The sequence below is a fragment of the Lepidochelys kempii genome, chromosome 20 (genome assembly GCF_965140285.1).
Source record: "Lepidochelys kempii isolate rLepKem1 chromosome 20, rLepKem1.hap1, whole genome shotgun sequence".
NCBI classification, from domain to species: domain Eukaryota; kingdom Metazoa; phylum Chordata; order Testudines; family Cheloniidae; genus Lepidochelys; species Lepidochelys kempii.
Genome location: NC_136399.1, coordinates 17866321 through 17937840, shown reverse-complemented (window position 1 = coordinate 17937840; position 71520 = coordinate 17866321). Strand labels below are relative to the sequence as shown.

At 48.2% G+C, this 71520-nt stretch overlaps 1 protein-coding gene across 4 annotated transcripts; it reads right to left on the bottom strand.

The window, feature by feature from the left end:
- Positions 1 to 30640: 30640 nt before the first annotated feature.
- LOC144929105 (gametocyte-specific factor 1-like) lies at positions 30641 to 59452 on the bottom strand. 4 transcript variants are annotated; one of them, XM_078849670.1, is made up of 6 exons: positions 59330 to 59452; positions 48982 to 49108; positions 47293 to 47379; positions 46772 to 46832; positions 41381 to 41475; positions 30641 to 35026 (listed from the first exon to the last, which is right to left on the bottom strand). In XM_078849670.1, the coding sequence occupies exons 1-6, from the start codon at positions 59339 to 59341 to the stop codon at positions 35013 to 35015; spliced, it is 396 nt and encodes a 131-aa protein (XP_078705796.1). In that variant the 5' UTR covers positions 59342 to 59452; the 3' UTR covers positions 30641 to 35012. The 4 variants fall into 4 exon arrangements, with proteins under 4 accessions (XP_078705796.1, XP_078705793.1, XP_078705794.1 ...); XM_078849667.1 differs by lacking the exon at positions 59330 to 59452 and adding an exon at positions 52279 to 52737; XM_078849668.1 differs by lacking the exons at positions 47293 to 47379; positions 59330 to 59452 and adding an exon at positions 52279 to 52737.
- Between the last annotated feature and the right edge of the window lie 12068 nt (positions 59453 to 71520).

Here is a 71520-nt window from a genome sequence, read left to right as displayed (position 1 = left end):
AAGAGTCATGTCTCCACAGACGGCTCTGTTAAAGAAAATCTGTTAAACCCCCAGGAAAGTTGGGGGCTTTGACGGGGTCAGTCTTCTTTTTCAAGTGGCCAAAAAGCATCATAAAACTTTAAATAGAAGACAGGTAGGAGCTTGGCTTTCACACCAGGATGCTTACACTTTACACAAACCAGCTCGAATACATTTTAAAAGAACCAAGACCATTCTTTCAGATGTGGACGTGCAATGGCAGGCAGATTTGGTCCGTATGCACTGGTTCTCCAAACACAACAGCGGTTTTAAGTACATCTTAACAGTGATAGACGTTCTATCCAAATATGCCTGTGCCTTAGGCCTAAAAGACAAGATGAGTGGTGAGGTATCCAAGGCCTTTAAAGCTATTTTTAGCCAAGGTCGCGTGCCTCAAAAATGACAAACTAATCAGTGGAAAGAATTTTGAAACAGACCTTTTAGCAGATTGTTGAAACGGCACAGCGTTAACGCTTTTTGTTACTGATAATGAAGTCAAAGCAGGGGTTGTGGAGCGATTTAACAGAACTTGAAAAAGATGCGGAGGATGTGGCGATATTTTACAGCCCATAACGCCTTTCGCCACCTTGACCTGTTACCTGACTTTATGAAGAGTTACAACCAGAGCTTTTACAGAATTCTACGTACCAGACCCGCTGATGTTAACCCTTCCAATTCTCTGAAGATATGGAAACTGGTTGATAGAGATGGTTTTAAAATAAAACCGGTTGTTGCCCCCTTTAGAAAAGGCGACCACGTGAGACTCTCTAAAACCAAAGGAGCTTTTGAAAAAGGTTGTGAACAGACGTTTACCAATGAGATATTTATAGTGGATGAAGCCTTAACCAGGAGCCAGAGACCTGTATACCGATTAAAAGATTACGAGGGTGAGACAGTTACTGGATCTTTTTACCCTGAAGATTTACAAAAAGTAAACCCCAAAGGAGACAGGATTTGCCGGATCGAAAAAGTTCTAGCGGAGAAAGGAAAAGGGAGAAAAAAGCAGCTACTGGTGAAATGGTTTGCCGGGGGGACGGGGACGATAAGTTTACCAGCTGGGTGGAAGCTTCTCAATTCTGACGTTTAGACACAAACAAACAAAAAGATTCCTCCTGCAAAGACTGAGGGAGAGAAAAATGAGTGACGGCAGGTGTGACATGACTTTGCCCAGCAATGCCAGCTCTGCAGTTTTTCCTCAAAACACCAGCTCGAACTTTACAATAGAGCTAATTTAGCCCTTGGGTCTCCCGGGTGCCTGGAAGGTGGGGTTAGTGGAAATACAACACCCACACAGCTGGAACACTATCCGCAAGAACACCCCTTTTGAAATCACCTTTGAAGATATGGCCTAGAGTTTTATCCTACGACGAGGTTATTACTCGTCCATACCCGAATGATTGGATCATATGAACAGTACCGTGGCTCGTCCTCCCCCACCGCCTGAGGTGGTCATGAAGTATGACCCTGTGGGTAGAAAAGTTAGCCTTAAATCCGCTGATTTTACTTTTATGTTTTCTACCAGCAGGGAGCTAGCTAACATTCTAAGTTTGGGCCCCAAGCGCAGCGTCCAAAAATTCCCCTTCTGGGCAGACATCACAGGGGGGGTTAAGTCCTTGTATCTGCACACAGTTATTCTAGAACACCAGTTTGTGGGGGACTTTTCTGTTCCCCTGTTATGCTGTGTCCCTGTCTGAGGAAGGAACAATGAGTTTGTCACCATCCCCTACGATAAACCTCATCACGTTCCTGTCAGAAAACACCACATCAATACCTTTAGCATTGAAATAAAGACAGATCAGAACAGATACGTCTCTTTTGTTGAATGGAGTGGATGTGAAAATTAAACTGACGCGCAGTAAAGACGCTTTCTGTTTAATGGGCAGTGCAGCCGAAGGCTTTAAATTGCGTATTGTATCAGCATCGCTTTTTGTGAAGAAAGTACGGATGGCCCTGAGCGTTCGTCTGGGGCACGCGGAGTCCCTGCTTACCACAAATGCTAAATATCCCATGGACCGCGTGGGAATGAAAGTATTCAGCATCCCCGTGGGCAGCAGGGTCAATAACCAGGAGAACCTGTTTTTTGGGACAGTTACCCAAAATGCTTGTCCTAGGGTTTGTCCTATGCCTTGAGTGGAAGTTACACGAAAAATCCCTTTCATTTTAAACATTATGATATTAATTTTGTGGCCTTGTATGTGGCTGGTGAACAGATACCAACCAAGCCTCTGCAACCAGACTTGGAGGCAGGATGCTGCGTGAGAGAATACATGAATCTGGTACAGACGCTGGTAAACACATGACAGATCGTTCTCTGTTAATCGACCGTGAGAAGTTTCCACAGAGTTACATCTTGTTTGCCTTTGACCTGTCTCCCGACCAGGAATGCGCCGATGGCTATTCCCTGATTAAAACCGGGAACCTGAGAGCAGAAATACGTTTTGGGAAGGCTTTAACCATCACCGTCAATCTGATCGTGCATGGGGTTTTTGACAACATCATAGAGAGAAATCAGAGGAGAGACGTTCTGTTTGACTATATGTGAACATGGACACCGTGCAGCTCTCGTGTGTCTTATCAAGGTGCCTTACACAAAAAAGAATTTCTTAGATGTGTTCCCTTGTGATTTGGCTCCCTGGCGACAAGCTGTCTCCAGAGACCCCTAGGTTTGTATTGCGCATCCACACAACCAACCTGGTGAACACTGGCTTGCCTTGTGTCTGGCGGAGTGTAACGTGGAGAGCTTTTAGACTCATACGGGCACCCCCCAAAGAGCATGTTGTTTCCTAAAAGCATTATGAAATTTTTAAACAAAAATGCCACAGGCATTGTGTTTCACAATAGACAATTTCAAGACCCCCGCTCTGTCGCCTGCGACTATCACCGAGTGTTTTTCTTACATCATCGGAGCAAGTGTTTATCTTTTGACCGGATTTTAAAATTGTATTCTAACGACTTAGTGCAAAACGACCGGATGGCAATGAATTTTGTAAAAAATACATTAAAATTCTTGGGCATGCCTAGCCTTGCTCAAAATATGTTTCAACAAGCCCAGACATTTGTATCTTGCAATGCTTTTTATAGCCAGGTTATCCAATATTCTCAGGCATAACAGACAATGTTTTGTTTGGCATTATCCAACACATTTTTTATAAAGTAACTTTTCCCACAGTTGCTAGGCCCCGCGAGAATTGCAGAAAAGGGGTGTTTCCACCTCGTATCCATTTTAAAATCCGTAGGGCAGGTTTTTAAACCCTTCTCCTAGGACCCTCTTGTTGTAAATGACTTTCTGTGTTTTCTTAAGGGTTTTGGTCTCTATTTACCACTGATTTTTGTTCCTTACGATAGAGGGCTGCTGCACCTCTCTCTTTTTTGAGGGGTTTTCTCGCAGGCCCGTGTAATAGTCCAGGACTAGATCTTTCAAACTGTCAAAGTTGATCTTTTGACAGTTTGCCAAGTTCAGGGTAATACCTTTGACTTTCATACAGGCTTTTCCTCCCGACAGCTTATACCCGTATGTTTTCGGGCCTGCCGACACAAACTCGGTGATGTGTTGATCTGGCGGGATCTCACTCGTGAGGGAATTTAGAAAGAGTTTAGCGATTTGGCATTTAGCGGGGTTAAACCTGATCTCGTGTTGGCACAAACGCACGCCTTCTTCCTGGTAGAAATTGTTCATGTACTTATTTTGTTTTTCTTCGTCTATGCACCAGCTGGGGTACCCTGAAGCCTCTTGTTTCTGGTGGAGGTGTCATTTGATGAAGTCTTTTCAGGGTACATCAGATTTTTCATTAAAAAGCCAGATTTCATATATTTTTGCCACTGTGTACCCCTTCGCTATGGCCGTGTTCAATTCCACCGTGCACCAAGTCCCCAGGATGGCCCTCTCCTCGTCAGTATGGATGCATATCTCCCGCTGCTCGGTTTCCGCACAGGTTCGGCATAGCGGAAACATAAGCTTGCCACCCACTCTGACAGGTAACAATGGGAAAAAGAAGCCTTGTGTGGGGTACACTTTAACTTTTGCAATTCCAAAATAATTTGCAAGGGGTCCAAATTTGTCATAAACTATATCAGAGTGTTCGAGAGGGTATTCTTTGGTTTTCTTTACAAAAGGGTAGAAGCTGGTAAAATCATAATAGTGGATTTCTTCCCTGGAGTTAAGTTTGTAATATAGGTGCATAGCGTTTGTCCTTCCCCCAAAAAGAGCATCCCTAGGCACGAGAGGCTGGGGCAACTGGGCTCAGTTTAAAAAACCTGCAAGCTCCCTGTCTGTTTCTTTCATCACTTCCCACTCTTGCTCCCAAAGAGTCCTCACTACAAAACCAAGTTGTTTCAGATAGTCGGTCTTGAGCTGCGTCTTGTAATAAAGAAACCCAAAAGTTGTCCCAGTCATAGGGTTTTGTGCTTTTTCACAATGACAGGTGGCACAAGCGTGGAAAAGAACACCCGTTAAACTCTAAGGCTGTGTGTACCCTGTCAACACTGGCATAACCGTCTAAAGAGTAGGAGCCTACCTGTAGTTCCCCACCCTGTAAAGCATGCCGTATTTGTATAGTTTCTTTGTGAGAGGTATACAACAGCCACTGAACAGATGGGGTCGAATATCTTTTTCCTGCCTGTGATCATTGTCTGGAGGGAGAAGAGCTACCGTGTTAGGCTCCAAAAACATAAACCTGTACATAGCCATGCAGACAGATGCCAGTGTTATGTACCAGAATGGACCTATACACAGTTTTATCTCGGTGAATTTACCAGGTTCTCTCTCTACTAGATCTCCCTTCTCCATCTTTTTCATAATCTCTTTTCTGTAGAGGATACAAGGCTGTCTCAAAATTTTGACATCCTGCTGACAGTAATACACGAGCTCTTTCTGCAAGTCAAACGTCTCCTACCTGTGGACCTGCTACCAGTCGAGAAACTCTGCTTTTTCCCTGGGCATCATGCTTTCTACACCATAGTGCTCCACACCGGGCATAGGCCCCACGTCATTTTGATTTTCTAAAGTGTTCAAAAAATGTGGAAAATACCCTTTGCACCCTTCAAACCCCATCACCTGCGGGAGCTTACCAAGCTTCATGGGCAAGAAGTTTAAAGAGTCTATAAAATGAATGCCCAGGACCTTACACACATTACTTTACTACCCTGAGTGATCAGTTCTAGGCACATCTTTTTCTTCAGTAACTGTCTAATGATGAAGTATGCATCGTAACCTTTGGAATTGTGCGCCTGGAACGTGTAGACCCGGAACTCTTTGCCAATAAAGGTCTGAACAAACATAGAAAGACACTCATCACCCTTAAATTCCCAGGACTTTTCCGGCTTGAGGGACATAGCAAAAATGTAATTGGGAGTGTGCAACCCAGTCTCCTATGTGTATTCAGAATCATAACAAATACACTTTTCTGAGGATTCGGGCTTTCTAAGGCTGTCCATAAAACCGAGGTGACCGTCTACATCACCAGCGATCAAAGCCTGACCCCGCTTATAGCGCCTCCCTTTACACCTGTGCCACTTGTCCACGTAAGACTGACCCTTATCGCACAATGTTTTAGACAGGCATTCAACTTGTTCTGTCGACGCCCAGTCGATGTGTCTGTCTAAACGCTCTCTGGACTGACAATACAGTCTACAGCGAGGAGACCTCAGCTGCACATCCACGCTGTCTGAGCATGTTATGCTCAAGCAGAGGCAGCAGCTGGACCTGCAAGAGTGGCCGTGACTGTGCACCGTGGGGCAAAACTCACCGTAATTTTTTGCTCCAAACAACTTTTTCACAACCAGAACCCCCTAGTAATGCTCATCGTGCAACAGGATGAAATAAGTCTTGGGGTAAACTGCCCCCCCGTTTTAAAAAAGCCCCTTTCGCCGCATACAGCACCACCTGTATGTTGACTCCTAAATGCTGTTCAGACATTGCTACGTCACTGAGCATAATCTTTTTTTGATCTGACCAGCCCAGTTTCTCATGCAACTTTCTCACCCCCGCTAACGATTCTGCGTCCGTAGGTTTATGGTCGGACATGACAGCCAAGAGTCCACGTGCAAAACACAGATGGGTACCCGTGTAAGTCAGGTCTACTAAACATTGTCTCTTTTTTATGGATGATTTGACTACTGAGGATAGAATTTAAAACTCTATGAGCGGTCCCCACCCCTGTTTTTTTACAGCTGTCACAACGAGGTGCAATGTCCCATTGACATGCAACTCTATTGCTCTGTGGCAGCTTTGAGGTCTGATTGAAGAAATCCTCAGCAGACAGCTCATCCCTAGTTCTTCAGACCAAAAACAACGGCTTAGTTAAATTACAGCTCTCTAAATGTAACTGAACATAATCATCAGGGCCTACCCTACCATTAACGTCATCGAGAACTAACTGTATCCCCCTGTGTATGGCTTCAACAACCTGCTGAGCTGAATTTATTCGCTCAAGATTGACAAAATGAAATTCCTCACAATACACCGACCCCCCAAATCTAGGTAATTCACGTTGCCAACTTCTCACTCTCTCCATACACACCTCTGCATTTTCAGGGTTACTTGGGGGTTCCTCTACGGGACCATCAGCGGCATCTTCTACATCAGATGCTATTTGAGAGTCAGACTCCGAGGCGCCTCCGTGAGGGTCATCGGGAGAAGATGGGGACCCATCATTCTAGAGAGCCCTCTGGGGAATTTTCTAAACCAGACTCTGTGTGAGAGTCTGATTCCACCTCCCCATTTTCAGACATGCCAGTTTGAGAGCCTCCAGTCGAGGGCATCTCTTTTTGTCCCCCCTCCCCATTACCTCTTTAGCTCTTTTTAAAATTTTTACAGCGATCCTGGCCTGGAACTTTTTGGCAGCCATTTGTTTGTCCACCAAGCGCTATCCCCCCTTTTGTTTACACCTGAGCTGATGTGTATCCTTGCGGGTGCCCCTTTCCACGACTAGTCACGCCTGCGCAGAGCCAAAAATTGAAATATTTTTCAAAAAGTCACCCACCAAAGCTTTTGCTTTGTTGATGTGCTTTCCAGCCCTCCGTTCTTTTAGACCCCCTGAAGATACACCGTTCACCGGTATTCTGAACGAGGCATCATATTTCCCCCAAACCTTTTTTAGAATACCGTTCTTTTAGAACCCCCGAGGATAAAGCGTCCCTCAGTCTTCTGAACGAAGCATCGTAGGTGGGCGTTTTCACTCACGGTTTTCTCAGGGCTTGGTGTGGAGGTGGCCGCTGAGGAACTGGTGTTGTGTTTGCGTGGTTGGTTTTCACCAGAGTCTTTTGTTTTGTCCTTGGCTTTGACGTAATTGAGGTTTGGACTGCCCTGATGCTTCATCTGCACTCTTGTGCTGTTTTGAGTTGTTAAAGGTCTCAAAGCAGATTTCTGGTTCTTTGGCTGGTCTGGTGGAGGTGTCCCTGTAGCTTTGACTACAGCATTGTCAGGAGAACTGCACATACCCGATTAGGGGGGAAGGGACATATTACAAAACTTAACTTTACCATCTTTCTCACCCACACCGATGTATTTACTTAAAATACAAAACCTCATAACCTCACAAACACAATATATTTACTGGGCTTCATCCATCCATCTGGGGATTTTTTCTTTTCAGCTGTCTCTTTTCTTTTTCTTTTAAGCTTCTTTACCCTCTGGTCTAAGGGTCTCTCATGTTTTCACCCTATGGTGGAGCAGACAATATTATGATGATGATGATGATGATTATAAATCACATGAAACTGTCTTGTAAAGTTAAAAATAAAATATTCATTAGGGTGTTTTTCTATTTAAAAAGACAGAGCTTTCAAACAAAATAATCCATTTCAGGCTGCACAACAAACAGGAGTTTTGAGTTTATTTCTACCACTTTAAAACAAAAAACAACAAACCCGCAAACATTTTTTTTAAATACACCTCATTTTGCAAAATAAAAACCAAACTGCTTTTAAAATCAACTTTTAAAATCCAGTTTAAAACACATTTTGCACAGTAAAAAAACACCCTGTTAGTTTGAAACACACCATTACTATCAGTTTGCAGCCATATACTTTAAAAAAAAAACCACCTATGTTTTTTTTACACACAGAGAGAGAGAGAGAGAGAGAGTTTAAAACACAAAAAGAAAAGGAGTACTTGTGGCACCTTAGCGACTAACCAATTTATTTGAGCATAAGCTTTCGTGAGCTACAGCTCACTTCATCGGATGCATACCGTGGAAAATACAGAAGATGTTTTTATACACACAAACCATGAAAAAATGAGTGTTTATCACTACAAAGGGTTTTCTCTCCCCACACCCTACTCTCCTGCTGGTAATAGCTTATCTAATGTGATCACTCTCCTTACAATGTGTATGATAATCAAGGTGGGCCATTTCCAGCACAAATCCAGGTTTTCTCCCCCCCCTGCCCAAAGAAAAACAAACCCACTCTCCTGTTGGTAATAGCTTATCTAAAGTGATCACTTACATTGTAAGGAAACCTGGATTTGTGATGGAAATGGCCCACCTTGATTATTAATGTGTGTGGTGGGGTTTTTTGGTTGGTTGTTTTGGGTTTTTTTGGTAAATATAGTATTTTAAACTTTTAATGGCTTTGAATTGCTAGAAAGAGTGACCCATAGCATTCAAAACCACTCCTGGGTCATATTTAAACTGTCCAGTAGAGTTCTGCCAGTTCCTGGGTCCTTTTAAACTGTCCAGTAGAGTTCTGCCAACTCCAGGGATTATATTTAAACTGCCCAATAGCATCTGCGAATTCCTGAGGTTTTATTTCATTTCATATTAATCCGAACTCACTCACCCACCTCCCTTTGATGGTGCACACCCATCAAATTTATCCCTATAGCAACAAGGGTAAGGAATCACAGTTACCTTCACTATTCAGTGGGGGTGTGGTTAAAACCATTCAGTTCAACAGGATGAGGCAACTCTGTTGTACTCAAACACATGTCTGAACCATCCCTGTTTTGTTTTCGTGTTGTAAGCAGAGGCAGGATGAGCTCTACCCTGACATCTGGTGGTGAGTTGTGGAAAAGGACTTCAGGAGCTGATCTCGTTTGCACAGGCACACCCACCCCGCCTAGCATGAGCCCACAGGAGCCCAAACGGTCACTTTGGCTGCTGTGGGATCCCCAGTGTCTCTGTTATTGGGGCAGGAAGAATAAAGTGTCGTTATCCTGATTATGTGAACCAAGGACAGTGGAACTGTACTTGGCCTTTTATGACGGAGGGACTCACCATCAACTAAGTAGCACTCGCTAGGCAAGGGACAAGGATTGCAAAAGCCAGTGAATTGAGAGAGTTTGAGGATGGAGGTTTGTGCCTAGTGGTGTGAGCCCCATTCTGAGGGCCCCAAATACCAATTGCACCTTCTCTCCATTATGTAATATCAGAGAGAATTTTAATTCTATTAGGAGTTTGGTTACAGACTGCAGAGCTGAATTCACCTTGGGTTCATGGTGTCCTAGCTCTGAGGCCCCCGTACTACTTAACACAGTTTTCAGTGATTTCAACTTGTCGTAGGGGAGCTTCAGTGCCCCACTGGTGGGGGCTTGACCTGGTTTTGCATTGTGTTACTGGAATGGAACTTCTAGAAACTGAACCTAGACCCTGTTGTTGCCAACTCTGATGGGCAGAAGGGTTACACTGTAAACACATATTTAGGATTTGTTCCCCTCCCACTTCACAGCTTGTTGCTGTAAATGGGTCTCTTTTACACAAAGACACAAGAGCTAGGTTCTCACAAACCATTTTTTTTCAATTTAAAAGTCATACAGCTTCTTGAAAACAAACCCAGATCTCCATTAAAACTTTTAGCTCACTTAAGGGCCAGAGACCTTCTAACAGAAACACAGATAATCACAAAGCCCTTTTCATTCAATTTTTTAAAATGTACAGCAACCAAGTTTGATATTGCATGTTTGTCCCCTCATCATTCTCTCAATTAATCCTTTTAGATTTCTTACAAATAGTCTTTTTCTTAAGCAGGGTTCTGTCAGTTTTTGTGTGGACCAGACGGTCAATGTAACGCTGTAAGCAGGCATCTTCCAGTTTGGACATTTTCTTTAAAACACGGTCAGGGTCTCCACTGAATTGCACAGCATTTCTCAAGGTCACCGCTTGCGCTAAATGTTCTTGGGTTAGGCACAGATGTTGCATAACATAACCTATGGCAATAATAGTGTTCAATAAGCTTTCCAAACACAGCTCAGCACACAGGCCCCAGAGCTTGCAGTTTCTATCCATTGAAGTCCAAGTCACACAGGCATGGTGCATTGGGCTGGGCATTGGGCTGGGGCATTTATGACACAGCCCTCACCATTTTCAAAAAGCTTTTCCCTAAGACAGTGATGAAGAACAGCATAAACAGCAACGTGAACAATAGTCCGCATAACATTTTTACGCTCGTGACGTGGCACTGGCTCAGCGAGTTCCATGCCAAGCCTCTCCTAAACTCCTCATAGCCGTCCTCCTCGGAGTCATCTTCAACAATTTCTAGCGGCGTTGAGCAAAAACAAGGCGGGCCTGGTTCACCTTCGCTGTTTGATGCAACGCCGTCCAGGGCCTCCGGGTCCTCTAGAAAGGCATCGTCAAGCTGTCGAGAGATTTTCAGACAAGAAACAAGCGTAAGTTCCCACTGCTTGTTTTTAGATTTACACAACCCCTGGTTCCTAACCCCATTACACCCAATCATCGACCGTCGCTTCTTAATCATTCATTTACCTGAGCTACGTCTTTTCCATTCACCTTGTCTGCCAGTGCCTCCCCCACGCCATGATGGCCTTCCTCCTCCAGGGTGGCGGATGACGAGAGGCCACCATGCTCATGGGGGTGTCTCATGAGCCGTTGGGCTTCAGGGTCGGATTCTGGCATATCCATCAATGGCTGGGCCAAAGGAATCCCCTTGGCTTCTCTCTCATCCTCTTCAGAACTGTCGCTGCTGTAGCGCTTTCTCCACACAACTCCAAAGGTCCTCGGGGCTAAAACAAAGTCTGAAGGTCTCACAGGAGTGGTAAAGGAGTCCACGTTTCCTCTCAGCCTTTCCACAATTTCTAAAACATGTCTTCTTGGTAAGAGATGGCCTCCTCTTCCCAGCGCTGGGACTTATGAGGTGATGGTGCTGCACTCTGATTGGCAGAGGACGTTGGAAGGGGTCCTTAGAGGGGTCACACGACCCTCTTCTGGGCGGTTGACCCCGTCCCAGAACCCACCCTATTTTGGTCGAATCTCCTTTCGGGGCTGTCCTCTGTGGCCAAAACCCATCGCGATTGGTAGAGGGTGGTGGGAGGAGTTCTTAGAGGGGTCACACGAGCCACTTCCTGACGGGTCACCCCGCCCCAGAATTCCCCCCAATTGGACAAATCTCCTCTCGGGGTGGTTCCCAGCGGCTGAAACCCTTCCTGATTGGTATAGGGCAGTGGGAGGAGTTCTTAGAGGGGTCACACAAACCCCGGAACTCCCCCTGATTGGTCAAATCTTCTCTCGAGTCGTTCCTGTCAGGGCAAAATCCATCCTGATCAGCAGAGGACAGTGGGAGGAGTTCTTACAGGGGTCACATGACACACCTTGCTTCCGGACATGTGTCCACCTTGACCCTGGAAGTAATACTCCCATGAGATGGGACTTCCAGTGACCTGTGTGCAGGGCTTACAGGGTCAAGGGGTGGGGTTAACGTTTGATTGATGGTAGGGCCTTTACACTACTCGCTCCTGCGACCCAAAATTAGAACAAGAGAGACTATAATACTGGAGAGAAAGAAAGGAATGTTTTAAATGTTTTAAATCCTTGTACTGAGCTGTAAATTCTTTTCCCCAAATTAATTCAAAACATTCATTTGTATTTTTTATTTTTCTATTGATTTTGTTGTTTTATAGCACGATACAGCAACTATAATACTGGCCAGTATTATACTTTTATAAATAGAATACAACAACCCTAATACTGGCCCGTATTAGCCATTCTCCTACTGCTCAGATGCTGTAAGGGAGAGAAGGATCAGGCCCTGTAAAGGAGGCTGGGTTGATTTTTTATGACTCAAAGTGTTTTTATTACACATCAGGACATCTAGTCATTCTGATTTAATTGGGGATTGGTCCTGCTTTTGAGCAGGGGGTTGGACTCGATGACCTCCTGAGGTCCCTTCCAACCCTGATATTCTATGATTCTATGCAGCCTCTGGACAAGCTCAGTGATAAGCATGTACATTACACTGCTTGCTCAGGGGTCATTACTATAGAAACAGCCAAGTACTGGCCCAGATCCTCAAATACACCTGAGCTTTAGACTCTGGGTTGTTCTAACTTACTCTGTCTTGTAAGAGCCATTGCTGTACGGGAGATTGCTGTAGCACCGGGGTCGGTAACGTTTGGCACGCAGCCCCCCAGGGTAAGCCCCCTGGTGGGCCGGGCCAGTTTCTTTACCAGCCGCGTCCGCAGGTTTGGCCGACCGCGGATCCCACTAGCCCCGGTTCCCCACTGCAGGCCAACGGGGGCTGCAGGAAGCCGTGGCCAGCACATCCCTCGCCCCACGCTGGTTCTCGCAGTAAAACAGAAGGTTTATTAGATGACAGGAACATGGTCTAATACAGAGCTTGTAGGTGCAGAGAACTGGACCCTTCAGCTGGGGGGTCCATTTTGGGGGGCAATGAGCCAGACAACCACATCTGCCCTTCACTCCATGTCCCAGCCAGCCCCAGACTGAAACTCCCTCCAGCCCGTCCTCCTCTGGCCTTTGTCCCTTTACCCAGCCAGGAGGGCACCTGATTCCTTTGTTCTCCAACCCCTTTAGCTCTCACCTTGCAGGGGGGAAGGGCCCAGGCCATCAGTTGCCAGGAAACAGGGTGTCGGCCATTCTCTGTGTCCAGACCCCTGCACACACCTGCCCTCTAGGGATCTGCAACGATCATACACCCTTACCCCACCACCTAGATACTTAAGAACTGCCTAGGGGAAACCGAGGAACCACACACTATTTAGAGGAAACATTAAGAACAGTCCCCCTTCGTCACACTGGGTATGAGATTTTGCTGTTTGTGCAGGAAGCTGGGAGCCCCAGGGCGCCCTGTTTAACCCTGGGACATGGTGCCTCTCCAAGAGGCCCTGCAATGAGTGTTGGACTGAAACCCAGCCAGCTTGGTTTACATCCGGCCCACAACAGCGTCAGATGGAGCGAACGGGCCAAAGTGAAAGCAGAGCCTCTCCCCAAGCCTCTGGGAAAGACCGACCTGCCTTGCGGGGCGGGTGTGCAATTCCTAGCTTCTCCCTCCCTCCCGCCTGCTGTTAACGGGAGGCAAACAGAGAATGCAATAAACCCCTCTGGTAGGAACGAGCCTGCGCCGCTGGGGAACGGAGCCACCCGGAGCGGATTAAAAGCCCTAGTCCCAGAGCCAGGGCAAGCGCTCTCCTCTGGATAGCGGTTGGGGACGTCATACAGGGCGGCTTTTGGGCCCAGGGTTCTCATCCTGGCGCTTCAGCTGCTAGTTACCTAGGGCCTCCTCTTCTGCAGTGCTGAGTCCCACAGCTGCACTGAAGTCACTGGGGCAGATCCACTGCTCGTGTCAGTGACCACGGCTCCTTGAACAGGGCTGGAGAATGTGCTGTGCCCCTGAACAGGGCTGGGACAAACTGCCCCAGCTGAGGTCTGCCCCGGTGGGAGCTGTGGGGAGCCCAGTGTACTGGAAGCTGCTGCTGCCCCGGGGTTTGTGATGGAGAATGTGGGGTGACGGTGGGGGGGGGGCAATTCAGCACAAACAGCTCCTTTCGATTTCCTCCCAGCCACCCCAGCATGCCTGGGGACTCCCCTCCCCAATCAATCAAAGCCCAAGACGGGGATCTGACGCTCGACATAAAGTTACTCCTCCGCCAGCTGATGTAACCCACGCACCTTCTGGGTGTGGTGTTGTGTCCCATCGAGTGGCACCAAGACCATTCGAGAGAGAGATAAGATGAGTCTGCTCTGCAGCCGTCGCTCCCAGCCAGGGGGCTTTTAGCTCATGCGATAGAGTCATGCACTAAGCTCCAGAGGCCCCAGGTTTGATCCCCACCCGCTGACGACCAGGGTCTGTGGGAGTGACGCTGGCGTGGCTGGCAAGGGGCAGCAGGAAGGGTTTCCACTGAGCGTTAAGGGAAAGGAACTTGCTGGCTGTGGCACGGTGCAGCCGGCTGGTTGGCACACCGGGAAAGGAAGATGGAGGAGAGCTCCAGCCCTGGCTGCGTCCCCAGCTATTGTCTTGGCCTTGTAAAAGGCTAACAGACGTAATGCGAGCTTTGAAAGTGAACACACCGTGTTCTGGGCCTGGAGCAGCAGCTGGGAAGCGTTCCCAATAAAAAACCGCACCGGGATCCCTGTAATCCGCACCAGAGTGCAGGGGGAGGGGAGGGAGCTGGAGGGCCTTTGAAAACACAGACAGCTTGATGCCAGCCTTCCCTGGCTGCATGAAGCTATCCTCCAGAACCATGCCACCAAGGGCCCAGTCCTGCAGCGGGATAGCTGGAGGGTTGGTGTCGCTATCCTCCTGTTCTACAGAGGGGGAAACTGAGGCACAGAGCTGGGCCACATCAGGGCGCGGCTGGGGATGGAGCCCGTCAGATCCTCATGAGCTGCTGTGAGGCGCTAGCCCTTGTGTCTGTGCCAGGTATAAACCCAGGCCCCGTGTGCAGGCCCAGCCGTCCGTCCCCTGGCGGGCAGCAGGGCCCATGCAGGAGCCCCCACACAGCCCCCCCACCGCCCTCGGCTGCAAAGCAGCCCCAGCCCCATGGCTGGCCCAAAGGAAACACCTCCACGGTCTTTCCAGGTGCCATCCAGTTCCCCGGCGCCTGCAGGAAGGTTTGGGGTAATCACGCACACGCTGGGTCTCCCAGTCACCAACGCTTTGCCCGGAGCCTGGCTCGGAGGAAAGCGCAGACCCAGTCCAGCCAGCCTTGACGTCCCTCTCCGCGGAGCTGGGAACGTGCCTGGAGCTTCCAGCCTAGTCCTGTCTACTCAGCGAACGGCTTGCTGCTGCTCTTTCCCGGGTCTCCTCCTCCCTCCCCAGCCCTGGAGCCAGACAAACACCCACACACAGGCCTACTGTGCCCATGGCTGTACAGCGGCTGCAGGGCTGCAGCCATCGCGTCCTGGACATATTCAAGGGGAGCCCAATGGGATTGGCCAGGCAAGGAGGGCATGAGCCCTGCCCAGCTAGGATGGGGCACCGTCCCCAGGCTGCTGCATCAAAGCCAGCCCTGGCTAGGAGCGATCAGCGACACTGCACTGGCTGATAGGTGCCATGAGCTGGGTGGGTCTCATCATCCTTCTTCGGGTGCCGCTGCAGAGGCGAGCTCCTAGACCAAGGGGGAGGGAAACAAGCATAGGGAAGGGGAGTGACCACACCCCCTCCTTCCGCACCCCACTCCCTGCCTCAGCCCTGAGCCCAGTCCAGCACTTCAAACCCTTTGGCTCCAGCACATAGCCCCTGCCTGCACCCCAAACCCCTCATCCCCAGCCCCACCCCAGAGCCCACACCCCCCGCAGCCGGAGCCCTCACCCCCTTCCCCAGCCTGGAGACCCCCTCCCACACTACGAACCCCTCGGCCCTCTTCCCCAGCAGCAGGTCAGAGCCAGGCATAGAACCCAGGTGTCCTGACTCCCAGGCTTCTGCCTGCTAGGCCGATGTAGCTGGGCCACCCAGATGATGCTTAGCACATGGCTCCCCCATGTGATGGATGTCATCATCCCCATTTCACAGAGGGGGAAACTGAGGCACAGAGCAGGTGAGGGCCTGGCCCAGTGGGTGCCTGAGCCAGTGTTCGGTGCTCCTGGCTCCCAGACCTGTGCTGAGACAAACACCCACCCCCTTGGCACTCGCTGGGCGGGCTAGCAAAGGGGATGCAGCAGGACAGCTGCAGCCCCTAGTTTGAACAGGCTGCAACCCCAGCACCTTTCACCAGCCCCAACCCCCAAAACAAAGGCCCCTCCCAGCACCAGCAGCTCCCTCCTGGAGTGTCCAGCCTGGAGCGCCCCCCAGAAGGTCCTGGGAACAGCTCAGTAAAGAGTCTCCTGTTTGCCTTCTCTGTCTGCCCCCTGCATCAGCCCCCTACCCCAGGCCCGTCCCCCCAGCTCCAGGGAGTCAGACCCGTCAGCGACCTCCCTTTTTCCACCATGTGCTTTTAATTTTAGTCTGACTTGAGAAACTGGAAGAAGTGAGGGGGCAGGGTGAGGCAGTGGGATGGGGGCAGGGGGTAAGGAGGTGGGGTGGGGGAAATGAGGGGTGAGAAGGGGGTGGAACTGCGGTCGTGGGTGGGGGGCATGAAGAGTAAGGGGGGAGTGGGGCTGTGGTTGGGGCAAGGAGGCATGTGGGTCAGTAGGGTGGGGCAGGGAGGAGGAGGTGCGTTGGTCAGTGGGATGGGCGCAGGGAGGAAGCATGTGGGTCAAGGAGGAGGAAGCGTGTGGGTCAGTGCAGTGGATCAGTTGGGTGGGTGCAGGGAGGAAGCGTGTGGGTCAGTTGTTCCATGTCAGTCAGTGAATCATTCCCCCCCGCCCCTGTGTACTGCATCCCTATCGAGGACCCCCCATCCGCCAGGTGACCAGGCCATTGAACAAGCTGCAAGAGGAGCCAGTGAGTGCCCCAGCTGGCGCCAGGTGCCAGGGCGAGGGAGAAGCTCGGAGCTCTGCTCTGGCTGCATTTCTGTGCCCTCTGGCTCTGCTGGGGGTGGGGGATGTCTGTGCTGTCAGCCCTGTGCTGCGGGGAACTGGGCTGAGACCAGCTCGCCTCTGCGTCTTTTGGGCCACACCTCAGAGGCCCTCACCCCCGGAAGCTGAGTGAGTCAGCTGGGGGAGGACAGAGCTGGTGAGAGAACCCAGGAGTCCTGATGCCCAGCCCCCCTGCTCTAACCCCCAGACCCTGCTTCCCTCCCAGAGCCGGGACAGAACTAGGGTTGCCAGGTGTCCGGTTTGCAACCTGAACTCCCGGTCGAAAAGGGACCCTGGCGGCACCGGTCAGCACTGCTGACTGGGACACTAAAAGTCCGGTCAGCAGCACAGCAGGGCTAAGGCAGGCTCCCTACCTGCCCTGGCTCTGCGTGGATCCTGGGAAGCGGCCGGCATGTCCAGCTCCTAGGCACAGGGGCAGCCAAGGGGTCTCTGTGCACTGCCCTCACCCTGAGCATCAGCTCCATAGCTCCCATTGGCCGGGAACGGTGGCCAATGGGAGCGGTGGGGGCAGAGCCTGAAGCCGGAGAAAGTCTGTAGAGCTGCCTGGCCACACTTCCATCTAGGAGCCGCAGGAACATGCCGGCCACTTCCAGGAGCTGCCTGAGGTAAGCACTGCCCGCGCACACACACCCCGCACCCCAACCCCCTGCCCTAGCTCTGAGCCCCGTCCCGTCCTCCGAACCCCTTGGCCCCAGCCCAGAGCCCCTGAACCCCTCATCCCCAGTCCCACCCCAAAGGCTGCACCCCCAACCGGAGCCCTCATCCCCACTCCCCCAACCCCCTGCCCCGGCCTGGTGAAAGTGAGTGAGGGTGGGGGAGAGCGAGCGATGGTGTCAATCAATTAAGGTGCTGGGGTATGACTGGTTAAAGAATTGTTTTGCAATGTGCTAGGATTAGTTAGAAAATTGTTTTCTAATATTTTAGTAAAATGATGGTTAAGGTAGAGCTAAGCAAGACTCAAGTTTCACTATGTAAAGGTGGGTCCAAAAGGAAGTTCTTTGGAACCAACTCCAGGACACAGCCCCAAGGTCAGAGCTGCCAGACCTCAACACCTGCGAATCATACAATCATAGAATCATAGAATATCAGGGTTGGAAGGGACCCCAGAAGGTCATCTAGTCCAACCCCCTGCTCCAAGCAGGACCAATTCCCAGTTAAATCATCCCAGCCAGGGCTTTGTCAAGCCTGACCTTAAAAACCTCTAAGGAAGGAGATTCTACCACCTCCCTAGGTAACGCGTTCCACTGTTTCACCACCCTCTTAGTGAAAAAGTTTTTCCTAATATCCAATCTAAACCTCCCCCACTGCAACTTGAGACCATTACTCCTCGTTCTGTCATCTGCTACCATTGAGAACAGTCTAGAGCCATCCTCTTTGGAACCCCCTTTCAGGTAGTTGAAAGCAGCTATCAAATCCCCCCTCATTCTTCTCTTCTGCAGGCTAAACAATCCCAGCTCCCTCAGCCTCTCCTCATAACTCATGTGTTCCAGTCCCCTAATCATTTTTGTTGCCCTTCGCTGGACTCTCTCCAATTTATCCACATCCTTCTTGAAGTGTGGGGCCCAAAACTGGACACAGTACTCCAGATGAGGCCTCACCAATGTCGAATAGAGGGGAACGATCACGTCCCTCGATCTGATCGCTATGCCCCTACTAATACATCCCAAAATGCCATTGGCCTTCTTGGCAACAAGGGCACACTGCTGACTCATATCCAGCTTCTCGTCCACTGTCACCCCTAGGTCCTTTTCCGCAGAACTGCTGCCTAGCCATTCGGTCCCTAGTCTGTAGCTGTGCATTGGGTTCTTCCGTCCTAAGTGCAGGACCCTGCACTTATCCTTATTGAACCTCATCAGATTTCTTTTGGCTCAATCCTCCAATTTGTCTAGGTCCTTCTGTATCCTATCCCTCCCCTCCAGCGTATCTACCGCTCCTCCCAGTTTAGTATCATCCGCAAATTTGCTGAGAGTGCAATCCACACCATCCTCCAGATCATTTATGAAGATATTGAACAAAACCGGCCCCAGGACCGACCCTTGGGGTACTCCACTTGATACCGGCTGCCAACTAGACATGGAGCCATTGATCACTACCCGTTGAGCCCGACAATCTAGCCAGCTTTCTACCCACCTTATAGTGCATTCATCCAGCCCATACTTCCTTAACTTGCTGACAAGAATACTATGGGAGACCGTGTCAAAAGCTTTGCTAAAGTCAAGAAACAATACATCCACTGCTTTCCCTTCATCCACAGAACCAGTAATCTCATCATAAAAGGCGATTAGATTAGTCAGACATGACCTTTCCTTGGTGAATCCATGCTGGCTGTTCCTGATCACTTTCCTCTCATGCAAGTGCTTCAGGATTGATTCTTTGAGGACCTGCTCCATGATTCTTCCAGGGACTGAGGTCCCTGGAATCACATCATGCGGAAGCTGGAGTCCCCCAGATGACCTGACCCTGGCTGGCAATCAAGAAAAGGTCAGCTGCCTTATTGGGAGTGGTGAGTGGTGAGCATTGTATGCGGAGCAGGTGCATTCTGTTTTGGTGACTGTCAATAAATAGAGGCTAAGGGTATTCCTGGGAAAGGTTCTTTCACTGGTAAAAGACCCCACAAACCTGCAGAGTGTGAGGTTATGCCCTGAGCCCACGGAAAGGTAACGGTGGGTGCCCTAGAGCGCGAGGTTATGCCTGAGCCCTAGGAACTGGGTACAGGTTGGTGCCCCTAGAGTGTGTGAGTAACGGAGAATTGTGTGCGTAACAGTCCTTCTCACACAGGACTGGAGTCAGGATTGTCACCCCCATTTAGCAACAGGGCAAACTGAGGCACGGGCTAGTGAAAGTGCTTAGAGCCAGCCCAGGAGGCTGAATGGCACCAGGCCTGAGCTCTGGTCCTCCACAGAATTAGCTCGGGTCTCAGGCCAAAGAGCGCCATGCCCCTGCACCCTGCCTGTCGGCAGGTGGGGCAGGTTGACCCCTTGGTGCCAGCATGGGCAGCGTGGCCATGGGGCATGTGGCAGCCTGGACGTGGGGCACGTGGCCTGGGGGAGTGGGGAGCTGATGGGCTGGAAGCTGGAGGCCGCTGGTCTGTTTCCTCAGAGTCACTTCCACTGGCTGCAGGCTCAGGGCGTGATTCACCCTGTGACAGCCGTCAGGAGCTGGCCGGGATGGGAGCAGCAGGCACCGTGCTGGGGCCCTGAGAGGCAGCCGCTGGAGATCACTGATGCTGTGTCACCCTCCAGGAGAGAGAGGTCCCTCTGCACCAGCCAGCCCCATCTGCAGGCGGGTGGGGCACAGGGTACAGCTGTGGCGGGGCTTGGTTTAGCTTGGGGAACCCTCAAGTTAATCTCCTTACTGAGGCATTGTTTGGGCCAAACATGGCTCCAGAGCCCCCCCCCCCTTCCCCCGGATTACCCCCCCTCCATGAGCTGCCCCTCCGCCCCCAGGGGTGCAGAATCCCCCCTGCCCAGGCCACTGGCTGCTCTGGCTGGCTGCAGAGGGGATTGTTCCCCCGTGCAGTGCACAGGCCCTGCCCACAGAGCCACGTGCAGCTCCCAGGTGCTGCGCTGCCTCCTGCTGGCTGCACAGGGGTCCTGCCCGTTCAGGGAGCCATGGGACTCACCTGGCCAGTGCAGATACAAGAACCTGCCCCAAAGCTTCGCTGGTGAGTCCACGGGGCAGGGAAAAACTTGTCCCTGCTGAGCTCTGTGCAGTCCCTGGGGAGCCGTGCCCTGGCACTGCCCTTCAGGCCAGGCTTCCACAGGTATGTAGGTGCTGAACTCCTGGGGTTCAGTGGGACTTTGGTGCCTAAATCCAGCCCTTAGTTTCCCATGCCTCAGTTTCCCTCACATGATGAGGGTAGTGGCCCTGCAGTTGGGGGAGGATTGTGAGGATAAAGGCACTGAAGCCCCTGAGGGGCCCAGGCACTGGAGGTATGGGGGCCACCTTACCCAAAGCTGGCAGGATGGGAGTGGTGCTGGGTTTGGGTGCGCCCTACAGCAGGGCTCAAAGAGCCACCTCTGCCTTCCTCCCCAGAGCCCACAAGCTGACTGTTGTCGCTGTGGGTTTTATCCAGTTCAATGCACCATCCTGGCATCACCGTGCAGCGAAACAACCCGCCCACTCCCTGGTGCACAGCTGCGCTAGGTGTGCTGCGGGGACCTGCCCTTTGCAGCCGGCGGGGCATGGCCCAGTGCCAACTGCAACTTGGGGCAGCTCCGCCTGTCTGTGCTGGGGCAGCAGCGCCACTGGGCTACCGAGGCCTGAAACTGCCAGCGCAGAAAGGCCTGTGAGCCCCTTTCCTACGACAGACACCCCAGGACCCTGCGCTAGCAGGGAGCCCCGGGGTCATGGCGAGAAGGGCAGAGCCACAGCCATGGGGAGAAGGAGCCGCGGCCTGTGGCCATGATAGCAGAGTGTGGGGAACGGGGTCACTCTCCGCTGGGGCAGGGTCGCCGCTGCCCTTCCCCCTGGGAAGCTGTTTGGGTCACAATCTGAATCTGGGCCTGGCGCTCTGCTCAGCTTTGAGTGACACCTCGGCCCCAGGGCACTGGGCTGGGGGGGGCAGCCCCTGGGGGGATCAGCGCCTGTGCCAGTGGGGAGGCACCTCTCTGCTCTTAAGCCACCTCCTGCACTCAGATGCCCTGTGAGTGGGGCTTGTAGGCAGGCCATGGAGGGGTCAGCCTGGGAGGGATGCTGGGGGGCTACAGAGGGTCAGCCTGGGCTGAGCTGGGAGGATGCTGGGGGGTGACGGAGGGTCTGGCTGGGCTGAGCTGGGAGGGATGCTGGGAGGGTGGTGGAGTGTCAGGCTGGGACGGATGGTGGGGGGGTGATGGAGGGTCAGACTGGGCTGAGCTGGGAGGGATGGTGGAGGGACGACGGAGGGTCAGACTGGGCTGAGCTGGGAGGGATGGGAGGTGACGGAGGATTGGGCTGGGCTGAAGTGGGAGGGATGGTGGGGGGGTGATGGAGGGTAGGTCTGGGCTGAGCTGGGAGGGATGCTGGGGGGTGATGGAGGGTTGGGCTGGGCTGGGCTGAGCTGGGAGGGACGCTGGGTGGGTGATGGAGGGTAGGTCTGGGCTGAGCTGGGAGGATGCTGCAAGGGTGATGGAGGGTCGGGCTGGGAGGGATGGTGGGGGGTGATGGAGGGTCGGGCTGGGCTGAGCTGGGAGGGATGCTGGGAGGGTGATGGAGGGTCGGGCTGGGCTGAGCTGGGAGGGATAGTCGGGGGGTGACGGACGGTTGGGCTGAGCTGGGAGGGTGATGGAGGGTCGTGCTGCGGGGGATGGTGGGGGGCAACAGAGGGTTGGGCTGGGCTGAGCTGGGAGGGATGCTCGGTTGTAGTAGAGCTACAAAGCTGGGGGTTGTAGTAGAGGAGAGAGGTTGTCTTCACCGTGTTGCTCAAGGATTGTCTTGTAGCCAGTTGGTGTTGTGGGCTTGTGTGGAAGAATGAGGTGGGCAGTAGAGGTGACTGGGTTGGCAGTACCAAGCTACCTGCCTCCATGGTGCTGCAACCAGCTTGGCTAGGGAAGCACAGGGCTGAACTTACAGCTGATGTCCCCAGTCCAGGCCAGGTAGGTGCATGGTGCAGTGGAACCCAATGGGTGGGAGGAGACTACCTCTCCCCCCATGGCACCCTCACAGACAGCCAATGGGCAAGGGGCAGCTGTCTATGCCCAGGGGTCTTAGTGTTTGCAGTGTAGCTGTAGCCAAGTGGGTCCCAGCATACAGAGGGGGGGCAGGGGGGATCTCTTTCATTGGACCAACTTCTGCTGGAGAGAGAGAGCTTCAGAGCCACACCAAGCCCTTCTTCAGGTGTGAAGTTCTCCCAGCTCACAGCAATGGGCAAGTGCACAGATTGTTCAGCGTAAGGAGTTAGCACATGTTGTAAGTGACCATGTGAGGTGTGGTGGTGCGTTAACACCGCTGCAGGGGCAGGAGAACAAGGGGGCTGGTGGGTTACAGGTGGTTGTAATAAGTCGGAGAACCAGTGTCTGATCAGCCCATGATTTTCAGTGTCTAGCCGTTAGGAATTGAGCCTTAACCACTAGCCCCCCCTCTTTGTCCTATGTTAACAGGCCACTTTACCTCTCCTGGCCCATTCCACCATTTGCTAACTGTGACGGTGCACTCATATGATGTTATGAAAATATGCTAATAAGCGTGACTATGATGTAACTGGAATATGCTTCATTCAAAAGGTCTCTTGTAAGGTATCATTACAAAGCTTATAATCTACTGTGTGTGTTCATCCAATGTGTATAAATGTATCATTCTTGTATCTGAAACTAGAAATATGAAATATAACTCTGAGGTCCTATTTGTAATTACGCAAAGTGTGGGCCATTAACGGTGGCTTGGAATCTTGATGGCTCCCATTAACCAGGACAATTGGTTGTAAATGGCTCTGTTTACTTGTAAGTCTTCCTGTGTACGTGTGCTAGCAAGTGGGTAATGAAATCTTACAGTGACATGTGATCATGTCACCTGAACTGGAATCCATCTTTAACCTGGTGCTTTTCCATTTAGGACGGGTGGGAACCCAGAGAGGGACAAAGGATTCCCGCCTTGTGCAAAAGATGTATAAGGGGGTGGAACAGAACAAAGGAGGCTGCAGTCATGAGAAATCCCCTAGCTGCCACCTGAGCTGAAACAAGGACTGTACCAGGGGAAAGGATTGTGCCCAGACTAGGAAGGTGTCCAGTCTGTGAAAGAAGCTTATTGAAACATCTCTGAGGGTGAGATTTTATCTATATTCAGTTTTCTACTGTATTAGGCTTAGACTTACGTTTTATTTTATTTTGCTTGGGAATTTACTTTGTTCTGTCTGTTACTACTTGGAACCACTTAAATCCTACTTTTTTTATTTAATAGAATCACTTTTTACTTATTAACCCAGAGTAAGTATTCATACCTGGGGGGCAAACAGCTGAGCGTATCTCTCGATCAGTGTTATAGAGGACGAACAATTTATGAGTTTACCCTGTATAAGCTTTATACAGGGTAAAACAGATTTATTTGGGGTTTGGACCCCATTGGGAGCTGGGTGTCTGAGTGCTGGAGACAGGAGCACTTCTTAAGCGGTTTTTAGTTACGTCTGCAGCTTGTGGGGGATGGGCTCCCACCTCATCTTTAGGGGATCAGTATAGCTGTAGTGACTGGCAGCTCCAGGGCACTGGGACAGGGACAGCCCCCTTCCCACTCCCCCCAGGAGATAGCAGCCTCCAAGCATCCCCTGGGGCAGGTGTTTATGTGACTGCTCTACCCCAGAGAAAGCCCCCAGCCCTGCCCTCCCACATGCTTCACCAAAGCCCAGCCACTGGGAGGGGGTCCCCTGGGCTGCCTGCCTCACAATGGCCCAGACCTGCAGGGCTGGGAGAGACCCTGAGCGATGCCAAGGGAACCCCCCTCTCCCTCTCCAGCAGGATGCCCAGCCCCATGGCCTGCAGCCTGGAGAAAACTCCTTAGAGCCAGCCCCATCGGGAGCCAGCCCAGGACGTGGGCTCGTCCCGGAGTCACTGCTGCACTGCAGCCCCTCCACCCTGCTACTGCTACCCCCAACCCACTGCTGCCCCCTTGCACTGCCAGCCCCATTCCCTGTGCTGCCCTGCCAAAGCAGGATGGCGGTGGGGGCAGAACAAGGCAGGGGCTGGGTCAGTGCAGGTCCCATTTCATCCATCTCCTCTCTGAGTCAGCCAGTTTTTCCAGCCTCTCCCAGCTGGCCTGGGTGCCATCACTTGCTGGCATGTTTCGAGGCTCCTGGCCCAGGGAGAGTTAGGTTTCCAGGCATGCCTGGCACCTGGAAATGCAGGTTCTGGTGGTGGTGGTGGGGGCACTGGGGTTTGGAGCCCCCCTGAGCCTGGCAGACAATCCCTCGGGCACCCGTTCCAGGGTGGCGGTGATGGGGTGCTCAGTGCACTCTGTAGAGCCATGTTGTTATTGATGTGGGAAGCCGTGTTCACCTCCCCAGGCAACAGAGCCAGGAAATAGAACCCAGGAGTCCTGGCTCTCAGCCCCTCCCCCTTCCTGCTGTAATCACTAGACCCCACTTCCACCCCAGAGTTGGGAACAGAGTCCTGAAGATCTGATTCGCTGTCCCTCTGCTCTAATCACTTGACCACCTGCCCTCCCACCCCTGAAGAAGGCAAGGGAGACTTGACAAAGGGATTCCCTATACCAGCTCTCCAGCGCCATCTGCTGCCCCAGCAGCCCGGTTTGCTTTGCAGAGGCCCTGGCTTAAGCATTTATTTTCAAGATGAAAATTTTTTGATGAAACACAAGAACAAAATCAAAACAAGTGTTTATATTAAAACAGAAAGAAAAGGAGTACTTGTGGCACCTTAGAGACTAACCAATTTATTTGAGCATGAGCTTTCGTGAGCTACAGCTCACTTCATCAGATGCATACTGTGGAAACTGCCTCAGACTTTATATACACACAGAGAATATGAAACAATACCTCCTCCCACCCCACTGTCCTGCTGGTAATAGCTTATCTAAAGTGATCATCAGGTTGGGCCATTTCCAGCACAAATCCATCTTTTTTGCGAATACAGACTAACAATTGTCACTTTAGATGGGCTATCACCAGCAGGAGAGTGAATTTGTGTGGGGGGTGGAGGGTGAGAAAACCTAGATTTGTGCTGGAAATGGCCCAACCTGATGATCACTTTAGATAAGCTATTACCAGCAGGACAGTGGGGTGGGAGGAGGTATTGTTTCATATTCTCTGTGTGTATATAAAGTCTGCTGCAGTTTCCACGGTATGCATCTGATGAAGTGAGCTGTAGCTCACGAAAGCTCATGCTCAAATAAATTGGTTAGTCTCTAAGGTGCCACAAGTACTCCTTTTCTTTTTGCGAATACAGACTAACACGGCCGTTACTCTGAAACCTGTCATATTAAAACAGAGTCATTCGGCAAAACAAATGGCATTATAACTTATTGTAGCCTTTTTTGGAGGCAAAATGTTTGAGTCTCTTATTTTGATGAACATCATAGAAGCGTAGGACTGGAAGGGACCTTGAGAGGTCGTCTAGTCCAGTCCCCTGCACTCATGGCAGGACTAAATATTATCTAGACCATCCCTGACAGGGGTTTGTCCAACCTGCTCTTAAAAATCCCCAATGATGGAGATTCCACCACCTCCCTAGGCAATTTATTCCAGTGCTTCACCACCCTAACAGGTAGGAAGTTTTTCCTAACGTCCAACCTAAACCTCCCTTGCTGCAATTTAAGCCCATGGCTTCTTGTCCCATCCTCCGAGGTTAAGATGAACTACGCCACCATCCTCCTGGTTTCCAGAAAGGCTCAGCTGGCGCGGGGCCCTGCTACTCGGCAGAAGAGGGTGAGGGCTGGTCTACACGGGCACTTTACAGCACGGCAACTTGCTCACTCCGGGGTGTAAAAAAACACCCCCCTGAGCACAGCAAGTTTCAGCGCTGCAAAGTGCCCGTGTAGACAAGGCCCCAGCGCTGGGAGCTATTCCCCTCGTGGAGGTGGGTTTTTTAGAGCGCTGGGAGCCCCACCGCTGTGCCGTGACCACACAAGCCACGTTAAAGCGCTGCCACAGCAGTGCCAGTGTAGACTAGCCCTGAGACTGGGGGGGGAGGAAGAGCAGGGGGCTCTTTGTCTTCTCCCCTTCCCCCTCTCTTGGCCATGCCAGACTGTGCTGTCCTTGGGGCAAGGACCATGGCTGGTGTTAAAGGGCTGGGGTGGGACAGGCTGCACAGTGCCTGAGGCTGAGGAGCCAGGCCATTTCATAGAATCATAGAATCATAGAATATCAGGGTTGGAAGGGACCCCAGAAGGTCATCTAGTCCAACCCCCTGCTCGAAGCAGGACCAATTCCCAGTTAAATCATCCCAGCCAGGGCTTTGTCAAGCCTGACCTTAAAAACCTCTAAGGAAGGAGATTCTACCACCTCCCTAGGTAACGCATTCCACTGTTTCACCACCCTCTTAGTGAAAAAGTTTTTCCTAATATCCAATCTAAACCTCCCCCACTGCAACTTGAGACCATTACTCCTCGTTCTGTCATCTGCTACCATTGAGAACAGTCTAGAGCCATCCTCTTTGGAACCCCCTTTCAGGTAGTTGAAAGCAGCTATCAAATCCCCCCTCATTCTTCTCTTCTGCAGGCTAAACAATCCCAGCTCCCTCAGCCTCTCCTCATAACTCATGTGTTCCAGACCCCTAATCATTTTTGTTGCCCTTCGCTGGACTCTCTCCAATTTATCCACATCCTTCTTGAAGTGTGGGGCCCAAAACTGGACACAGTACTCCAGATGAGGCCTCACCAATGTCGAATAGAGGGGAACGATCTCGTCCCTCGATCTGTTCGCTATGCCCCTACTTATACTTCCCAAAATGCCATTGGCCTTCTTGGCAACAAGGGCACACTGCTGACTCATATCCAGCTTCTCGTCCACTGTCACCCCTAGGTCCTTTTCCACAGAACTGCTGCCTAGCCATTCGGTCCCTAGTCTGTAGCTGTGCATTGGGTTCTTCCGTCCTAAGTGCAGGACGCTGCACTTATCCTTATTGAACCTCATCAGATTTCTTTTGGCCCAATCCTCCAATTTGTCTAGGTCCTTCTGTATCCTATCCCTCCCCTCCAGCGTATCTACCACTCCTCCCAGTTTAGTATCATCCGCAAATTTGCTGAGAGTGCAATCCACACCATCCTCCAGATCATTTATGAAGATATTGAACAAAACCGGCCCCAGGACCGACCCTTGGGGCACTCCACTTGACACCGGCTGCCAACTAGACATGGAGCCATTGATCACTACCCGTTGAGCCCGACAATCTAGCCAGCTTTCTACCCACGTCAGGAGCCAGGGGTGCTTTGCCCTGAGGGAGGCTGCTGCGCAGGGGCACGCAGATCCCAGCTCCCCCTTACGCCCACAGGGTGGGCTGCACTCTGCCGTGGCTGGGGAGGGGTCACTAGTGCAAGGGGTGGGCTCAAACCCTCCCTCCAGAGGTCACTCCTGTCCTGTCTCCCACAATGCCACAGGGCCATGCCTACCAGGACAGCATCTTGAGGGGTAATTGCCACCTCGCCGCCCTCCCAAGCCAAAGTGAATGGGGAGTCCCCCAGGGACCCAGAAACAAACCAGGCACTCTAAAACTCATCCTGCCATCCCCAAACCTAGTGACTCCAGCCAGCCACCCAGCCTTGGAATCTGACCTTGGCTCAGCTCACTGGGCAACATCCACCCCAGAGCTTAAACTGTTCCCCCCGGCTCGTTGTATCCGCAGTAACAGGATAAGGCCCCTAGCTTGCCCTTCTGCCATCAGCTGCAGCTTACCTCAGGAACAGGCCTGCCCTAGCGCTCGCTGATTACAGATAAAATGCCAAATTAACAGTTGGGTCGGTACTTTATTTTTGCAATTAAGAAGTATACCTGCCACCCTCCCCGTACCTGCAGGGCTTCGTGGGGATTATTCGCTCCACAGTGGAGTGGGTAGTGGCTAAATGCTTTTATCCTCTCAGGCTGAAACACAGACATGAGGCTGAGAAAAGCAGGTCTGCAAAGAACCCAATTTAAACAAGTCTGGAAGCAAAGCCCAGAAGGAGATTGCACAGCCAAAGCCTCAATTGCAGCCTTCCAGCCACACAGCGCCTCGGAAAGCGTGGAAAGAAAGAAAAGCAACTCTCGGCCCCATGGGGTGCCCGCCGCATGTGAGAGGAGCGAATGCAAGGGCTGCAAACGCTGCCTGCCCTTCAAAGCTCCCAGCGTTGACATTCTGAAATAAGGTTTCCATCAGGCGGTCTGTATTTCACAGCCAAACATGAAATAGACAATTTGCTGAAGCTATTGACAGAAATATGCCTCTTCTTAAGGTGCCATAAAGGGGTCCACAGTGTTTGAGATGCTTCTCCAGCCTGGTGGGATGGATGCTCAGCTTCCAGGCTGCTCTAAATGCTCCGCACATAAATAAAGGGGATTTCAAACTCCTGTCTGACAAGCACAGCTGCAGGTCTTGGAGCCGTTTGTGCTTTAAAAAATGTAGTCACAGGCAGCAAAGATAAACAAGGAGTCACACACGTTATGAGAACCCCAGCTCTGCAGGGACCTGGGAGGGGTTATTTAAAAGTTTATTCCCCCACCTCCCCAAATCAGACATTTTTACCTGGATTAATTCTGGCAGGTGCTTGAAGTGTTTGTTTCCCTTTGCAATACCCAAAACACAATGTTGAGACTATTTTAAACTGATAGCTAAAAAATGTGATCAAAGCAAAGACAGCAGAGCTAATGCACCGCAGCACCAGGGAACTTAACACTTTCTTAAAGAACCTTCCCAAAGCGGAATTGTCCTAGGGACTATTCAAACTCGCTTCAGCTCAAGTTCTAAGGGCACAGCACCAAACAGCAACAGAACAAACCTATCCCAATGTAAAAGTTCTCTGCTTCTGAAAGCCAAACTCGTGTGACATGCACGGCTGACTTGTAAGCCTGCGTCCTGCAAACATGTATTTAATGCTATGTGCAGAGTCCCATTCAATGGGACCACACGTGACTACAGCGAAGCACATTTAGATAAGCCTTTGCACAGCCAGGTTTAAGTTACCTTCTTTGTTAGCTCTCGGCCACAGCTGGCTGCTGACATAGATTGCCATCGCTCCAATGTAGAGTTCTGACAGTTTCCCCTAGCTGATGATGTCCTTCTGTTTTAAATTGTGTGTCACAGGCTTCAAAATGATGGGGATTTTTTCTTTCATTCATAAAAGATTTTAGAAATAGCTTCCAAAAGAAAAGTGTGAAGAATTACAGACAAGTGTTCAAGGAACAATCTCTGTTTAAACTAAACTGGTAACAGGTTCATATTTTCAATAACTGACTTAGGATGGTGAACTCCTTTGATTTTCACTGAGCTTAGACTCAAGTTTCTCATTCACTTTTGAAAATGGGATTTAGGTCTTGGCTATCAAGGGAATACCATGAAACTGACTGATGTGCTTTGCAGACTGCCAAGGCTGAAGATTAGGTTAGTCATTGTGATTGGTATTTTGTTTACATGTAAGGTCAGTGTCTGTGTTATTACTTTACCATAAGTTATACAAACTGAGGAAGATACTGACAGATGCAGTAGCTAGTGCACTTCCGACTCAACATCACGTTCATTAGAATTGGTAATTTGGTTCAAGCTAAGGCTCAGGGGGTGGGGTTGGTTTTGTGACAGAATAAATTAGGAGTCTTGCTGTTTTATGAGACAATGGAATTTATGTTTAAATCTTAATTTTGTATTTCCTAATATTGTTTGCATTGGAAACTGAGAAATGAGTGATGGGCATGACTGGAACTCAGGTCAATGCAGCTGTTTGGGAATAGTGATGCCAGTGGTGAACGCCCCTGCAGGGGCACTCTTATTCCAGTAGAAGAGTGGGTTACTGGGGGTGGTTTAGCTTAAACCCCTTCCTCAATTGATATAAACCAAACCAAGGCCCTTTGGATACTGAACTCAATGTCCACGAGCATCAGACCCATGCAGCTAGAAAGTCTGAATTTTAACCATTCACTTAAACCAAAAAATATTTGCCCACACCAACAAGGCCAAAGGCTCTTAAGTAATTTAAGCACTGGAAATGTTACCTACAGCCTAAAATCTATTTGTGCTGTTCTAGGTTGCCACTACTGGGGGCTCATTTTCCTCTTGCTAGACTGGATCAATTACCTCCTTAAATCAGATTTATTCTTCAATGCACCGCCTTGTTAAAGGCATACACAGCTCAATCACACCAATCTCACTACAATCTAGAATTCACCAGTCGGTGCTGGAGGTAATATAATCTACCATTCTGAGACGATGGAATTCTTGAGAGCAGACAGGGCTGCTTATAGGATTAGAGAGATGCTATAAACAGGTTATTTTTCTCTTCATTTTTGTTGGAAGACAAAGGAAAAGGAAATAAAATGGCCTGCTAAAGTGGTGTAAGATGACAAGGCAGTGTGAGCAATCCAAAAAGCAGGTTTTATTGAAATACGAACAAAAGTACAGCCATGGACAGCTTTTAGGAACAGTATTTCCAAAACATGGGAAACAAAACAAAAGCTCACACTCAGGTTATTTTCACCCCTGAGAAATCAACTAAACTCTTAACTGTGTCTCTTTTCTCTACATGCCTCATTGTTTTAGCTTTATGCAGTGTAACATTACTGCGCTGTGCAACGCGCAAACAAACGCACAGTGATGTCCCCAAAAGCACTTAAAGTGCAACCAAAGCAGCTCCCTCCACAATGCTGGTTTGAGCGCGTTTGGCCAGGTTTCCCGATAGCCTCCATTCTTCTTCAGGGGAGCTCCTGGGTAATCTTGAAAATCTGCTACCAAGTTGTGGGACCCCATTTTCAGAAGTGCATAACCAGCGCAGGAATGGTGGCCCAATGGCTATTAGCTCGTACCACTGTTGCTAATCACCCTATGTACCCATAATCAGACTAGCAAGCTCTAGGTTTTCAGCCCATCCTGAACACTTCCACAAATAAAACTATAGCTCAATGCACTTGTTTTTGTTTTTTTATTTTTTTCAATAAAGGAAACCAGAGAGTAACTTTTGACAAAGGGCTTCTCAAACTTCCCCTTGTTTCTAACCCTGGAGGAGCATCAAGTTGCTGGGCGGTCAGGTGAAGCTTTCTTGTAAGGAAGACCACCACTGATTTATCCTGCATACAGACATTCTGCCCCAGCTCACTGCTGTCCTGTGCCTTGAGACAGTCACTCCCACCACCGTGAAGCTGCTGCGACATGCTACCACAAGTGCAAGGGCACCAAGGAACTGGGCCCCGTCTCTCTCTGCAGGAGGCACTCTCTAAACACCAGATCTGGCTCCGATTTTGGAAAAGGGCTGTATTTCTACACAAGGCAGATGGTGCTGGGCAGTCTCTGACAGCATAGCCCTGGTTTCCAGCTCAGGTACAAGTGCCTTTGGTGGGTCCTAACTAATCCTAACTAACCCAGGATAACTAACATGGAGAGAGGGTTGAAAAGAATCAATAGGATTGATTCCTCACAATCCAAACCCACAAATGAAAAACTTGCGGGTGTTAGAGCAGCAGAGAGCTTGTAACCTCAAGAGACAAGAGCAGCTGAGTGCAGAGTTCAGGAGCGCTTTGCCTAACTCTGCCAGAGCAGAGGGGACATCAGAGTAGGTCTCCTTTTCTCTAAGATGTCCCCTTGCAGTTGCAGTACCTTATCTGCAAACCTACTAGATAAAAGGTTATAAACAGCTTGCTTCTATTTCATTTAGGCTCCCCGAAACTGCCAGACCCCTTTTGGATATGCTTTGAAAGGGGTGTGTGTGTGTGTGTATGTTGGTTATTTATTGCATGGGTCTTTTAGATCAAAACTCAACCCAGCTTCTGATAACAAGTTAGCTGTAAGGTCACATGTACATGTTGTTAACGCCCTACTAAGGTGGGGCAGGCAGGGTAAGGTCAGAGCTTGTCAGTATGAGTGCTGCAGGTGACAGGCTGGGACAAGACACAGCATTGACTGACAACAGGGGATTATTTCCATGATCCCATAGTGGGGGAAGGGGTACTCTGCCCTAAACCCAGCTGAGAATTTTCTTGCCCTTTAATACTGGAGAGTGGGAGTTTGAGACACATGCAGCTTTGGCCTAACTGCTCCACTGAAGCCAGCGCTTTCCACTAATGTCACCAGGAGCAGTCAGGGTCTCTACACACGGAAGTCTCCCAGAATAGCGACATCTGTCTCAGGCCCCATGCAGACATACTCTTCTAGAATACGAGTGCCTTTTTCTTATTTAGCTTAATCCACTTTGGAGGTGGATTGAGTTTTAAACTAAATTAGAAAACGATACTCTTATTCAGCAGTAAATGTCCACACAGGGAGTTAATCCGGAACAGCTATTTCAATAACTTTCCCACTGTAGACAAGCTTGAAGACCAACACCAAGCCCTTTGGGAAATCCGAGAGGTAGCTCCACGCAACGCTGTTTCAATTCCTGCCCTGGTGCTGATGGGCACGCTCAGTGTCTGAGGTCTGTGCACCTTCCTGCCTCCACAAATCTTTGAGGCAATGCATCAGAATAGCTAGCCTCAAAGAAGTCCCATGACATCTGTCCTCTGGAGGTGAACATGCTGACCTAACAGCACACGCAGAATGTATTCTCTGGAGGCGCTGCAGACTGCGCCAATCTGGAGTGCGGAGGTTAGTGACATGCTGCCACTATGTACAATTGTTAGGGAGAGTTATTCTGCATACACTGGGATCTTCACAGACTAGTTTTAATGGCCAAACTAAAGATGTAGAGTTTGTTTTGCTGCTAAGAAGTTGACTACTTAACTCTGCCCTCAAGAGAAATATGTTCAAGTTGCAAAGACTTAAAAAAACTACGTAACAAGTTTTATAACAGAGCTGCTGCAAATGGAGGGGAAGGTGCTACTTACCCGTTATCACAAGTTTTTAGACATTTCTCTCATCGGGTTTGCAAGTGGGACCTACTAAACCACAATGCCAGGAGTGGAACACTGAAATCCCTCCCAAGAGAGTATCTCGTGGATGTAACAATGGGTGTATGAAGAGCTCACTAACCAGAGCACATATTTATTTCTTGTCAGAATGGCAAGGTGGCAAAAACGGATTTTGCTACACTTGCCTTCTGACCAAACACACTTCACTCCCTCAAAGGGCCAGCCCTATAGTTGTTTCCACGGTGACAAGCGGATGTCAAGCGCAGGATTATTCTTCCTGTACAGGATCAAGCAGTGATGCTAGGCTAAGAGCAAGGAGGGGCCTTTGCTCTTTACTCAGAATATCAAATCTTCTCTTTTGTGTGGTGGAGGGGAACAGGACAAGACAGGTTTGACTAGAATGTGATGGCCAGATCCTATGTCTGGCTGACATGCAGATGCTGGAGCCAGCCGGGGATAAAAATATCTTCCAGTGTAATTAATGTAAGCTAAGGACTACTTGAAACTATGCTGACTACCACAGTTCTCCCAAGACTGCTCTTTGGGCCAAGAATGGCTGGAGTGTCTGATGCTTTAGGGAGGCCCACTCCAGCACTTCTCTGCCCCAGGAGAAGGGAGCAGGTAGCATGAAACTCGTTATGCCAGCTTGATGTCAGGGAAATTCCTGACTGCCCTCTGTTCCCTTTGCTCTGCTGGACAGACACAGATGGGACAGAGCTACAGACCAGGATCTGGCTGGATAGTCTCACGCTTTAATGTTATCCAGATCACGTGACACCAGGTGTTAGACTGGGGGGATGTTCCAGGATGCGTAACGTTCCTGCCACCCCAGCCCTGTCCTTACAACAATTAACGTTCCCTCACCTTCTCCATGAAGCACAAGGACACCCACACATGCCCCTGCTCAGAACTAAATGGCACTCCCTGTGACGGAGTACAAAAATCATTTGCAAGTCCCCACAGCCCAAGAGAGTCTGAGCGAGACTAGAGAGGGGCACCAGGCCAGAGGTGCTCAAGCAGCAGCATGCACTGGGCATCACATATGAGAAGTGTGGTGTTAGGGCTGCCACGGTGGGAGGGCACAGTGCAACTGTTTTATTGATAAGGCAGCCACTTTTCAGCAGAATCCCCCATCCCAGCTCCCTTACAGATGAACTTTTAGGCCTAATCTAAACAGCAATGAGAATATTTTGTTTTAAAGACTTTTTGTTTTGACTCCCCCATGCACCATCTACAGTCTGAATGGCAGCTCCTTTTTCACATCTAGGTGGGTGCGCATAACAGGCAGGCCTTAGAGCTGCAGCTGATCTGACCCTGGGACACACAAACACATTCAAGGTCTCTGGAGGGAAACAGAGGGAACCAAACATTCAGGTGCCTAACTCCCCATCGGGGAGAGATGTACCACCGAGAGCTTACCCCCAGTGTGGGCTCACATGGACCAATGGTCTGACCTGGCACAGCAATCCCTATGAGAGGGACGTACCATCAGCACCATGCAGTGGTAAACAGCTGCAACACATTTAAATCCAAAGACATGCAGGGCTTGAGCAATGATTTACGCAAACCCCCTGCAGGAGGTAACTTGTAGAGCATGCTGATCCAGACAGTTTGAACTCTGCTAGCTCCTTGGCATCAGCGTGTGTGGAGTTAGTTTTTGAGGGTCTGATCTCTGATATCAAGGGTTAACAGCATTCTGTCTAATTACCTTGGTCGGGATAATTTCGGGACAGCAGTCGATACATGAAGGACAGTTCTGCAGGAAGGTTAGGGCTGCGAGTGCTTAGCCAACACAGAGGGAATTTATAAGTCTGAGTCTCCTAACCAGCACCTCACATTTCTAAAGGAAACAGATGATGAGCACTCAATAGCAGCCTCTTCTCTGGTCTTCAGTTACCGGCTCCTGCAATTAGATGAAAAAGCAAGAGATTTTAGATAATCAACAACAGCAGCTCTAACATCATCCCCCAGTTGTAAGCATCAGACAAGCTGCTTTGGACTCAGTCTAGGTCCACAAGCTACCCCCTCAGCAAAGTCAATCACTGTGTTGAAACGCAGACACTTGGACTGTTCTTCCACACTCGTGCTCACAGCCAGGCAGTTTGCGGTCTCCCCAAAGCAGCGACGCAGCACTCCTCATGCTACCACCCCCAGAGCACAAGCAACACCTGTACGAGCACAGGGGAGCTAGCGTTTTGCTCCTTGGTCAGCATACCAGGGAGTAGGGGAATGGGACTGGAGGCCTGGATACGGGCTATGGGGCCCTTTCATATACACAGAGAGGGGGGGAGTTTATTAGACAAACCGTTCTCTGTTTACAAGCAACATGCAGGAAAAGCTCCTTAACTGGGGGAAGCAGGTGTCTCACTGCTCTATATAGAGTCCCAATGTATGGTGGGATGCTGTTATTCCTGCCCCTTTGGCTGTGCTCATGCAAGATCAGGACTAGTGCCCAACCTGAGCCCAGAGCTCAGCATTAGTTCCTTCCCAAAAATAGACCCAGCCTGTCTGGCTGGAGCTCCAACACCTTCAGTGGAATGAAAACCAAGCAACCGTCCTTACTGCTGTGACTTTGGGAGCCGACCCAGCAGAACAAGGCTGATCCCGTGCATCAGCCCATAGTGCAATGTTCATTAAGAAAGATCAAATATGAAGCACAGGTATGTTCTGTAGGTCTCCAGGAAGCCCTGCTAGACTGGATCCTCACCACACCTTGGCTAGAAAGCTGGCTAAAGCTTTATATCACCAGCTGCTCTATTTGGGCACGCTAAGGGTCCTTACCACACACTTGGAGTAAGTCGTTCTGCTTTAGCTCACTCTCAACCAATCCAAATGTACACAGACACATCTGAACTCATCTCCAGTGTGTGTTTATCAATGCTGTGACCTTCAGGCACTGAGCTAAGCCATTCCCCCTTTCACCCAAGTATCCTCCTTAGAAAACCTCATCTCACAAGATTAATGTACTAGAAAATCTAATCAGATACAGGTTCACACAATTTCAAGGTGGCCTGCCCATACAGTGACAAGACTGATTGCAGGTTTTGTCTGTGAAATGTTCCAGTACCTCTCCAATGATTCATGTGGACTCTCCACCTGAAATCAGGACACCTACTGTCCAGCATCTGGAAATGGTCGACTATTCCATACCACAGCCAGCCAGCCCATAGTGATGACCGTAGCAAAAGCTGATGAGCAATCATTTTTCAAAGTACCAATTTCCCATCCATGCACCTCAGCATAAAAAAAAGCAGAGGGCTGCCGACAACGCACCCTGTACTCCCTAGACACATGCACCCAGCAGATTTTATTGTGAAATTGGTACAATATCCTGGGCTGTCTGGCTTTTTAATCATGGGAGGTGATTAAGCATCTGGTTGTACCTAACAGGTCTGCTTAAAAAGGAGTCCAAAAGAGGTGTTTTGAAGGCAAAATGCAAGCTTCACTGCTGCTCTAAGTACTGGAACATTTTTAAAGTTTAGTTCTGGCTTGAAAAGCGAGGATATTAGACAGTTCCCTTTACTCTGACCTGCCACTTATGTGCATTTGTTTGTTATCTTTCTGCTTACTTTACTGACCAAACTACTTCTGCTAGCCCTGCAAAGCCAGCAAAGCTGAGAGGGAGAGCTGGCTTGTGTATAGCCAGATTAGTCAAACTGAGTTCCAGCTGCAGCATCTCTAATTCTTGGCAATGCACAAGCCAGCATGACTTTCAGATTCTTACTTGGATTCTAAGCTCTTTGGGGAAGGGACTGTCTTTTTGTTCTCTGTTTGTACAGCCCTTAGCACCATGAGATCCTGGTTGTAACAACGATATAAATAATATCGTCATGAATTTTCTGGCCTAACACCTGAGGAAAACTTGGGAATTAATCACCTCTCTCTTGTTCCCCCGCCCATGTGTTTTATGTAAGGCTGCTTTTGACAGGAGAACTGCATTTAAAGGGTTAAAAAAAAATATCCTGCTTGGTGCAAAGAAGGAGTCGATTAGCATAGTGTGTTACAATTTTCAGATTTTTCTTAAATCAGATTACAACCAGACTATTAGACGTTATGCTTTTGGAACGTATTCATCACTCAGCACCTCAGAGTTACAGTTACATGAATCCTGACCTACTAGCTCAAAATACAGTGATAAAAATAAACTACAGAAATAAGCTTCATACCAAGCCCCCATTTATGTGGAGTGTGTTTTGCACTGCAAATAACTGTGTCCATGATGCTGCATTCTCAGTTCATTCACGCTTTCGCCTGGCAATTTACAGCAGGCGTCAAGTAGCATGTGTATTTCAATGGGGATCTCCTGCAAAAGTGGAGGCCTTTTTTTTTTAAACTGGCAAATTCCTACCCAAAGTGTAAACCGTAATAATGCTATTTTGTGCTTCTCCATCACCTTTCATCTGAGGATGCTTTATAAGTTGCATGTTTATCTTCTCAGATAACTGGTAATACTTAACTCGCAGGGTAAGTATTATCATAGAATCTCAGGGTTGGAAGGGACCTCAGGAGGTCATCTAGTCCAACCCCCTGCTCAAAAGCAGGACCCATCCCCAATTAAATCATCCCAGCCAGGGCTTTGTCAAGCCTGACCTTAAAATTACTATCCCTCCATTCTGTAGATGGGGAAACTGAGGCACGGGGAGCTTAAGTAACTTGCCCAAGATCAAGGAGACAGTCTCTGTAGCAAGTGGGGCTCACACTGGGAACAGATGCTCAGATTACAGAAACTCTGTCATATACTCAGAAGTAAAAGACCATAATCCTCCCTAATGTTTAAACTAATGGCTACTTCAAAGGAATTCTCTTGCAAAATCTTGCTTTCTTTCAAGCCACAGGCATCCCCGGAACAGGGCAGCTTTATGGCCAGTCCGTCACAGCTACAGTTTGACAAGGGGACCAAGAAAAGCGCTCAATGGGTCACACCTCCTTCCAGTTAATGCTTGTTGCTGTTTAAGGGGTAAAAGATTTTCAATTAAGTATAGTGTAAATACATGAAACTCCCTCCCTAAGATCCAAATGGCATGGAATACCACCAGGCTGTTTAATAATAGATACCCTGAACTCAATGCTTTGGGAATCGGGCTCTTGGGACACTGGGCAACTGAATCAGTTTTTAAAGAACAAAACCTTGTGAAGAGTCATATGTGGCAAGAGCTCATAAGAGCTGCAATACTAGGTCAGATCATATTCCATCTTGCTCAGTATCCTGTCTCCAACAGTGGCCCCTACCAGAGCTTCAAGGGGAGTAAACACAACAGAGCAATTATGGAGTGATTCACCCCTCTCTTCCACTCCCAGCTTCTAGCAGTTACAGATTTAGAGTCACCTAAAGCATGGGGTAACATCCCTTATCATCTTGGCTAATAGCTGTTGATGGAGCTATCCTCCATGAACTTATCCAATTCTTGCTTAAGCCCAGTTACACTTTTGGTCACCACAACATCCCATGTCAATGAGTTCCACAGGTTAGTTGCGCACGGTGCGAAAAAGTACTTCCTTTTGTTTGTATTAAACCTACTGCCTATTCATTTGATCAGGTGACCCCCTGGTTTTTGTATTGTGTGAAATGGTAAATAATGCTTCTCTATTCACTTTTTCTACAACAATCATGATTTTATAGGCCTCTATCACATCCCGCTTAGTCATCTCTTTAGTCTCTCCTTGTAAGGTAGCCTATTTCCCCCTGTTTTTTCCTACCCCCCGCCCCCCAGACGTTCTGGTTAAACTTGGATTTAAACTTAGAGAGTGGTCAGTTTGGATGAGCTATTGCCAGCAGGAGAGTGAGTTTGTGTGTGTGTGTGTTTCCGGGGGAGGGGGGGGTGAGAAAGCCTGGATTTGTGCTGGAAATGGCCCACCTTGATTATCATGCACATTGTAGGGAGAGTGGTCACTTTGGATAAGCTATTACCAGCAGGAGAGTGAGTTTGTGTGTGTGTGGTTTTTGGAGGGGGGTGAGGGGGTGAGAGAACCTGGATTTGTGCAGGAAATGGCCCACCTTGATTATCATACACATTGTGAAGAGAGTGGTCACTTTGGATGGGCTATTACCAGCAGGAGAGTGAGTTTGTATGTGCGGGGGCAGAGGGTGAGAAAACCTGGATTTGTGCTGGAAATGGCCCGACTTGATGATCACTTTAGATAAGCTATTACCAGCAGGACAGTGGGGTGGGAGGAGGTATTGTTTCATGGTCTCTGTGTGTATATAATGTCTTCTGCAGTTTCCACGGTATGCATCCGATGAAGTGAGCTGTAGCTCACGAAAGCTCATGCTCAAATAAATTGGTTAGTCTCTAAGGTGCCACAAGTACTCCTTTTCTCCTTGTATGGAAGCCATTCCAGACCCTGGGTAATTTTTGCTTCCTTTTCTGAGCCGTTTCCAGTCCCCACAGCCTGACATCTGCGGTTTGGAGATCCTCGTCCCCTCCACTAGCAGGACATGTGGTGGACAGGAAATCACGGCAGCCATGCAGCAAAGGGCTGAGACAGGGCATTCAGAGTAAGGCATGGAGCTGAAGCTCAGGATCTGACTTTGGGAGGGATAAGAGCCATTTCAACTCATCAGGGATGGACTCAGATGACTGAGAAAATGCCAAGTCTTGAGCCCACACTCCCCAACAACTACAATAGACTCATCCATAGACACCATTGGGAACAGACCCAGGCTTGTATATAGGGGAAATTTACCAACATTTATTCCAGGGGGAATTTTGTGCCACAACACAGTGCAGAATTTGCACATAATTTCATTCCCCCCCCCCCACCCCCAGAGCAGAATTAGTGCTGCAAAGCTGCTGGCTGTCAGTAGCAGATGCGGGACCTAGCAGAGCCTGGCTCTCCAGCTTGCAAATACATGACACTGCCAGGGGGAGGGGGAGCTGGACTTTTCCATGCAGGTGCAGTTCCCAGCAGGTCCTGAAGGAAGGAAGTGGCATGCAGGAAACTCTGTACAAGCCTGGGACCCAGCATCAGGCTGTTTCTCCCTCTGGATCCCTGGGTTCTGGGTGGTAGGGGGTGCAGGTGTCTGGGGGACTAAGGGGGTGCCCCACAGCTGGACTCTGGGAGGGTAGGGGGTGTGGATGTCTAAGACTGGAGGGACAGAGATTTCTCCCAAGATGGGCCCAGCTGATGTGTGTGACACACTCAGACAGGTGCCCAACAAAAGCATAACAGAGAAACAGGAACTGGGTTGTTGTAGGAGTTTCTTTGACTCTCTACTCCTGGGGGAATCTTTTTTGCGGTCTGTATTGTTACAGACATACTGGCTGACAGGTATTTTGAAATAAGATCCCAAAATAATTGAAACTGGTGTGATTATATTATTATTTTGACAAATAAAATATACAGAATTTTAAAAATATTGTGTGCAGAATGTTTAATTTTTAGTGCAGAATTCCCTCAGGAATACACATTACTACACCACTATGTGGGTGACTTCCGACATGAAGGCACCTCTTTTTCACTAAGAGGGTGGTGAAACACTGGAATGCGTTACCTAGGGAGGTGGTAGAATCTCCTTCCTTAGAGGTTTTTAAGGTCAGGCTTGACAAAGCCCTGGCTGGGATGATTTAACTGGGAATTGGTCCTGCTTTGAGCAGGGGGTTGGACTAGATGACCTTCTGGGGTCCCTTCCAACCCTGATATTCTATGATTCTATGATTCTATGAACACTTATTCCAAACAATGGCCTTTTTAGTTTAGATTACATCCCCTTGGAAGTAATACTGGTAGGTTTTCCTGGATAGACACACCCTAGCTCTGAGTTTTCAATCAAGTTTTGCAAAACCAAACCAAATGCTACAGCTGCTACACACGTGTACAGCTTCCACTGACTTCAGTAGCAGCTATACCCGAAGAGCTACAACTGTGTTGAGCTCCACTGTGCCAGACTCAGAACTGTTTGTAAGCCTCGACTTTTGTTCAACCAATAGCGGTGAATAAGTTAAATGTCAGATGCTACAGTAATGGGGGCAATACATGGAGCCTGACAACCTTTGACACAATACCACCTACAGCAAAATAAAACCTGGATACAGAAGACACTCCATCCACTACAGAAATGCAGCTGCTTCTAGGGAGGATTGTGTTACAGAGCTCTCCATCTCCACTTGCTGATGGTGGTAATAAAAGCATTTCAGTTTATGGAGGAGAATGCTGACACACGGAATAAAAATACAGAGAAAAGTTATCCCGTTCCACTTTGAGCTAACATGTAGGTCCCATCTTACAGCATGAGGAGACCTCCAGCCGTTGTACTTACTGCTTTTCCAGGATAGGCTATACGGCAAGGACTTGGGTGCTCTCATGCCTGACATTAGGTTACTCTTTTGTTCCATTACTACGCTGGACCCAGGGCTGAAAGAGATCAAATACGAATTATCCTACACATGTGTACTTCTTTTAGCCAAGTACCTTTTACTATAAATATTCAAGTATTCTTCTAAAACTGAAGACAACAGAGTATGTTAATTTAAACAAACCTTCATGCAATCAGAACAGTTACTTCTCCTCACAAAGGCTAGAGAAAAGTGTACAACATGTTGATGCCATCTACTTTGACTAAAATCCCCAGAATCAGTCATCCAGACAAGAAAGAAATAAGCCAAAGACAGCAAGAAAAACCAGAGTTAAAGCTTGATTATCAGTATTGCACTGCCCTCAACTGTAAATGGCATCTCAGCACACATGCCCTAGTCATCTCTATACATGCAGACTTCATGCAGACGTCTAACAGTGAATGCCAGTGAAAATGAGATAGGATCAGAGGCTAAAATAGGGAAAGAAAAAGTTAAAAATTACTTAGACAAGTTAGATGTCTTCAAGTCAGCAGGGCCTGATGAAATACATCCTAAAATATTCAAGGTGCTGACTGAGGAGATATCTGAGCCATAAGCAATTATCTTTGAAAAGACATGGAAGACAGGAGATTCCAGAGGACTAGAAAAGAGGCAAATATAGCGCCAAATCTATAAAAAGGGGAATAAGGACAACCTGAGGAATTACAGACCAGTCAGCTTAACATCAGTACCCGAGAAGATAATGGAGCAAATAATTAAGCAATCAAATTGCTGAATCCTAGAAAATAATAAGGCGATAAGGAACAGTCAGCATGGATTTGTCAAGAACAAATCGTGGCAAAACCAACCTAATAGCTTTCTTTGACAGTGTAACAAGCCTTGTGGATGGGGGAGGGTAATGGTAGATGTGGTGTATCTTAAGTTTAATAAGGCTTTTGATATGGTCTCGCATGACCTCCTCATAAACAAACTAGGGAAATACAACCTAGATGGAGCTCCTCCAAGGTGGGTGAATAACTGTTTGGAAAATCGTTCCCAGAGAGTAGGTGGCTCACAGTCAAGCTGGAAGGGCATACTGAGTGGGGTCCCACAGGGATCAGTTCTGGGTCCAGTTCTGTTCAGTATCTTCATCAGCAATTTAGATAATGGCATAGAGAGCACATTTATAAAGTTTGCAGACAATACCAAGCTGCAAGGGTTACAAGTACTTTGGGGGACCGGATTAAAATTCAAAATGATCTGGACAAACTGGAGAAATGGTCTGAAGTAAATAGGATGTGCAACACTCCATAGTCATCATAGTATTATTATTAGGATGATTATGGCATAATTATGATGTTTTGTACAAGTTCGTCATGTAAGGTGTCATTGGAAAAATTATGATTTGCTGAATATGATTATCCTATTTGTATGCATGTATCATTTTTGTATCTGAAGTTATGAATATTGACTAGGTATCTGTATTTCAAAGGGGCTTACTCTGGAAAACACCCACAGCCAGCCTTTCAGGTTCAACAATGAAGAAGCCAAACAGTGCTAATGGCTCATCAACAAAGACAATGGGCTGTGGAATAGCTTAGCCTTCCTGTGGAAGGCCAGTCTGTAAGTTATGGCTGCTATGACTCTGCAAGGGCATGTGACCAGACCATGCTTCTGGACTCCATTTGGGGTACCTGAATTTTTCCACAAACTGGTCTGGGAACCAAGTTTGAAACAGAAAAGGAGTACTTGTGGCACCTTAGAGACTAACCAATTTATTTGAGCATGAGCTTTCGTGAGCTACAGCTCACTTCATCGGATGCATACCGTGGAAACTGCAGTAGACTTTATATACACACAGAGAATATAATGGCTCTAGACTGTTCTCAATGGTAGCAGATGACAGAACGAGGAGTAATGGTCTCAAGTTGCAGTGGGGGAGGTTTAGATTGGATATTAGGAAAAACTTTTTCACTAAGAGGGTGGTGAAACACTGGAATGTGTTACTTAGGGAGGTGGTAGAATCTCCTTCCTTAGAGGTTTTTAAGGTCAGGCTTGACAAAGCCCTGGCTGGGATGATTTAACTGGGAATTGGTCCTGCTTCGAGCAGGGGGTTGGACTAGATGACCTTCTGGGGTCCCTTCCAACCCTGATATTCTATGATTCTATGATTCTAATATGAAACAATACCTCCTCCCACCCCACTGTCCTGCTGGTAATAGCTTATCTAAAGTGATCATCAGGTTGGGCCATTTCCAGCACAAATCCAGGTTTTCTCACCCTCCACCCCCCCACACATCCGATGAAGTGAGCTGTAGCTCACGAAAGCTCATGCTAGGAAATGGCCCAACCTGATGATCACTTTAGATAAGCTATTACCAGCAGGACAGTGGGGTGGGAGGAGGTATTGTTTCATATTCTCTGTGTGTATATAAAGTCTGCTGCAGTTTCCATGGTATGCATCCGATGAAGTGAGCTGTAGCTCACAAAAGCCCATGCTCAAATAAATTGGTTAGTCTCTAAAGGTGCCACAAGTACTCCTTTTCTTTTTGCGAATACAGACTAACACGGCTGTTACTCTGAAGTTTGAAACAGAGCTCCTGCCATATGAAAAAGCTATATAAGGCAAGGAGTGACATTGTTGGTTGTTCTTCACTTCCCCACAACTCAACAGAGAGAAGCTCTAAAAGAAAAAGTCTTAGAAGCTTAGGGTAGGAGATCCCAAGCTGCAAAACAAATGCAGCTTGTCCCTTAAGAATCTGCAAGCCTGACTGTATCATCAACCAGGGTGAGAATTTGTTAATTCATATCCAATCTTTCTAGTATTTTCGGCTTACAGTTTGCAGTTCTGTTTATTTACTAGGTAATCTGCTTTGGTCTGTTTTCTATCACTTATAATCTCTCTTTTGTAGTTAAACTTTTTTGCTTTATCTAAACTGGTATGCCTGTGACCAAAGTGTCTGGGGGGAAATCTCAGCCTGGTTAACACAAGTATGCATTGTCCTCTCCACACTGAGGGAATGGCGAACTGGGTAATAAATTCATACTGATTGGGGTTTTGATCAGGGCGGGATGGTACAGCTCTGGGGTCCCAGACTGGGGGTTATTTTGGCTGTAGCCTCTCTATTGCTGGATCATGCAGTGGCTGTCCAAAGCCTGCATGAAACTGCAGCTGGGTGTGTCCCTGCCTGTGTGAATGCTGCTGGGAGTGTAGGTCCAGGAGCAGTCTATAGCCTGTCACAGCAGCACAGTGCTGAGAGGGAGCCCAGGCTGGTGAGTCAGTGGGCTCAGTGGAACCCCAGTCCCAGGTGGCACCCCTGGGGGAAGCCGTCACAGGATGAAATTCAATAAGAACAAATTCAGAGTACTCCACTATCAGTTGCACACATACAAAATGGGAAATGACTGCCTAGGACGGAGTACTGAAGAAAAGGATCTGAGGGTCATACTGGATCACAAGCTAAATAGGAGTCAACATCATTCTGAGATGCATTAGCAGGAGTGTTGTAAGCAAGACGCGAGAAGTAATTCTACTGCTCTAGTCCATGCTGATTAAATGTCATCTGGAGTATTGTGTCCAATGATTGGTGCCACATTTCAGGAAAGATGTGGACAAATTGAAGGAAGTTCAGAGAAGAGCAACAAAACTGATTAAAGGTCTAAAAAACATGACCTATGGGGGAAGATTGAAAAAAATTGGGTTTGTTTAGCCTGGAGAAGAGAAGACTGAGGAGGGACATAATGGTTTTCAAGTAGATAAAAGGTTGCTACAAGGAAAAGGGAGAAAAACTGTTCTCTTTAACCACTGAGAATAGGACAAGAAACAATGGGCTTAAATTTCAGCAAGGGCGGTTTAGGTTTGACAGGAAGTTTTTCCTTTTGTCCAAGTGGTTGAGCACTGGAATAAATTGCTTAGGGAGGTTGCAGAATCTCCATCATTGGAGATTTTTAAGAGTAGGTTAGACAGACATCTGTGAGGGATGGTCTAGATCAGTGGTTTTCAAACTCTTTTTCTGGTGACCCAGTTGAAAAAAACTGTTGATGCCCGCGATCCAAAGGAGCTGGGAATGAGGAGTCTGGGGTGTGGGCTGCGGCCAGAAATGAGGGGCTCAGAGTGTGGGAGGGGGTCAGGGCTCTGGGCTGGGGCTGCAGGAGCAGGCTCTGGGTTTGGGGGGTTCAGAGCTGGGACAGGGGTGTGGTGTTACTTAGGGAGGCTCCTGGTCAGGGGTGCAGCTGGGGTGCAGAGGCAGGCTTCCTGCCTTTCCTGGCACTGCGGACAACGCTGCACCCCGGAAGCGGCCAGCACCATGTCCGGCTCCTAGGCGCAGGGGTGCAAGCAGCTCCGCATGGCTCTCGCCCACAGGCATTGCCCCACCCAGCTCCCACTGGCCGGGAACTGGCCAATGGGAGTGCAGAGCCGGTGCTCGGGGCGGGGGCAGCGCATGGAGCCCTGGGGCTCACCCCCCACCTAGGAGCTGGACCTGCTGCTGGCCGCTGCCAGGGCACAGTGCAGTGTCGGAACAGCTAGGGACTAGCCTGCCTTAGCTGGGCAGCACCACCGACGGGACTTTTAACAGCCCGGTCAGCAGTGCTGACGAGAGCCGCCGCGGCCCAGTGCCTTTCATTCCGCAACCCAGTTCTGGGTCACGACCCGCAGTTTGAAAACCACTGGTCTAGATAATACTTAGTCCTGCCATGAGTGCATGGGACTGGACTAGAGGACTTTGAGGTCCCTTCAGTCCTACAATTCTATGTCACTGTTACAGGCTGTAGAAGTTCATATGTTGATGACCTCTGATTAGAGAGGTAAGGCACAGTACAATGATTTGGGTGTTCAGGGGTGAGACAGAGATAATGACCAGACACATTATGCTTCATTTTCCAATCCTGCATTGTGATTACACAAACAACAAAATGATTATTTCTGACTCAGGTCATGAGAGATTAGATTAGCTGTCAGAAGTTTAAGCCTAAATTGCTTAACAGCTGACATCAGTCTGCATTTCTATCAAGCCCAGCAGAACAGTTTAGTGTTTAATAACCCCCCCAACAAATACAGAACCAGTGGGGATTGAACCCAGGACCATCCGCACTAATAGTACTACAGTAGAACTAGAGGAGTAACCATTATCTGGTAGCAACAGTATGTTCTTATACTCTCCTATGGATCTGCCACTAAAAGGAGACAGGAAACATTGACCCAGGGGCACAGGAATGTTGAGTCATGCCAGTGGGAACGCCCCCACCATCACCCCAAAAATAGAATTCATAAAGTAAATTGCATCTTCCCAACAACACAGCAGCATGAGTTCAAAGTAGTTTGAAAGCACATCTTTTATGGAAAGCACTGTCACAAGAAATACACCTTTTGCTACCTGTTTACGCCACTACTGAACGTGCCCCAAACGAAAGCAGAATTTGATTGCTCCTGTAGATCTGCCAAAAGGAAATAGACATCATTGTGGCTCAGTACCGAGTAACTTCTGCAAGCGTCATAGCAACATCAAATAAGAAATATGGCAGAGACGCTGCTAGGTTTACAAAACGGAATGAGAATTTTTTAAGGCTTGGCATAAGTGACAGCAAAGCAGACATTTAACTGAGAAATATAAAGTGTAAAGGTTATCATCAATTTCCATTTTCATCAAAGCACAGATGGTGCAACAGACTATATGGAAAACAACAGAAGTTTTGTAGAGAATAGAAGGCATGTGGAAGAGCCTGTGAAGCAGGAGAACTTCATTTGTTCAGAGACAGTATAATTGGGTGTCCCAACACATGATCTGTGCAGAAGAATCTATGGGACCTCTCTCTCCTAGTCCATGTGACTTCTTTGGGGACAAGAAGAAGGGAATAGCAGGCGCTGACAGCCCGTGTCATCAACCTACGTCCTTACCTCTATCCCAATCTTCGTCACATGGGGGTGGCTGCCACATGCTGACAATGTTCATCTTCTCTCCCTGGCAGTTATTTGACTGACTCACTTAAAGCAAAGAAGAGTCTTAGTGAGAAAATCTTTTTGGATAAAATAAAATCCTATTTTAGGTACATTAATCATTTTTTGACCTGGCTGTAGAATAGCTCTAGGCCTTGGAGAGGAGCAGCATACACTGGAAGCTGATCAGGTACTCCCCTAGTCTTAGGAGCAAAACTCTTGAGGCCAGGGATGGGCATCTTGAAGGTAGCAAAGGGATACAAAATCCATGAGAACCCTTTGGTGGGCCATACCTTAAGAGGCTATATATTGTCTAACTCAGAAAGGTTTGTACAACACCGAATGTTTGGCAAGCCAAATCAAATGATCTGGCAGGGTGGATGTGGCCCCCATTTGCCAATGCCTGTTTTAGGCCTTTTCTAAAGCTAAACAATTCTGCACACATTTTTCAGCAATGGTGCAGCTGCTCCAACATACGAATTGGGAGAGGGTTCAGGTGTGTTTCTACTGTCATGTCAAAAAAATCTTCTCAGGGTTTTTTCACTACTGTCATGCTCTAAGCCCTGTCTACATTAACACGCACATCATTGCTATCTTCAGTACAACTCTACATTTGCCAGAGAATAGGTACGTTTTCCAGTGTAGTGATAGCCATATAGATATATCAGTGGGGGGAAGAACTGGAACATGACCCACATAACCAAGTGATTTAGGTGCTGGGCTGACAGACCTGGATAGTGAACTCCTCATCACAGAGCAGACAGCATGGGCAGTGGTAGGGAAGCTTCTCCATAGTCCCCTCCCCAACTTGCCCCACTCTGAACTGGAGGAACCCAACTCCTGTTGGGAAAGTTATTTAGCCTCCCTGGCTCAGTCATGGCTTTTCTGCTAAGATAGTCAAGAAGGATGTAACAGAAGTGAGGATTGTTATGATCTAGACACTTGTCCATTAAGAACTGGACTGAGACCAATTTATTTCACATATGCCACTAGACAGGCTATAAAGATTTTTGGTCACTATCAGATCAGATCTGCACTGGAGACCCACCCCTCTCATGGCCACTATCTTTCCTCTCTAAGCCATCCAGATTCCCAACTAGATCTCATTCAACACACACAGTTTATGGCATAATGCACAGTTCCCATTTTAATGCTAAAATCTCTGGCAGATAACACATGTAATACAAGCCAGTTGCCTCTCAGATGCTTAGGAGAATTTGCATGGACACAGAATGAATGAAACTCAAGCCTTCAAGGACTCCTGCTGCTTCAGGATCATGAAGCACTACAGCTAAAGGTTTCAGAGTAACAGCCGTGTTAGTCTGTATTCGCAAAAAGAAAAGGAGTACTTGTGGCACCATAGAGACTAACCAATTTATTTGAGCATGAGCTTTCGTGAGCTACAGCTCACTTCATCGGATGCATCCGATGAAGTGAGCTGTAGCTCACGAAAGCTCATGCTCAAATAAATTGGTTAGTCTCTAAGGTGCCACAAGTACTCCTTTTCTTTTTACAGGTAAAGGGTTGCTTATGGAATAATAGAGCATTAAAACAATCTAACATTAACAGCAGAAGTTACGTTAGAACTCCGTTAGCCCAAGAGTTCCCAAAGTGAGTTTACAGAGCCGAAGGAGTCTAATATTTTCTCACCAATGTGCTCCTCAATGAAGCTTTTGTCATCACAGCTTGATATATGACGGCTGATCTCAGCTCTGGGAACCTGATGGCGGGCATTAAAGGGGCATGTGGCTAGCTGCTTTGCAATTTCAGGGTGGTTCTAGAGAAACAGAAAAAGCATGTGCTATCTCACTGAATTCATCCAAACCCTTGTGTTTTCTAATCACTAGTGAAGGGTTTGTGCAATCTGCATCCTGAAATAGGTTGAAAAAATTAAAACAAGGAAAGTCAAACTTAGTTCAGGTCCTGAGCACAAAAGCAGTGGAAAAACAGCAAAGCATATGCATCCTTTATGATACAGCCTATGTTTGTTTATTTTCACATTTAAACTACGCCCTGCATTTATCTGATTGAAGATCAGCCCCAGAAGAAGCACAGTGAAACTGTTGCAGTGTCATCACTGGCATGGTTCAGTGCACAGATGAAATTGCCCTAAAAACCCTACATGGGGAGTAAGTGCTTTGAAACCCTAAATAATTCAGCCACTTTATTTTTAAATTAAGTAAGAGACAAACTAGAGAACAAGAAGAAAATCCAGGAAAGTGTGATTGATGGAGGCAACCTAGTGACAGAGGATGTGGAAAAAGCTAATGTACTTTTTTTGCCTCTGTCTTCACGAACAAGGTCAGCTCCCAGACTACTGCACTGGGCAGCACAGCATGTGGAGGAGGTGACCAGCCCTCTGTGGAGAAAGAAGTGGTTCGGGACTATTTAGAAAAGCTGGGCGAGCACAAGTCCATGGGGCTGGATATGCTGCATCCGAGAATGCTGAAGGAGTTGGCGGATATGACTGCAGAGCCATTGGCCATTCTCTTTGAAAACTCATGGCGATCGGGGGAGGCCCCAGATGACTGGAAAAAGGCTAATGTAGTGCCCATCTTTAAAAAAGGGAAGAAGGAGGATCCTGGGAACTACAGGCCAGTCAGCCTCACCTCAGTCCCTGGAAAAATCATGGAGCAGGTCCTCAAGGAATCAATTCTGAAGCACTTAGAGGAGAGGAAAGTGATCAGGAACAGTCAGCATGGATTCACCAAGGGCAAGTCATGCCTGACTAATCTAATTGCCTTCTATGACGAGATAACTGGTTCTGTGGATGAAGGGAAAGCAGTGGACGTGTTATTCCTTGTCTTTAGCAAAGCTTTTGACATGGTCTCCCACAGTATTCTTGCCAGCAAGTTAAAGAAGTATGGGCTGGATGAATGAACTATAAGGTGGATAGAAAGCTGGTTAGATTGTCGGGCTCAACGGGTAGCGATCAATGACTCTATGTCTAGTTGGCAGCCAGTATCAAGTGGAGTGCCCCAAGGGTTGGTCCTGGGGCTGGTTTTGTTCAGTATCTTCATTAATGATCTGGAGGATGGTGTGGATTGCACACTCAGAAAGTTTGCAGATGACACTAAACTGGGAGGAGTGGTAGATACGCTGGAGGGCAGGGATAGGATACAGAGGGACCTAGACAAGTTGGAGCATTGGGCCAAAAGAAATCTGATGAGGTTCAACAAGGACAAGTGCAGAGTCCTGCACTTAGGACAGAAGAATCCCATGCACCTAGTCCCCAGACTAGGGACCGAATGGCTCGGCAGCAGTTCTGCAGAAAAGGACCTAGGGGTGACAGTGGACAAGAAGCTGGATATGAGTCAACAGTGTGCCCTTGTTGCCAAGAAGGCCAATGGCATTTTGGGATTTGTAAGTAGGGGCATTGCCAGCAGAGCTAGGGACGTGTTCGTTCCCCTCTACTCGACATTGGTGAGGCCTCATCTGGAGTACTGTGTCCAGTTTTGGGCCCCACTCTACAAGAAGGATGTGAAAAAATTGGAAAACGTCCAGCGGAGGGCAACAAGAATGATGAGGGGACTGGAACACATGACTTATGAGGAGAAACTGAGGGAACAGGGATTGTTTAGTCTGTGGAAGAGAAGGAAGAGGGGGGGGATTTGATAGCTGCTTTCAACTACCTGAAAGGGGGTTCCAAAGAGGATGGATCTAGACTGTTCTCAGTGGTACCAGATGACAGAACGAGGAGTAATGGTCTCAAGTTGCAGTGGGGGAGGTTTAGGTTGGATATTAGGAAAAACTTTGTCACTAGGAGGGTGGTGAAGCCCTGGACTGGGTTACCTAGGGAGGTGGTGGAATCTCCTTCCTTAGAGGTTTTTAAGGTCAGGCTTGACAAAGCCCTGGCTGGGATGATTTAGTTGGGGATTGGTCCTGCTTTGAGCAGGGGGTTGGACTAAATGACCTCCTGAGGTCCCTTCCAACCCCGATATTCTATGATAAGTCTCTGCCTGCGCTAGAGCTTAAGTCTTTGCAGTTAATTTAACCCTTCTGAAACAGGAGGGAAGTTACTCAATGTTCCAGCTGAGGCCACGTCTATATTGGGAGCATTTTGCCAGTACAGGTAAACTAGTGTGGACATAGAAGAGCACTACTGTCCCCCACTTAATGAAGAGCCTTTACCCTTAGAAAAGAGCAAGAATACAAAGAGGACGAACCCACTGCTCAGGCTTGCTCTGCATGGCTTTTCTATCACTATAGCGATGTTGGCTAGGGGTGTGATTCCTAACCAATACAATCATACCAGGACATCATCTTAACACGTGGATGCAGTTATACCGATATAAGTGTGCTTATACCTGTACAACTAATATACACTAGCACTGGAGAGCTTAAAATAAGATACTAGACTGAGAGGACAAAAGAAAGGAGCAGATTCTCCTCTTAAATATACAGCATTCTCGCCCAGGATAGAAGACTGAGAAGAGGGACTTGCAGACAGATGTACACTGAATAGAGTTATTAGCAATATAAAAAAAAGATGGCTTAGCAGCTCTCCTGCTCTGATTGCAAAGTAAAGATTTAACTGCAACATCAGATCGCTTCTGCTTTGGCCAGCCAGAAGGCATCCGTATAACACTGGCTGCATTTGCTCCATGGCCTGTATTGGGAAGTAAATACCCTGGTCCCATGAGTGAACTGTTGGAAGAGAATAGGATCCCATCACTGAGCTAGGTATTCTGAAGAACCTGTTTCGCCTTTCTTCAGGGTAAATGCACTGATCTGAAGGGCATTACTAAATATGAACGGGATGCTTTTACGAAGTGGTAAATGGATGAGCGATATAAATATGAAATAAAGACGGCTTCTTCCAGCCTAATAGCAAGTGAATGCATCCTTCTAGCAAAAGGCAGCACAGCGTACTGAGCTCACCATGCATTAGCATTTACAAAAATATGATTTCCCAAGTGCATTAGAGACCTTAACATCCCATCCTACCTTCCTGCACTTTATAAGATGATAGGGAAACCGACAGGCCCTGATTTGATGATATTTATCATAGGGACATTGTATTAACCTCTCTGGATCCAAAGCATCAACTGGAAGAGAAGGAATAAAAAGACAAAAGAAAACATTCTGTAAAACAAGATCTAAGTTCATCATCAACACAATTAACAAGAGTGGAAACATACTAGCTACTGGAGCTGCCCTCTAACGGGGTTAAGCCATCAATTTTTAATAGCCGAGACAAAAATGCAAAACTGCTAAGTTGGCACTCACTGTGTGTACCCAACCAAATTCACTTCGGATTTTGGGTGAGTGGAATATTAAATTAAAAATTGAGGAGGGATAGCTCAGTGGTTTGAGCACTGGCCTGCTAAACCCAGGGTTGTGAGTTCAATCCTTGAGGGGGCCATTTAGGGATCTGGGGCAAAAATTGGGGATTGGTCCTGCTTTGAGCAGGGGGTTGGACTAGATGACCTCCTGAGGTCCCTTCCAACCCTGATATTCTATGAAAGCGCAATCAGTAGTGTAGAGTGGCCAGTACATATGAATGACTATACTTATGCAGAACAGTGAGCTGGAAATAAACATTACTATAAAAACCCTTGAAGCTACCAAATTAGTTAGTTGTACAGCAGTGACATGCTAAGGATTGGCAGAAGCACGGCATTCTGAAGTAAATCCTTTTGCATTTACCTTCAGACTCCAAGGCCATCTCTGCTGGATTAAGAAAAAAATCAAACTCAAACAAACATGTCTGGAGTTAAGGAATGCAATTTGCAGTACAGTGCACTTGGCCCTGTAAAGTGCAGAGGTTGGCAGGTGCTTAAGAGCCCAACACTCACTGAACATAGTGAGGGGCTAAGTCACAGGCACTTTTTGAAAGCGTTCCCTCCTAGTCCATACTATGACCCAGAGACAGGCACGAATCACCTTAATCACTTAACAGTTACACAGAAGGGACAAGGTAGGGGAGGACCAACTTCTGATAGTGAGACACACAAGCTTTCAAGCATTCATAGACCTCTTCTTCAGGATTCAGTTTGTGTCCGTGCAGCAGCTTTCTTGCCATCACAAATGTGTCTCCCCTCACACCTTCCATGCTATTTATACACGTTTTTATCAGTGTACAGAGGGCATGCACAGAAAGGAACATGGACCAACGGACAGTGGGAGGTTTTCTAGATAGCTGGAAGTAAGGAGGATGGGCCAGATTGATTACATAAATCAGTGTTTTTCAACCTTTTTGATACCAGGGACCAGCTGAGAATCATAGAATATCAGGGTTGGAAGGGACCTCAGGAGGTCATCTAGTCCAACCCCCTGCTCAAAGCAACACCAACACCAACTAAATCATCCAAGCCAAGGCTTTGTCAAGCCGGGTCTTAAAAACCTCTAAGGATGGAGTTTCCACCATCTCCCTAGGTAACCCATTCCAGTGTTTCACCACCCTCCTAGTGAAATAGTGTTTCCTAATATCCAACCTAGACCTCCCCCAACTGCAACTTGAGACCATTGCTTCTTGTTCTGTCATCTGCCACCACTGAAACAGCCTTGCTCTATCCTCTTTGGAACCCCCCTTCAGGTAGTTAAAGGCTGCTATCAAATTCCCCCTCACTCTTCACTTCTGCAGACTAAATAACCCCAGTTCCCCCAGCCTCTCCTTGTAAGTCATGTGCCCCAGCTCCTTAATAATTTTTGTTGCCCTCCGCTGGACTCCCTCCAATTTGTCCACATCCCTTCTGTAGTGGGGGACCAAAACTGGACGCAACACTCCAGGTGTGGCCTCACCAGTGCCAAATGGAGGGGAATAACCACTTCTCTAGATCTGCTGGCAATGCTCCTACTAATACAGCCCAATATACCATTGGCCTTCTTGGCAACAAGGGCACACTGCTGACTCCTATCCAGCTTCTCATCCACTGTAATCCTCAGGTCCTTCCCATGCACTGTAGCAGTGCATGGGATTTCCTTCCTTCCTTCCTAAGTGCAGAACTCTGCACTTGTCCTTGTTGAACCTTATCAGATTTCTTTTGGCCCAATCCTCCAATTTGTCTAGGTCACTCTGGACCCTTCCCTACCTTCCAGCGTATCTACTTCTCCTCCCAGTTTAGTGTCATCTGCAAACTTGCTGAGGGTGCAATTAATCCCATCATCCAGACCATTAATAAAGATGTTGAACAAAACCAGCCCCAGGACTGACCCCTGGGGCACTCCGCTTGATACCAGCTGCCAACTAGACATGGAGCCATTGATCACTACCCGTTGAGCCCGACAATCTAGCCAGCTTTCTATCCACCTTATAGTCCATTCATCCAATCCACACTACTTTAACTTGCTGGCAACAATACTGTGGGAGACCGTATCAAAAGTTTTGCTAAAGTCAAGATATATCACATGCACTGCTTTCCCCATATCCACAGAACCAGTTCTCTCATCCTGGAAGGCAATCAGGTTGGTCAGGTATCACTTGCCCTTGGTGAATCCAAAGCTTGCAGCCTTTCTAAACAGTGTCAGGGAGATCTGAGAGACAGGCCATTGAGAAAGACTGACACAGGTACTTAGGACAAATGGCTACTTGTGACGAAGTGGAAAATGTCCTAGTGTTTGCATGAATACTGTGCGCGCCTCAGTTTCCCCTATGTGTTGCACAAGTATCTAGGTGGTGGGATAAGGGTGTGTGACCTTTGCAGATACCCTGAGAGGGAAGGTACAAGTGCCATCTAGCTCCCTGGGCCCAGACAATAGTTGTATCCTGGCAACTGATTGCCGGGCCCCATCCTCTGCAAGAGCCAGTTGGAGGAATTGGAGAACAAAGGGAGGTGGAGGCCAGGTGACCGGTTTGCCTGGGGAACAGCATACAAGATGGAGGAGGGGCAACTGGGTGTGACTGCAGGTGGACTGCTGGAGGCTGGTCAGACTCCTGGTTTGGGACTCAGGAGGAGAGACCCATGGCTCTGGGTCTCCTCAAGTTGAACTTTGCTGTAACTTCCTGCTTTCTGTGCTAACAAGATTCTGCTCTATGCTGTGTTCCAAACGACTAATAAACCCTTCTGTTTTACACCGCTGGCTGAAAGTCACTCCTGACTGCTGAAGTCGGGGGTGCATGGCCCCTTTGGAGGGCATGTAAGGTTTCCCCAGGTGTCCTATTCAGGTGGCTCACTGCAGGGAGCTTATGGCGTACGACAGGGATGCTGAATGCTCTGAGCTGAAGCCCAGGAGGCTTGTCCTAGTGCGAGTGTGCCCCAAGGGGTAGTCACACTGCAAGAGGGGCCCCCCTGGTCTGGGGGCTAGTCTTCACCAGACTCACTGCAGCTGCGCTAAGGTAGGGCAGTAGTGTAAATGCACTATGAAGACCAGAGAGCACTTTCCTGTCAGCATAATTACTCTACCTCAGTGAAAGGTGGAAGCTATGACAGAACAAGAGTGTTTCCCACTGACTTAGTGCTGGTGTGGACAGCTCAGGGGGGTGGCTTTTTCATATCCGTGACAGACATAAGTGACAACAACTTAAGCGGAAGCGGAGACAAGCCCTGAACTTCATTCAATGGTTCCAGAGCACCAAGCCCGTGCATCCATGAACTACTATAGGGTGGAAAAAAGTCCTCAATGCATCAAACCAACACCATGGAGAGGGCAGCACCCTTACCTGACCATGGTACTAATTAGGGCTGTCGATTAATTACAGTTAACTCACGCGATTAACTCAAAAAAAATTATTAAAAAAATGAATCACACAGTTACATTTCAATTGGTATTCTATTGTGTGTGTGTATTAAACATTTTCAGATGTTTTCTACATTTTCAAATATATTGATTTCAATTACAACACAGAATACAAAATGTACAGTGCTCACTCTATTCTATTACAAATATTTGCACTGTAAAAATGATAAACAAAAGAAATCCCATTTTTCAGTTCACTTCATACAAGTACTGAAGTGCAATCTCTTTATCGTGAAAGTGCAACTTACAAATATAGATTTTTTTGTTACATAACTGCACCCAAAAACAAACCAATGTAAAACTTTAGACCTTACAAGTCTACTCACTCCTACTTCTTGTTCAGTCAATCACGGAGAGAAACAAGTCTGTTGACATTTATGGGAGATATGCTGCCCACTACTTATTCACAATGTCACTTGAAAGTGAGAACAGGCGTTTGTATGGCACTTTTGTAGCCGGCATTGCAAGGTATTTACATGCCAGAGATGCTGAACATTCGTATGCCCCTTCCTGCCTCGGCCACTGTTCCAGAGGACGTGCTTCCATGCGGATGACACTTGTTAAAAAAAATAATGGGTTAAATAATGTGTGACTGAACTCCTTGGGGGAGAGCGGTGCGCCCCCTGCACTGTTTCACCGCACGCTGCCACAGATTTCCTGTTATAGCAGTCGCGGATGATGACCCAGCACAGGTTGTTCATTTTAAGAACACTTTCCCTGCAGATCTGACCAAACACAAAGAAGGTACCAATCTGAGATTTCTAAAGATAGCTCCAGTACTCGACCCAAGGTTTAAGAATCTGAAGTACCTTCCAAAATCTGAGAGGGACGAGGTGTGGAGCATGCTTTCAGAAGTCTTAAAAGAGCAATACTCCAATGTTGAAACTACAGATCTAAACCACCAAAAGAGAAAAGCAAACTTCTGCTGGTGGCATCTAACTCAGATGATGAAAGTGAACATGTGTTGGGCCACACTGCTTTGGATCGTTATTGAGCAGAACTCATCAGCATGGACACATTATCTCCTGCAAATGTAAACAAACTTGTTTGTCTTAGCAATTGGCTGAACAAGAAGTAAGACTGAGTGTACTTGTAGGCTCTAAAGTTTTACATTGTTTTGTTTGAGAATGCAATTTTTTTTGTACATAATTCTATATTTGCGAGTTCAACTTTCATGATAAAGAGATTGCACTATATTACTTGTATTAGGTCAAGTGAAAAACACTATTTCTTTGGTTTTTTTGTAGAGCATAAATATTTGTCATAAAAAAGAAATATAAGTGAGCACTGTACACTTTGTATTCTGTGTTGTAATTGAAATAAATATATTTGAAAATGTAGAAAACATCCACAAATGTTTAAATGGTATTTTATTATTTTTAAGTGCGCGATTACATTTTTTAATTGCTTGACAGCCCTAGTACTAACAGGATATTAATCATGTTGCGTCTGTAGCAAAACGCATTTTGGAGCCAGCCACTGGTAATAAAGTCAATTATGAATTATGGCAAGGACAGGGCCTTAATAAGAACAGTCACTTCACTGGGATGATCCCCAGGAAATTGATTTAGGCCCTGGCTGCACAAGACATGACTGTAGCTTTATAACCAGTTTGTACCCCACAAAGCAAATTTGATCTGCTAGTTGGATCATCCATTTCTCCAGACCACAGACATGCTGCAGCTGGGGGACATAGTCCACTAGGTCAATGTGGGAACCCACAAACCATGATGCACACTGTGGAGGACTGCAAAATGGCAACTTCCTGGTGGTCTTCATGCCTTGAACATCAGTGATAAGAACGCTGCGACTTGGCCGGATTGCATACACTAAATAAATAAAACAAATCACACATAGCTGCATTTATGCCCCCACTCCAGCCTTCCTGGTTCACAAAGGTTGGGTCATGATGTAGAGTATCTGCACCCAATACACTGCCTAGAAGCATTTGTCTCAGAACACCCAGTCCCGGACCCAACAACTACATATTACCCAGCCAGTCTCACACCCACCTTGAAAAACCTAGGTATTGTTTCTTGCTGTGATATTGACCCACATTATCCTTTATTGCCTCTAAAGTTTGTGTGGTTTTGAATTGCAAGACCACCACTGCACCTGGTTTTGGGTCCCAGAATGAAAGAAGTTGTGAACTGCTGCTCTAATACACAGAAGCATATATTCACCAAACTTAATGCCTATAGCGGAAAGTTACTCTACTTCCTCCTTTAACCAAGTTTAAGATATTTTCATACTTGCAAAGATCTAAGCTGTCTCTCACTGTATCTTTGCAGGATACATGAATAGAAATATAGAATTGTAGGACTGGAAGGGACCTCGAGAAGTCATCTAGTCCAGTTCCCTGCATGAATATTAGAAGCCAGCAAAGAAACACTTTCCAGAGTTGCCTTCTAAATCCATTTTACTGCTGCTGAAAGAACTGAAGCTTTGTTGGAGGACTCTTTGAGCCAGTCTCTGAGTGTCACTCTCCTCCTAAAAATATCAACCCTACAGACGAAAAATGAGGAGCTTCACAGATTTCTAAGGCCAGAAGAGACAATTATGATAATCTAGGAGTGGTTTTTAACCTGTCACCTGCAGACCCCTGGGGGTCCACAGATTATGTCAAGGATTTCCAAAGGGGTCCTGCACCTCCATTCAAAATTTTTTAGGAGTCCTCAAATGAAAAAAAGTTGAAAACTACTGATCTAGGCTGACCTTCTGTAGAACACAAGGCATAAGACTGCCATGAATTAATTCCCATTTGACCTAGAGCAGATCTTTTTGAAATCAAAATTGGATGTCTTTCTAAAATTTGATGGAGAATCTACAACAGTTAGTAATTTTTCCAATGGTTAATTATCCTCACTGTTAAAAATAAACCTTATTTCCATTCTGCGTTTTTCTAGCTTCAACTTCCAGGCACTGGAAATAACTTTAAAGTCATTTCAATTTATTCATCACAGCTATTAAGTGTCAAAGATCAACTGCACTACAGCAAGTGGTAGACTTTATATCTACGCTGTACATGCATAGGATACAAGCTTATTCTTGGGGGCCCACGTATAATGTAGGGTACCGGGAACCACGTATTCTTGTGCTCCACAGAGAAAAGGTTTCCTCCAAGATGCTAAAATCCACAGATTTTTGTCTGAAACATCCTCTTTTCCCAATACATTTAAGAGGATTCAAAGAACCAGTTCCCAAGAAAAATTAAGCCATGTATTTGGGGAGCTCAGCTATCTTTTCTTATACACACTTAAAGTAATACTCCATCCTGAGCCCCTACACCTGCCTGAGAGGTCAACACTTTTACACCTACCTTGTGGCTCATGATCTGTATGAAGAACTTTGTTCCTGATGTTTTCGTTAAAACAAACAAACAAACAAAAAACGCAAAGAGTTAGATTCTCTCCTGTCTTCACTGCAATTCATACAATTTGAATGCATCGGTCATCAAAAAAAAATCCTTCCCCCCAAGATTATAAGTCTAAATAAGACAGAATTTAAAGGACTGCACAGTCTAGAGACAACCTGAATCTCAGATTTGGTTGCCCATCAGAAAATATGTTTGCTACCCCGCCGGCCCAGCCGGGGAAAGGGAGAGGGGGAGGGATGGGGAAGGGCTACCCGGCCGGGGGGAGGGGGAGGGAGAAGGAGGGGAGGGGGAAGGGCTACCTGGCCGGGGGGAGGGAAGAGGTTACCGGCCCCCGGGGAGGGGAGGCAAACCTGGCGGGAGGCATTACCCAGCAGACTTTACGCCGAACCGGCGCATGGTCTCAGTGTGAAGGCGGCTCCTGGAGCTCCGGAGCAGGCACCGCGAAACTCCCGCGTCCCGCGCCGTGAGACCACAGCGAGGCGCTCACCAACCCCGCCTTGGGCACCACAACGAGGCTCCAACCCCCCGCCCCCCTTCAAGCACCACAGCGAGGCTCCAACCCCCCTCCCCTCCGGCACCCCAGCGAGGCTCCGACCCCCCTCCCCTCCGGCACCCCAGCGAGGCTCCGACCCCCCTCCCCTCCGGCACCCCAGCGAGGCTGCTCAAGTCAGCCCGCCCGCGGAAGGGGCGGAGTGGGAGGGGCCTGAGCACTCGGCACTCGGCGCAGGGGTTAGCTGGCGCCCCCCAGGGTCGGGCTTGGATTGGAGCAGGCCGTGTTGGGAGGGCGGGGCGAATAGGGGGAGTGCGGCTAAGGGGCCATGGTGCAGGCTGGGACAGCAGTGGTGGCAGGGGATGGAGCGCAGCCTGGATGGTAGAGCAGTGTATGCTGGGACCGTGGGTCAGAGGTGGAGCGGTGCAGGCTGGGACAGCAGCTGAGGGGCAGGATCAGTGCATGCTGGGAACGTGGGTCAGAGGTGGAGCGGTGCAGGCTGGGACAGCAGCTGAGGGGCAGGAGCAGTGCATGCTGGGAACGTGGGTCAGAGGTGGAGCGGTGCAGGCTGGGACAGCAGCTGAGGGGCAGGAGCAGTGCATGCTGGGACCGTGGGTCAGAGGTGGAGCGGTGCAGGCTGGGACAGCAGCTGAGGGGCAGGATCAGTGCATGCTGGGACCGTGGGTCAGAGGTGGAGCGGTGCAGGCTGGGACAGCAGCTGAGGGGCAGGAGCAGTGCATGCTGGGACCGTGGGTCAGAGGTGGAGCGGTGCAGGCTGGGACAGCAGCTGAGGGGCAGGAGCAGTGCATGCTGGGAACGTGGGTCAGAGGTGGAGCGGTGCAGGCTGGGACAGCAGCTGAGGGGCAGGAGCAGTGCACGCTGGGAACGTGGGTCAGAGGTGGAGCGGTGCAGGCTGGGACAGCAGCTGAGGGGCAGGAGCAGTGTATTCTGGGAGTGCAACTTGAGGGTCTGGGAGCTGTGTATGCTTAGGGTTACCTGCTTTCTGATTGCACAAAACCAATAACCCTGGCCCTGGCCCTTCCCCTTCCCCCCCCCCACTACATTTCCCCTCCCTCGGTGGCTCGCTCTCCCTCAGCCTCCATCACTTTGGCTGGGCTGGGGCAGGGGATTCGGGTATGAGAGGGGGTGAGGGCTCTAACTGGGGGTGCAGACTCTGGGGTGGGGCCAGAAATGAGGGGTTCAGGCAGGAGGGGGCTCTGGGCTGGGGTAGGGAGTTGGAGTGCGGGAGGAGGTGAGGGTTCCAGCTGGAATGCGGGCTCTGGGGTGGGGCTAGGGATGAGGGGTTTGGGGTGTAGGAGGGGGCTCCAGGCTAGGGGGTGGGGGCCGAGGGATTCAGAGTGTGGGAGGAGGCTGTGGGTTCAGGCAAGGGGTTGGGGTGTGGGAGAGAGTGAGGGCTGGGGCTGAAGTCTCTGGGGTGTGGCCGGGGATGAGGGGTTTGTGGTGCAGGAGGGGTTTGTGGTACAGAATCCGAAAAGGGCTACAACTTCCTGAGGGCAACCCTTGCCGGTAATTAGAAGGAAGGGAGAGAAACAAAGAGAATTCCAGGAGAGTTGTGTGACGCTCCCCAGGAGTTCCCAGGGTTACGAGGCACCTTACTGTCACGTGCCCTTCGAGTGAGGAAGTCTTGTCTGTGCCTGCTGTGGGTCAGTTCCCTGAAACTACCAGGCTCTGGCAAAACAAACCCTGCCACCCAGGCCTCCTCAGACCTCAGTCTCTTTGTACAGGTTAATGACAGGCACAAACCCACCCCCGAGTCCTCTGACCATTCCGTATAGTGTCCAGCCCTTTATCCACTGAACTCCCACAGAATTGTCAGGCCTGCTGTTCCCAGTGGAACAGTACACACCAGTTTATTACTTCTACTTTAGACTCTATACTTGATACTTTATTCCTTATATTCTATACTGCAAAACACACAGCACTTAGATATATTTCTAGTGAAAACAAGAAGCAAGATTATCAAAGAGCAGAGAGTCCAGTGATCGTCAGTAAGAATGCAAGCCAAAAATGGTTACATGTAAAATGAAATCATAACCTGCTCCTAGAAACTAAACTTAACCAACAGGTTAACCTCCTGTCTAAAGATGTTTCTCACCCAAAGTTCTCAACCAAGCCTGAGCGCGACCCCTCTTTCATCAAGCAAACTCGCGGTCCATCTACTTCCTAAGCGAAAGATGTCCCCCAATTATACTAGAGCAAACCTTTGATGTGTACCCCAAAATTGGGTCCCCACCCCCTGTCTACTTCTTGCTACTTTTCTTTCTTTGAAGTTCTCACAGTCCTTCTCAACTGAATGTGAACCCTACATGCTTAATGCACATGTAAACAAACAGATGGATAAACATTTCTTGCCTGAAAGAAAACCATTTTGTCACCTTTCCTGGTGACTAGTCCCAAGACACAGATCCTAAGAATGTAATTTTCAATGCATATACATGACTCTTGACGCAGCATCTGTACATGCGTTTCACAATGATATTGATAACACGGGCTTTTATTTGAGACTCATGGGGCAACCTTTTAGTGAACTAGAATGTACATACCAGGCCCAGACTCTGATGCCTGGCAGGGCAGAGGTCTGGAACGGGCCTGGAACTGGGCCATGGAGTATTTCTAGCATGTTGAGGGTGGGGGGAGGCTCAGAAACAGAAAGGTTGAGAACCCCTGTTCTACACTTCTCTTTGCTGCTTCATCACCTGTTTCAGTGTTCCCTCCATCGCCCGGACTAGCAAACCTCTACACCAGCTTTTCCAAAAGGCTCTCCATTTGCATAGATATCAAGGAAATCCCTGATGAGCCCCCAGCTGTAACAGAGAGGGCTGTTGCACCCCCACATCCTCCACAAACACAGACCGCGTTGAGACTTTTTTGTGTCTAAGCACCAACATATAGTCTATTTAATCCCACTAGCAATACATAGCACCTTTATATTGTATCTCAACTTTCTAAACTCTTCTCCAAAAGTCGGGTGTGGGGGGGGTAAGGTGTTTCCACTCAGAGACCTCACTTTGTCAGGCTCTCCTAGCTTTTTGTCTTTCTGTTTCTCTTAGGGTGACCAGACAGCAAGCGTGAAAAATCAGGACGGGGGTGGGGGTGCGGGAATAGGCACCTGTATAAGATAAAGCCCCAAATATCAGGACATCTGGTCACCCAAGTTTCTTTCTCTGTCTGTTCCCCTCAAAGGGCTCCTGCCCATGTCCTTTTATACAGATTCCCTGTTAATGGAATGATTGGTTCCTTGACTCACTAGCCCCAATCTGACCTCGTAATCAGGTACACCTCTATCCAATTAGTCCTTCTGTGAGGAACCGAATTAGTAGGAATAGTGACCAGAGTGCTGACTCAGGTGCAAACCCTCAGCACTCTGTCACCTCATATCTGGAGATATGACCCCAAAATGTCCATTAGTGATCACCACACTCGATGCCCCCTGTTTATGGGTCCTGATCATGTACCTTTTCCATATCACTTTACTCTGCTAGTGCCCATAGTCCTTGCAGAAAGAGAAAAAGGACTGCAAAATTTTGTCCCTAGCAAAACTAGTCCTATGAGATGTATGAGACTGAAACTTACCTCCCAGCATCAAGTCCTTCCAGGGACACTGGTGTCCAGGATATTGCCAATGGATGAACTGTCAATTGAACAGCAGACCTGAGAAGTAACCGCGGCTTCCTGACTTTCTGTTCAAGCTGTACCTTCCTCCTGATTGCTGCAGGTCTGTGCCTCTCTTTCCCCAGGCTTTCTATCAAAGCATTCGAGTCTGTGCTTTTCAAGGGTGGGAATGAGAGACTGGTGAGAGCGCTCAGGAAGCAGAGAACATGGATTCTTCTGGAAAACCCCAAGACTCACCAGGAGGAAGTGTGTCTGCTGGTGAGGTAAGAGATCTAGGAGGCATCATTTTATCCTTGGGAATCAGTAGCCAATGGAGTGGCTGAGAGGGAACCTCCCGTTTATAGCTTTGTGGGCGGGGGTGTCCTGGGTGGAAACACACAGATCCCACTCCTAGATATCAGAGCTGTATGCTCAGAGCAGCTGAGCTTTTTTGAAGTGTGCAATCTAGCCCATGAGCGGTTTCTTTTGTCTTCCAGTCTTCTGCTTAGATCTGGACTCATAACACCTGAGATCATACAGCGCCTCCTCCCCTGGGTGAATTCCCCCACAGAAAACCACCGAGTCACCAGCACAGCTTTCCTTGCCCAGGTAAGACACAGGGCTCTGAAGAGCAGTTTCACCATTAGATTGTTGTCTGCCTTTCTTTTGGGAGTTGTACAGTTCAGTTCATAGGAGTAATTGTCATTTTAGACAGTAGAATAGGTCCTCCTTTATATGGAAACCTCACCAGGAACTTCACGACACCTTTCTGAGTCCTTCTCTCTCTGTTGTTTTTATTGCCATCATTGCCTATACTAGCTACACAACCAGGTGCTGGCTGAGAGAGATACAGACAGAGTTTGGATGACTGGATCTCTTCTGCCAAGTCCTAGTGCTGATCCTAACCAACAGCTCCTGATTTTGGTTTCGCTCAGCAGATCTTCTGAATGAACCTAGTGTCCTAATACTACCAACCAAGCAACCCACAACTACATTCACGTCTATCTTAGGTTCTCATTACTGTAGTATCTGAGTACCTCCAAACTCTTTAATGTCTGTATCCCCACAACACCCCTGCGAGGTAGGGAAGCACTATTCTTCCTATTTTACAGGCAGGGAACTGATGCACAGAAGGGCTAAGTGACTTGCCCAAGGTCACACAGGAAGGCTTTGAGGGAGCAGGAAATGGAACCTGGGTCTCCTAAGTCCTAGGCTAGTGTGATACCTGCTGGAGCATCTTCCCTTTCCACAGCCTTCCTCCAACATCTGCATCATATTTCCCACTTACGGTAAGCAACTATCTTTGGGGCTCATCCGATTCTAAGAAAAACAACCTCTCTGTGCCTGTGATGGGCTGTACCTGGGCTTTGAGGCTCCTTACAAGAGGCCCCATGGTCCTACTACACCCTGCCCCAGGAAAAGAGCCCCCAATCTGGGTCTGTCTAGAGAGGCCTCATGAAAGCAGCCAATCCGAACCCATCAGGCTCGGCTAAAAGGAGCTGAACTGCCTTAACAGGTCAGTTCCTGGCAGGAACTGGAGGGGCAAGAAAGGGTGCTGCTCTCTGGCCACAGAAATTCAGGGGACAGCCAGAGTTTGATTCTGGCAGCCTTTACTTAAGATGGGTTTGCAGGAAGAGAGTCCCGAAGAACTTTAACCCTGAGGTGAGAGTGAAGCTAAAAGTGGCCGGTAGGAAGAAGCGACAATGAACTGAAATCAAGCAGTGCCTAGCTCCTGTTTAGCTCCAATGCTAAGGGAGAACTTAAACAAAGGCAGAATGTAAAGGACCCAGAGTTGGGGCTGGAGACCCTAGTGAGGGCAATGGGACTGTTCTGGACTATCCAAGAAGGGGTTCATTTGGACTTTGGGACTTAGCCAGAGGCCTGAGCCACAGAAGACTCACTGAGGACGGCTGGCAGTGTGCACCAGGGGTGAGAAAAGGACTGTGATACCATACCCAGCCACTAAGAGGCTCTCAAGAGGTGAGTGGATCCCTATTCTAGTGCCCAAAAGGAAAGCTCCATGTTTTGTAGACCTTTCTCATTTGTGTGGAATACTAAAGTTACAGTGTATTATGTGCCAAGTATCAGAGGGGTAGCCATATTTGTCTGTATCCTCAAGACTGGGGCTGTAGGAGGACTCCTTGTTGTTTTTAGTGTATGACATGTCTGCTCAAATTCTATTCCCAATCTTACTGATCCTATTGGGGCTAATGGACAGGTTGATTTTCTTTCAGCTAATGAGTGATCCCATGCTCAGGGAGAAGAAGTTCCTTAAGCCAGTCTTACACATCTTGGAAGAAAGGTCACATGATAAGAACAGCATTGTCCGTCAGATGGCTGAAAGAGGCCTGGGAAATTTAGTCTATGGGGCACCTGAGAAGGTAAGAGAGAATACTGACTAGAATGCAGCAAAACTAGAGAAACCAAGGGAAATAGTTCTTCGGAGTTTACAGAGGCTGCACACAATGCACTAGGCCAAATTCTGCTCTCTCACATACCCGAGTAACCTCTTTGCAGTCAATACAGAGCAAGCTGGATCCTTTGCTAAGCTGGGCATAAGCAAACAATCTGTGCACTTTAATATGACCATGTGTAAATGTCTATATCTAGGAACAAAAAATGCAGGCCATACTTACAGGATGAGAGACTTTATCCCAAGAAGCAATGATGCTGAAAACCACTTGAGTCATGGCAGATAATTGAACATAAGCTCCCAATGCAAAGTTGTGGCCAAAAGGGCTGAAATGATCCTTGGAGGCATAAAGAGAGGAATCTTGAATAAGAGTAAAGAAGTTCTTTTCCCTCTGAATATGACGCTCATGTGAGCACTGCTGGAATGCTGTGTCCAGATAAGATGTCCACAATTCAAGAAGGATGCTGATAAATTAGAGAGGATTCAGAGAAGAGTCACAAGAATTCTCAAAGGATTAGAAAAGATACCTCTAGTGATAGACTCAAGGAGCTCAATCTATTTAGCCTTACAAAGAGAAGGTTAAGGAGTGACTTGAGGACAGTCTATAACTACTCACATGGGGAACACATTTTGAGAATGGGTTCTTCCCATTAGCAAACAAAGGTATAAGAAGATTCAATGGGGGAAAATGAAGCTAGACTAATTCAGACTGGTAATAAGGCATTGATTTTTAATGGTAATTTTAATTAACCATTGGAACAATTTACCAAGGGTTGTAGTGGATTTTCTGTCACTAGCAATTTTAAAATCAAGATTGGATGTTTTTCTAAAAGATACACTCTAGTTCCAACAGAGACTATTTTAGGGAAGTTCTATGTTATGCAGGAGGTCAGATCGGATAATCACAATGGTTCCTTTTGGCCTTGGAATCTAAGTAACTAGGAATCTAATAATAGGATGACACAGGTGTATTATGGCACCAGGTTTGGCTCATTGTAGCTCGAACCTGGTCTGAAATATAGCTATAGGTCTCCAGGGGGTGGGAGGGGGAGATGAAATTCCCACAGCTTCATAACTGCTAAAGAAAACTTATTAGAAGTGTGATCAGTGATGAGTGTTCTTTAATGTCGTATGTTTGTACAGGTGAAAAAGCACAAGAAGTTTCTTATCGTCATACTGATCAGGGCCTTAAATGACCCTTTCAGTTCTGAAGTCATTGGCGAGAGCATGAAAGCAGTGGCCAAAGTCCTGAAGGAGCTGAAAGAGAAGGACATAGGTTCTTCCTTCAGAGACCTCACCCAACAGATCCGGACCTACTTTGACAACATATGTGACCAGAACTCTCCAGCCCCACTTCAACCGATCTTGATTAGACTCCGTTTACTCCCTGGGCATTGCTCATGTCAGAGTGAAGAGATGTTTCGGCCCCAAGAAAGAGAGGTGTTTTACGGAGGAGAAGAACATTAGGAGGATGGGGATGACATCCCTGCTCCCACAGTCTCCCCCTTCTGTTCTTCTTTCTTGCCACTGAGAACCTCAAAGAAAGTCTGAATACTAGATTGGGTTGCTAGATAACCATGAAAAGGGGCTTCCAAGGTACAATAGAGAGTGTTGGGCCTGCTCTATACCATTTTTATGTGAGAGGGTTGGAATGATGATTCCGTTTTGCAGAGAATTTTGAGATTTCAAATTTTGGTTTTGTTCCTAGTTGTGGGACTCCCTCTCCCCAAACTTCAAAACTCTTTGTGAAACAGAATTACTATTCTCAACCGAGCTCTGTTGAAAGCCTTGGGCCCATGCAGTCTGCTCTCAGACTATCCCGGGGCGGGGAACCCAGGAAACTGTGGGAGCTAGAGGTGCCAGGGAGTTGCAAATTTGAGAGCCAGAGTCCCAGAAGCTGGGGGCCTGGAAGCCCACGATCCCAGTCAGCCTACTAGATCGGCTGCCAAGGAGCTGGATGAGTGCACTGGCAAGACAGCAGGCAGGATTCTAAGGACCCCTGCCTGACTTCTGGAGGAATTTCATCAAAATGGAACTGTCGCTAAAATAGCTTGATGAATCAGCAAATTCAAATCAAAAATTGGTTCATGAAAGTGTTTCCGACTAGCTGGAGTTGGAATCCCTCGACTTTAGCGTAGAAGAGATGGCTGTGCGAGGTACGTGATGTGATTGCCCCTTAGTTACTAACTTGTGGGGCTTTCCTGGCTGTAGGAGGATGATGCTCTTCGTTTATTGGCCTTTGTCCTATTTGGCATCCTGGCCTGCCTGACAAAAAGAAAATGGAAGGCCTATTTCGCCGACCAGGTTAGACAGAGCTGGGTCACACTTCTGCTGCACCTGCAAGACCCGAACCCCAGGGTTTCAGTGGTAAGACCGAGAGTGACTTATTGACTAAGCCAAAGGAATCTTCCTCCCAATGCCAGGGGAGCTCTGCTATTCCTGCCTGCTGTGGAGGCCCAAATTCTCCCCTCAGTTCATTGCCTTTCTGCTGAGTGAGTTTCCGCCAGGTTGGTCCATGGCTGCCTCACCAGAATCCAGGATAGGTCATGGGTCTGAGCCCAACAGCTCTCTATTCCTGTCTGTCTCTGCACCCCAGGCCCCTGCCTCCCCAGAACAGAAGAGAGACCTGGTGAAGCAGCTTTCATAGGTAGATCGGTTCCAAAAAGACATTGATGCTACCTCCAGGTTTCAGAGGAAGCTCTCCCCTCTATTAGTCATTCCTGCATGTTTTCTGCCAATTACATCCAGATGAATCCCTTTTTATCCTGAAATAGATGAGCAGTCAAGCAGATGAGTTCCCTTTGAATGACCAAAGCACTCAGTAGGGAACCATTAAATGGTGTGACACTCTTTCTGTTTTTCAGGAATGCAGAGCTACGTTTCACCTCAGGGTCCCGTTTTTGGGACTGAAGAGGCTCCAAACTGCAATTAATGAACACCTTTGATGGCACAGCCAAGCTGAAGCCTGAAGAGCTCCAGGTGGACATTTGCAGACACCTTGTGAGTGAGCTGTTGAAGTGTCTGAGATTCTTGACTGGTGTGGCATGTGGTGGTGTAGAGGTGTGGGGGGATGTGTGATGGGTAATGGAAATAACGGGCAGAGTGGGATATATGACTGAGGGTGACGGGAAATGTAAATCTGCCACAGATCCCCATTTTTCCCACGTCCACCCAGTCACCTGTTCTTTCTCTGATTTACCTATGGCTTGTAAAAACATGTGCTGGCAGTCAAAGGGCACTTCTAGCCAGAGAGAGCTCATGTGTCACTGATTTCCTCTAGGCCAAAGAGAATGCCGAGCTGCTGGAGAACTTGTACAAAATCACCATCACGTACTTTTGTAGCAGCTGGGAAGAGATCCGGGCAGTTGCAGCCAAGTTAGCTGGTGAGAGATGATGCCCAGTGTCCCTTTTGGTATTCCCATTGAGGGGGAGAGAAAAAAATCCCACTGTGCAGCACTGAGCTGCCATTAATCTCTCTGTGCCTCAGCTTCCCATACATAAATGGGGATGTTAATATCCCTACCTCTCCAGTGTGGTGGTTGGAGGAAATCATGAGTTGCTATAAAGTGCTTCGGGATTGTTGCGGGGAAAGCATGGTGCAGTCATTTAGTCGTAGAGGCTGGGACACTGTCTCGTAGGGCATGTTTACACTTGGAGCTGGGGGTAAAATTCCCAGCTTGATGACACATACCCGCACTAGCCCTGAGTGCTAAAAATAGAGAGTAGCTGCGATGGCAGGAGCAACAGGAGGTTTAACCACCCCAAGTATGGAACCGTCTAAACCCCAAAGTCAATTCTCAAGGTGGCTAGCTCCTCCCACTGCTCGTGCTGCTTTAGCTACATTCTAATTTTAGCATGCGAGCGCTGTCCGAGCTAGTGTGGGCCTGTCCCATTGAACTGGGAGTGACCCTCCTAGCTCAAAGTGCAGACTGTTAGGGGGCTTATTCCTTCACCCACTCACTTCCCTGGTCCTTCTCGCATGAACAGAGAGCAACAATACCCGAAGTCCAAAGGTGCAAACAATTCGATGTTTATTGGGGTGAACTTCCAGCAAGCATGATTCCAGTTTCCTTCCTTAGTATCCTCCTTCCCAGCTCTGACACCACAAAGCCTTACACCTGTGTCCCTGTTCCCATTCCTGCCCTTAGCCAAACATGATTCCAACTTCCTTACTCCCATTCCCTGTTCCCATTTCCCCCTTTAGCAAAACATGATTCCAATTTTCTTACCCCCATTCCCTGTTCCCATCTCCCCCTTTAGCAAAACATGATTCCAATTTTCTTACCCCCATTCCCATCTCACACACCCATATGCCCACCCCCACCCACACCCAGTCACTTCCTCATTGACTACAGATTATATAGTAAAACTTGAGTTCTGCTTAGCTATACCTTAACCAATCATTTTCCTGAAATTTAACTAACCAATCCTAACATATTGTAACATGATTATGTAACCAATTATATCCCACCACCTCAATTAGTTTACACCCAGCAAAATTAATTATACAGCAGACAGGAACAATCACAGAACCAGACAGAGATTATACAGACAAACAACAGCAAAGTGGGAACTATAATGGCAAAACAATACAGAAGTGAGGATTTCACATCCCAGCTATTGATAAGTGAGTTCTTGCCAGACAGGGTGCTATCAAACTAAGTTTCCTTTTACATTTTCTAGGCACTTCCCTTTCTCTGGAGGTGATAGGAGTACAATCCTGTCCTGATAGTGCCTAACAGCCCAATAGCACCTAATTTCAATGTGACTAGTTTGGAATGTGAGGATGTGACCGTTCGCTTCCCAGCTTATGGCTGCCTCTGCTGCTTAGCCAAAGGCCTTAGCCTAAGAACAGGGCCACAAACTGTCACAGTAAGAGAAGGCCCTTACACTGGCAGACAGTGGTTTTGATTCTTTCTTTTATACCTCTATCACTAGCCAAGTGATAAGAATACACCTAAATTCTTAGAGTATAGGCCTTTGCAGACAGGCCTGAATATCTATATCCTAACAGTAAACACATGACAGATCGTTCTCTGTTAATCGACCGTGAGGAGTTTCCACAGGGTTACACCTTGTTTGCCTTTGACCTGTCTCCTGACCAGGAATGCGCCAATGACTATTCCCTGATTAAAACCGGGAACCTGAGAGCAGAAACACGTTTTGAGAAGGCTTTAACCATCACCGTCAATCTGATCGTGCATGGGGTTTTTGACAACATCATAGAGAGAAATCAGAGGAGAGACATTCTGTTTGACTATATGTAAACATGGACACTGTGCAGCTCTCGTGTGTCTTATCAATGTGCCTTATACGAAAAAGAATTTCTTAGATGCGTTCCCTTGCCATTGGCTCCCTGGCTACAAGCTGTCTCAGAGACCCCTAGGTTTGGTGGTCAACACGCATCCACACAACGAACCTGGTGAACACTGGCTTGCCTTGTGTCTGGCGGAGCGTAACGGTAGAGAGTTTTTAGACTCATACGGGCACCCCCCGAAGAGCATGTTGTTTCCTAAAAGCATTATGAAATTTTTAAACAAAAATGCCACAGGCATTGTGTTTCCCAATAGACAATTACAAGACCCCCGCTCTGTTACCTGCAGCTGTCACTGAGTGTTT

What these genes read in the sequence shown, in the direction of transcription:
- LOC144929105 (XM_078849667.1), bottom strand. Translation starts at nt 52,470, where the DNA reads ATGTTTCCACTCTTGTTAATTGTGTTGATGATGAACTTAGATCTTGTT. An exon ending in ATCTTATAAAGTGCAGGAAG is followed by an intron (nt 49,109 to 52,278) that starts GTAGGATGGGAT and finishes CTGTTTCTCTAG; the next exon opens with AACCACCCTGAAATTGCAAA. An exon ending in TTCAGTAGTGGCGTAAACAG is followed by an intron (nt 41,476 to 46,771) that starts GTAGCAAAAGGT and finishes GATCTCTTTCAG; the next exon opens with CCCTGGGTCCAGCGTAGTAA.